The 72,089-nt window shown below is 36.9% G+C and overlaps 1 pseudogene; it reads left to right on the forward strand.

Annotated features, from left to right (window-relative positions):
- Positions 1 to 27,426: 27,426 nt before the first annotated feature.
- LOC131834985 (small nucleolar RNA SNORA72) lies at positions 27,427 to 27,533 on the forward strand (annotated as a pseudogene).
- The last annotated feature ends 44,556 nt before the right edge of the window (positions 27,534 to 72,089 follow it).

Raw genomic sequence — 72,089 nt, forward strand, 5'->3', positions numbered from 1 at the left:
GAGTCTGCTTCTCTCTCTGACCTTCTCCTCGCTCACGCTCTCTCTCTCAAATAAATAAATAAAATCTTAAAAAAGAAAAAGAAAATGTAAAGCAAAAACATTTCACTAAGAATAGTAACACAAAATGTAAAAGAACGATAGAGGGAATTAAGTTCACAAGAAATCAGACCTTAGTTGAAGAAAATGATAAAATTTTACTTAGAAGCATATAAGCAAAATGAGAAAATGAGGATGTGGAAAACATGCAGATTATAAGATAGAAAGGAACATATCTTTATAGAAACAAAATTCTCCCCCAAATTAAGCGATAGATTTATTTCTGTTTTAGCCAGAATACCAGTATTTTTTCAGTGAATTGAAAAAAATTATGCTAAAGTTCTCTGGATATCCAGGAAAATTATGAAAAACAATGACAGAAGATTTGTCATTCCAGATTCTAAAATGTAGTCTAAATTTATCGTAATTTACAAAGTATGGTACTTTTGAAATAAAGAAGAATAACACAAATATATAAAAATAGTAGGTAAAGATAAGGATAGATTTTTAAGTTGATACAGAAAAGATAAAAAATTTAATAAATGGAGTTAGGACACTGAGTGAGCAATGTGGAAAGAAATCAGGTAGATTCCTCTTCATCCTTATCCTAACTAAGTTGGAAATAAATTAAAGATTAAATTTAAAAATGAAACCATAGAAATACCACATGCTCCAGTAATTCTACTACTGGATATTTACCCAAAGAAAATGAAAACACTAATTTGAAAAGATACATGCACATGTCCCTATGCTGACTGCAGCATTATTTACAATAGCCAAAATATGAAAACAACAGAAGTGTCCATTGATAGATACATTGGTAGAGAAGACATAATAGGTATGTATTATATATATATATGATGGAATATTACCCAGCCATTAAAAAGAACAAGATGGATGGACATAGAGACTATTATGTTAAGAGACATAAGTCAGAGAAAGACAAATACCATATGAACAAAACCAAGAAACAAAAAGCAGAAACATACCCATAAATATAGAGAACAAACTAATGAGGACCAGAGATGGAGAGGTGGAGGAGATGGATCAAATGGGTGAAGGGAAGTAGGAGGTACAGGCTTCTAGTTATGGAATGAAGAAGTCATAGGTACAGCATAGGGAATGTAGTCAATGGCATTATAACACCAATGAATGGTGAGAGATGGTACCGACACTTGTGGTGAGCATAGCATGACTTGTTGAGTCACTATGTTGTACCCTGAAACTAATGTACTATTATCTGTCAACTGTATTTCAAAAAATAAATAAGAAAAAAGATAAAACCTAAAGAGTGTTATAAGCATACAGAGATGATATTTATGTACTAGTATAATAATAACATATTGCATTAATTCATATTATATTATAAATGCAAAATATGAACATAACTTAAAAAACAATAATAAAAAAAATCTTTGACCTCACATGAATTTAAACATATGAATTAGATACCTATTAAAAATGACAGTGTTAGGGCACCTGTGTGGCTCAGTGGGTTAAAGCCTCTGTCTTCAGCTCCGGTCATGATCCCAGGGTGCTGGGCTCAAGCTCCACATTGGGTTCTCTGCTCAGCAGGGAGTTGCTTCCTCCCCTCTCTGCCGGCCTCTCTGCCTACTTGTAATCTCTGTCTGTCAAATAAATAAATAAAAGCTTAAAAATGACAATGTTGATGTACATGCAAACAAAGATTATGTGCATTTACAGCATGATCTCATTTTCAGAAAAATAAATATGATATTCAAATAACATGACTGTATTATGCAATCATAAAGTTGGGTGTTTAAAAACATAATGCTTTTTTCCTTGAACTGATTTTATTTTCTAATACTGGATCTCCAAACAGCCAGACTTATCTCAGGCAATTTAATTTAGTTCTTGCATTACAATTCTACCCCATCCAGTGACTTAATAGATCACTTAGACCGTGTACATCAGTTACAGTTTGGTTCAATAGTGCATCCTAGACACTTTTTCCCCCCTCATCTTCTGGCTTTCACTATCCCAGTGTATCAAGCACCTGCCTTCCACTGACAGCAGCTGGGTGCCTATCTACAGTGGGAAGAGGTTGTGACGAGGAGTGGCAGCCTACTCTCTACACTGTATTTCGCAGACACGTCATGTGTCTGTGGTCTCAGACACATCAGAAGGAGCTCTGGCAAGGGGGCCACATTTGGCTTCAGGCAGCAAGCTGGGAGGGTGAAAGCTTAGAGATGCTGCTGCTCTGCTATTCTCTCCTCCTTTTGCCCTGCTAGCTTGCACATTCACTGCTTCTCGCAGGTAAGTCATGAAGTTCATGTTTTAGTCCCTTACTACGAGTAACTCCCTGACATGTCACTCTTGAACCAGGTGATACCTTGGAGACTAGGAGCTCCAGAGGCCTCTCTCACATCTAAATGAACCATATGGCTATCTTCCTTGAATTACCAATGCAGGATGGTGTGGGGCACATCTGCCCAACTGCCACTTCTACAATGCAGCCAGAAGACCATCCCCCGCTTTTCTCAGGTATCTGCACTCCCTGGAGTCTTCTTATATTTCCACTTAGCATCCAGCACAAATGATCAGGGGAGCAAAACAATGCCAGGCTGGTTTTCCCCTCTCTCTTTCTTATCTAAAACTTGATTCTTCTCTCTCTACACTCAACATGGTTCAAAGCCCTTTATGCATAAGAAGGAGACAAAAAAGGGCATTTCTAAACCTTAACAAATACAATTTGCCTCTGCTCCATAATCTAAATTGGAAATGACCTCGAGGAACAGAAGAGAGAAGGAAATGTTGTTCGATATCCCAAGTTATTATGGTACATCATTATTATTTCAAATTTCATCCCTGTATCTGTATATACACACATATTTATAAATATTATTATACAGATATACAGGCGGTTATAGAGATGTAGATAGACAGAAATTGGCCGGCAGATGATATATATCTAAATACTAACAGAGATTGAGAAGCGTTTCACCCTTGTCCAACATTTATTACATCCATAGATAAATACTAAAACCATTTTTAAAATATGATTTTCTAAATTTTCAGTTGTCTAAGCAATGTTTTAATTCACCTGGGTAACAATTTGTATTTCAAAAGTGTTGAGAAAACCACTGACCCATGGAGATCCACCTCATTCACAGAGTGGCTTCAGCTTAGATTTGAAAAACTCTTGCTAGGAGAAACACAGACTACATCAGAATTTGTACAATTATGCGTTTCATTAGTCAAAGTAGAAAGAATCCATAAAGTAAAATCTTGCTTTACTCCTCCAGATATTAAATCCACTGGACAATTAAATAGTGTTACCAGGTGTTATCTTTCTAATTTCCACCATGTGCTGCAATCAAAAACCTCTTCAGCATCATTGTGATCTATGGCAGCATAAAATATGCATACTTGTTCAGTGTAAAACTAACATTTGTTTTTTAGTAAATGCTTATCAATTCAGAATAGTACCAGGAACATCTTTCCTTTAAAACTGATTGAGTTTGATCGAAGCAGTCCACTGTTTATAAGTCTCATTTTCTCCAAGGATGATGGGAAAAAAAAATTATAATTGACTCACTGTACTAACCACAAATCCAAAGCCACAAATATTAAAGGCAGCTATATGAAGTGAATGGTAACATTGAGACAAGCTAATCATAACTCAGAAATATGGAGACCCAGAGTGCTGATTTAGCACGTATAACTTTCTTGTTATGTTTCAAGAATCATCATATTTTCTAACTGAGTAATTTGATTTCTTGTAGGAAATATACCAGGATTGCATCTTGGAATAACTAACGATGTTAGGAATTGGCTCAATCCTTTACAATTGCAAAACCTCTAACCCTAAGTTTCCTGAGAGACATCACTTACAAGAAAAAGGAGAAAACAAGAAATGGCCCAGGACTTTGACTTTTAGAAACTTCTAATTCACATCTGTCACAGAAAATTCTAGTCAAAGAGAGCTAAGATCAGGAATAGAGAGTGGAAGCAAGGAAATCACTCAGGACCAAATGCTCCTACACAGCCAGAGCCCAAGTTACTCCAAAAGCATAAGGCCACCTTCCTGCACCTCCAGGCCACTCTACCCTGACCCCACAACCAAAATGTAAGCAGAAAGTTTAATGTGACTTAGTTACACAGTAATTCCTTTCTCTCTGTGAAGAGTTACCCACTTTAATCTAATTTCTTACAGCCTCAGGAGGTATTTTATAAAGCATGTTTTAGCTAAATTCCACCAGACAAATGACATGGAAAATCTTGTGTGTGTTAATCACAATAATTCCTATACATCTATAATATTTTAACAATGTACCTTAGAACATGCGATAAATTCCATATGATCCTCACAAGACTTTAGGTCAAGCGTCAGAGTCCAAGACAATAAATAAAATCATTTTAGGTGTGTTTAAAAAAAAAAAGTGTTTAATACAGGAAATTTTGTTTACAAAATGCCTAGAAATTTGGAAGGAGCAGTCTCTAGGCTGGGCGTCCAGCAATGACCCCAAATACTACACAACTGAAATACCAGCAGGGCTGCTGATTCTGCCAAAATGTGAAGTTTCGTAAGAGTCAAGAGGCCACCACAGGAACTAAGTAAGAACATTTGCCTATAGCTGTGAACTGGAAATGAGAAGGTATCTGCTATTGTCACCTTAGCTACCAGCAAAGCTGACACCAGAACACTGTTGGAGAAAACCCCCACATCTTTGTAACCCATTTTCTGAAAGAAAAAGCCAAAGCTGCAGGAAGATGGCTTCCACATCACTCCCATCTTTTTTTTTTTTTTTTTTTTTAAGATTCTGTTTATTTATTTGGTTTTTTGGTTTGCTTGTTTTGTTTTGTTTTGTTTTGTTTTTTTGAGAGAGAGCGGGGACAGGGGCAGAGGGAGAGAGAGAGAGAGAGAATCTTTTTTTTTTTAAAAGGCTTTTTTTTTTTTAAGATTTTATTTATTTATTTGACAGACAGAGATTACAAATAGGCAGAGAGAAAGGAAGGGAAGCAGGCTTCCTGCCAAGTAGAGAGCCCAATGCGGGGCTTGATCCCAGGACCATGAGATCATGACCTGAGCCGAAGGCAGAGGCTTTAACCCACTGAGCCATCCAGGCACCCCTTTTTAAATATTTTATTTATTTATTTGACAGACAGAGATCACAAGTAGGCAGAGAGGCAGGCAGAGAGGGGTGGGGGGAAGCAGGCTCCCCGCCAAGCAGAGAGCCCGATGCAGGGCTCTATACAGGACCCTGGGACCATGACCAAAGCCAAAGGCAGAGGCCTTTACCCACTGAGCCACCAGGCACCCCGGAAGAGGAAGAATCTTAAGCAGACTCCCTGCTGAGTGCGGAGCAACAAACTGAGCCACCCAGGCACCCCTATAATTCTCATCTTATAAATAAATCTTGAATAAATACTTCTAAATGGTAGAATCTAACTTGTTTTCAAACCTTAGCAGCAAGGGGCCTGAGAAATATGGATTTTCAGCTTTCTAACTTCTGCTGGATAAGAAGACCACACAGAAGTAGTTAGAAATGAATACTGAGAACAGACTGATCATAGCTATCACAGGCAAGAGTTAGTACATACATGTTATTTGTTATGCTCCACAAATAAGTGAAACCATATGATAATTGACTCTCTCTGCTTGACTTATTTCATGGAGAACATAGGGAGATGGAGAGGAGAAGGGAGTTGAGGGAAATTGGAAGGGGAGGTGAACCATGAGAGACTATGGACTCTGAAAAACAACCTGAGGGTTTTGAAGGGGGTGGGTGGGAGGTTGGGGGAACCAGGTGGTGGGTTTTGGGGAGGGCACTCAAAATTGGCTTTTATTATTTTCTTAGTTCATTAAACACTATATTGAAAATTTAAAAAAAAAGTTAGTACATCCATTTCACAGATGAGGAAACTGAGAGTCAGAAAATTTCAGTGACTTTTATAGGCTTCAATGTTAAATAATTAAATCACCAGGAATAGAACCTAGGAGTTTCTGTGCCATGTCCAGTATACTTTCAGTTTGCCATTTTGTACTAATTATAGGAATTATTACACTAGAAAAGAAACAACTGATCATACCGTGTAAGGGGAACTAACATTTCCTGACATTTATTTGCTCATTTATCAGGCTATTAATTATGTTTCAAAGAGGTCAACTTAGGAGGAATCTCTAGATAGATTAACATGCCTTCTCAGTGAATGTTAAGCTGTTGATAGAGTTTAGGATATAGATGAAGTGAGCTTACAAACTGCAAACTTTTGTCTTCCTTTGAAAATTCAACAATAACTCAAAATATTGAGATAGAAAGAGGCATCTGAAAAGAAATTCATGTTTTTACTTTTCTCCCCACCTCCCCCAAATTAAAAGACTATTTGCAAAGATTTATAAAATGTCAGAGTAAAAGAAAATCATATTTATGTTATCTTAATTAAATTCAGATTTGCTATTTGAATCAAATGTAATATAAATATGTCAACTAATAGTGGTGAAATAATCTTTTAAAGAGATACTGGCCTTAAAGATAGAACTATAAAGCCACATAATATAATCTGGCTCCCTTACCAGTTTATCATATCTCTTTTTTAGTAACTGGTATCTTTCTAAAAAAAAATAATTATCTGTATTTTCATATGTGGATATTAATTTAATCAAATGTGAAATTTGAGGTTGATTTTTAGCCTTAGTCAGACTCCGCTCAAATTCACCAATAAACACGTGGAAAGTGGTTTTTCTGCTACTTTACAAATCTCTAAGGCAGCATTCAGTGCTCATTTTTGTGACTACCTCTTTAAGGGGAAGCATTTTGGAAGAGGTCTCCTGAGAGCATTTATAATAAATCTTTCCTGACTTCCTTTTAAGCAGGAAAGAAAAAAAATCTATTTAAGACAATGCTTTAAGGCAAAATGTTACCTGACTTCAGATTCAAACTTTTCATTTATTAGGGAAGAAGTTAAGGTCTCCAGGGGGTGCTGAATCAGTCTATTCTGAGAAGTAGAAATGGAGAAGCTACTTTAGTTAAATGGTGTCTGACTCTGGCAACAGAGACAACTTCCAGCCCTGCCAACATTCTCTTTCCTGGAAGTACTGCCACTCTACTTCTCAAGAAAGGCATATTGATTCCTTAATTGAGAAATAAGAAAATGATGATGAAGAATTGCAGAAGATTTCATGTATTGAATCCCCACTGTGTGCCAGCTAGGTTTGATGCCTTATACGTATTATCTCCCCAAATCTTCAGAACATTACTACAAGCATTAATAATCCCATATTACAGAAAAGAAAACTGAGGCTCATAGGAGCTATGATACCTACATAGCTAGGAAGCAGAAGAAGCAAGACTCAACCCCTGAACAACTAGCTTCAAAGGTGGCATGCCCTCCCCCATAGCAGGGCAATGACAAACCGAGGGACCCAAGTAAAAGGCACTGTCTTATTAAAAGGAGCAACTCAAATAGAGATAGTCTGAGGCAAGCAATGTAGACTGACACAAGGACCAAAAACCTACACCATGTAAAACTGCAACACCACAGAAAAAGCTTCACAATCTTACCTGAATGTCTACAGCAATCAATGTAAAGGTTATTCAAGTTTGGCATACTTGCCTGTAGCAAAATACAGCTAAATTTGTTCTACTTATGGGAATGGAAGGAGAGTAAAGATTCCTGTTTCCTCATTTTCGGATCTATCCCCAGTTTGAATTTTTCACCTTTAGAGTTAAGGGATACATCATTGAAAGGGATGCATAGCTATGAATAAACAAGTTATTCTTGAAAAGACAATCAACATCCCTTCCACGCGTCTACGTATTACTGATTTTCTTTCTCAGAAAAAGATTATGTTACTGATACAAGAGTGCTCACTTACAGTCATTTTTTTCATGCCCAAGGCGTATTTTCCCTACAGCTTCTACTGCATCATTTAATATGTGTCTTACACACATTACACTCTTAATGATTATTTGGGTAGTAAAAATTTCTTTACCAGTTATGGAACCAAGCCAATTAATCTATTTCACTTTGGTTCTTGGCTGGAGGTCAGCAGGGACTGGGATGGGGATGAGGGGGTGAGGGTAGGGGTGGTAGCAAAGTGGTAGATATTTTTGGATAGTAAGGCTTTTTTCTTTGATTTAGTGGCACATTTTTTCTTTCTACTACCATTTCTTCCTCCAAACGTCTGCAACGTATTGTAACTCAGACATTCAAAATCCAATGTGATGTCTGAAGCATAGTAACTGAATTGTGTGCGATGAAATACTCAGGACTGTGATTATTCTTCATATAGTTCTTCAAAAAGCACTCAGCTTTTCTGCTGCCACATCACATTATAAATTAATTTTGCTTCCAAGTAATGCTCACCTTAATTTTCTTTAACTTCACTACTCTTAACAGGTTATCTTGGCTGAAGCTCAGATGTACTAGGCAATGATCTCTCTGGAGGCTCTCATATGCTACAACCATATACAATCACCTTAGCTGTCTGAAAATTCTTCAGGGCATTTAAAGTTTGTAGTCATTGTTCTTGATTTGTCTGGTGACCATGGAGGCCCATAGGAAAGAATTTTGACATACTGGAGTAGGATGTGATATGAAAGGGATTGTTACAGTGACTCAATGAGCCTAAAAAATACATAATCCCTACCAGAAGCAATACTAAAAGGGAAAAGTATTTCTGAATACAGTAAGAGGCTCTCCTTGAATTTATTCCTACTGCACAGACTACTCCTACCAGTGCCTTCACCACCGCTTGCTGCCCCCACCACTACCACCACCACCATAATTATAGCCCATTCTCTCCTGACCTGGATCCACTCTCCATTGTATTGGTTGTAAGCCAGAAATGCTGGCTCCTGCAAACTGCATTGTCTGGGCTATGGGAGACCCATAGGAAATTAGAAAAAGGGAAAAGAGAAAGAGGTGAATATTGCTCTTGGCTCATTCCTGCTTTGCTTCAATGCTAGAATTCTAACAGTGGCTGTGACTCCCTCTGACCACAATTTCTGCCAAGTGGCCCCTCCTCCACTGTTTTGGCTGTCACAGGGCTTTGGTGGGCTATTCTTACCCTCAAGTTTAGAGATGGCAGCACCTTCCAATATTGCAACTTGGAGGTGCCTCGAGTTCTCTTGTTTGTTATGTTACTGAATCCCACACATCTCCAACAAGTACTTTCACTAAATTCTCAGAATTCCATCAATGTGCCTTCTGTTTCTTGCTGGGCCCCTGACTGATAACAGAAACTGGTTTCAGGAGTGGCCTCAAAAAACAGACCCTGAGGTTGAAATTCTAGTATTGATTCCACATGCATTATTTTGTAACATAAAGATGACTTCCCTACTCAGGTCCGGGGAGAACATGGGTAACTAGTAGAGGACAAACTTTGAGAGAACTTTTAAGTGTCTGCATCCTTTGCCTATTACGGTGATAAAGATTATAGGCTGATAAAGATTATATTCTCACTCTAGTAGAGAGCTTACAAAAATAAAATAAAAGCTTAGTGCCCTGAACTTTTAACTCAAGTCATGATAGAAAATCAAAGGTTTCTAATAAGCTTTATATACATATCTCTTATGTGTATGTAAAACAGACATAATTAATGATCATAACCATAACCTGAGAATATAGGTTGCAGAGTTGCACTATTGATTAAATACATACATTCAGTGTGCTTTGAGAGTTCATGTTAAAATTAAGGTTAGCAGCCCTTTTTAAGTCTCAGGGTCCCATGCCTTTGTAACTACAGTTCTAACTATAATCTATGAGACTTGTTACAATAAGTCACTGGTTAAAAAAGTAGAATCCTAAAACTTCAGATGAGGTCCTCAACTTGAAATTTCAAAGACCTGTGAATCTTCCTTGCTGGCTAAAGCAATCCCTCCAGTTTATCTGAGAGAATTATTTTCAAAGACTTCATCTGGAGCACTTGCCTAACAAGGACATTCCCATTCTCCTCAAGGTTAACTCCCACCATCATTCATCACTCCATGGCTAGAGGGAGAATTACAAAGTACTCTCAAGGATGAGCTAGAATTTGCACCAAAAAGGAAGATGGAACTCTGACAACTTCTATAGTCAGGAAATGGAAGTGAGAAGAAGCATGTTTAGAAATAGATTCTTAAGGGGTTAAATCAAGGAGATAAAAATATGAGGTTGGTGCAAAAAGATCTTATCAATACAGAAAAGTTTATCTAAGATTCTAAATATATATTATGTTGGCTGAAACATCCGAAATGAGCTCTAATAGTTTGCTTGAAACCTGGGCTCAGCAGAGACCTGCACAAATGAGATTGAGATGCTGGGAATTCTCTGTAACTAAAAGGAAAGAAACCAAAAGCTTAAGAAGGTGGGGTTGCTGGATTGGACCTATTATTTGTGACTTCTTCAGCCACACCCTACCATACCTTCAGGAGAGACAAAAGGACCCTTCCTCTCCAAAGCTTTAAGACTACTTTGGTAGTGAGCACCAGTATTCCCAAAAATTTCTGTTGTGGCTGCCTTCCATAGGCCAGAAATGCTACAGAAGATTTGGACTGGACTCCTAATCTCAGTGAGAATGATGCGGACTTGGTGTGGCTGAGGCAGGGGGCAGTGCTCAGTTACAGGGATGAGGTTGGTGCAAGGATCACAATAAATCACAAAGGCAGAATGGTGATACAAATGTTTTGACCCACATGAATATATGGTTATGACTAATTTCTTTGTGAGAATGTTAGGAATGAAATAGATTGTCAACCTTCTAAAATATGGATTAGTCTATATTGTCAGACCAATTCTTTCTTTAGTAAGTAATACCCAAATTAAAGTACTACAGTGGGAATTAGTGGCCTTTCACCCCATTCTAAAATCCAGAGCCTTTTGAGATGGAGGCTAGTTTCTTTTAGGGAATTACTGAAATGCGGTCACAAAAATACACCGTAAATCCTCCTCCACACCTTCCTCCAGCAGATCCATAGCCATTTAACAGGGTCAAAGTGAGCTGGGAAAAAGAATAACCATACCATATAGGAGTTATTACTTACTGGCCATAATTTAGCACTAATCGGTGTGGGCACAAATTGAAGAAATAAATGGAATCTGGCCCATATCCATCTTCAGTGGTCAGTGGGCTTCCAGTGGTTATCTCCCATGTTCCTGGTTGCTTAAGTGGAATAATTATACTTAAGAACTGGAACCATCCACACATTGGTTCTCTGACCCATGAAGTAAATGTTATTATGGTGGGAAGAACCAAGTAAGACTGTTGGAATCTCCCCTGTCAAAGAGGAGGAAGAAAGCAATAACTCTGGAAAAACTGCAGAAATTTGTGCTACTATCAAACATTGAAAGAATCAGGGATGGTAATTCCTTCCAAATCTTCTTTTAATGTTCCAGTTTGTCTGGTACAAAAGCCAAATGGATGCTTTCAAATGACCCTGAATTACTGGTGCCACCAGCCACAGCTGCTGATCCAGATGTGGTTCCCTTGCTAAAGCAAATCAACACAACTGCTGGCTCCTAGAGTATAGTTACTGATCTAGGAAATGCTTTCATTTGTTGTGGGGTTTTCTCCCCCACCTGAATTTGTAAAGACAATGAGGAAGAGTTCATCTTTATCTAAATAGTAGGATTAGAATTATACCTTCGATGTCTTACCTTAGGCCTATGTCAACTCTCCTGGTCTCTGTCATAATATAGTCTAAAAGAGTCTTTACCATGTTGAAATCCCAGAAAACATCACTCTATCTGTTACATTTGAAGACTTTATGCAAACTGGACCTCTTAAACAGAAGGTCACAAGCACCTAGATATCTAAGTAAAATCATGTGTGCTACTGAATAGGAGATAAACCTCAAAAAGCTTTGTGATACTACCACTAGTAATCCCTTTTGTGTAGAGCATGTGTAGGTATCCCTTCTCAAGTTAGCAACAGTTAACTGCACCTTGAATTTCCTACTTTGAAGAGAGAGGCACCAAATTTAGCACAAGTATTTATATTTTAGAGGAAACATACTACAGCATTTGGGAACACTGCTGCAACCCATCTTCTTACTAATACTCAAGGATAGCAATTTTAATTGTTGCCCAGAGGAAAAAAAGAGTTAGCAATAGTTCCAAGTTGTGATGCAAGCTTCTCCACCTCTTGGGCTTGGTAAGCTAGGAACATCTAAATGTTACTTGAACTCTTTTAAAAATAGAAATGTCCTTTGGAGCTCCAGTGTGCCACAATGGGAAAAACATAGCACAGACCATAATATTCTGGGCTAAATCCAAACTCTCTTCTACAAGCTACTATTTTCCATTTGTAAAGTTATTTCTGATTGCTACCTGAGTGCAGCAGCCAGGGGACTATATGACCTGAGCTGCTTGTCATAAATTGGGTACTATTTGGTCAACTAAATCCTAAAAGTAGATGTATGAAGCAGCACTGAATAATTAAGTGGGAATGGGATATACCTGAAAAAGCCTGGATGGGTCCAAAAAACTCAAATAACCCCTCTGAACAGAATCAGACTTCAAAATACCTACTCCTACTGCTGTGTCAAGAGTTCCTTAAACCATACCTGTGGCCTCATGGGCAGTTATCTATAACTATTAGCCAAAGAGGAAAAATTATCTGCTGCTTGATGGCTGTTGACCCCACCCAGAAGTGGTCGTCTGCCCCATCTGTGGCAGTCTGAAAGACAGTCCTAAAGGAAAATATTCCCGGCGGCAGATTTTAAGATAGCATATACGGGTTTCTACTTTGTGTGGAAGGAGAGATGTTCTACAATATGGATCCATAATGACTCTTGAGAGAAACTGAGAAGCTTATTCCATCAGAAACTTTAAAAACAATATTAGAGGACTGGTGACGAAGAGTTTTGGGGAAGAGGTACATGGATAAATTTCTTGGAATTGTCACAAAATATTAGGATATTCATACCCTATTTTAAGCCCAGAGGAGTCTTCTATTGCAGAGGAGTCTTCTAATAATCAGGTGATTCATACTGAAGATACCATTTATCTTCTTGATCCAGCCAATCCAGTGTTTTCAAAATAGCCATAGTGGCAGGGTTGGAGGTTATACATAGGGTTCAGTAACAAGACTTTTTTTCTCTTCTTAAGGCTAATCTGGCCATTATAATTGCTAGATGCCCAACCAATCAACTATAGAGGCCAGTGATTAACTCTGATATGGTAACTTTTCTCCAAGAGGACCAGCCAGCTCCCCGATGGAATGCTGTTTACACTGGATCCTTTTTATTTGGGAATGGAGGAAATATTTCATCCTCAGAAACCTAAATACCTATCCTAGATACAGACTGGCCTTCCAGTCCACAATGTTTTTTCTAGCAACCTTTGTAAGTTGAACTGTGTCTCCCAAAAACATACGTTGAAGGCTTAAACCCAGTACCCCAGAATATAACTCTATTTAGAAAAAGGAACATCAAAGTTGTAATCAGTAAAGATAAAGTCATACTGGAATAGGGTAGGCTCTTAATCCAAAATGATTGATATCCTTATAGGAAAAGGATATGAGAACACAGTGGGGAGTGTCATATGACAACACAGGCAGAGATAAGCTAGTAGTTAAGAAATGCCAAGAATTTCCCGAAATACCAGAAGCTAAGAGCATGTGTATGAAATTGACTAATGCCATCTGGGACAAATCTGCCACAAGAACACTTCTGTGACCTGAAGCCTTCTTGAGCGTAGCCCGTCACTCCCACATTTTTTTATTTGAGAGAGGGAAAGATAGAGAAAGCACAAGCAGAGGGAGAGGGAGAGGAAGAAGCAGACTCTGTTCTGAGCAAGGAGCCCAATACGGGGCTCGATCCCAGGGCCCTGGGATCATGACCTCAGCTGAAGGCAGATGCTTAACTTACTGAGCCACCCAGGCACCCCTGCACTCCCATATTTTTTAAACACACCTTTAAATACACCCTTGGGGGCTAACACCTTTGATCTATTCTGGAGATATGACTCATTCTTAAACATTTCCTCCCAGGTGGTCTGTCTGCAGTGGCCTCCCAGGGGTGGTCCCAAGCATGTATTACCCAGCTCCGGGACTACAAAAGCGGTCTTATAAGGGTGGGGCTGTGGAGATCTACTGGTCTTGCTGCCACCTGAGACAGCTCTGTCCACAGGTCCCCTTAAACCTTTTCTCATCAAGTTGTACCGCTTAGTCATTTCTGTCTGTCTTAAGAGATCTATCACCTTGGAGCCATTTTGCATATACCTCCTTTTCATGGAACAGCATGAAACTGATTCTCCCCTAGATTCTGGAGAGACTGTGGCCCTACTGATATTTGGAATTCAGATTTCTGGCCTCCAGGACTGTGCAAGAATGAAGTTTTGCTGTTTTAAGCCAGCCAGTTGGTAGCACTTTGTTACTGTGAATGTAGGAATCTATATATACTCTCATCTATGCCCTTTTCACTGACATACCACAAAACATCACCCTCAACCAAGCAACTTACTTTAAAAAAAAAAGGAAAGCAGTAATGGGCTTATGTTTATGGAATTCACTGGCCTTACTACATGTGCCATCATCTAAAAGCAGAGGGTGCAATGAAGGCTTAGCTCTGGCATCAGCTGAGGATGGTGGCATTCTGGTCCTGTAAACCAGTGACCAATATATGATACTGTCCCCCATTCTACTCCATGCTCAGGTCTAGGAAGCAAAAAATGGAAGTGGAGTAGTCCTTCAATACAAAACCTGAAATCTCTGTGTTAAGAATTTTTTTTTCCTATTTTATACCATTGGGTTCCATAAAATTGGGATAACAAGCTCCTCAGAGAATGATGCTTCCAACTGGAAATGGAATCACAATTCTACTATATTGAAAGTCAATTCTTCCTATTACTTAAGGACTCTTATGCCACTCACTTGACATGTAGAGATGGAACATGTAATATAGTTAAGGTAATCTATCCCAATTGCCAAGGGGGATTGTGTTGTTGCTACTGAATAAGAACAAGACATGGGGGCAGTCCAATAGATTCACCAGAGTGGCTAATACTCCCATTATAAATTTCCATGGTAATCTTCAGAAATTCAATAAAGGTGGCTATGAAGGGTTCAATTCTATGAGAATAGAGGTTAGAGTTACCCCTATTGGGTAAAGCATCCAACCAGCCAAAGCAGTGGCAGAAGTAGGAGAATACAGAATGGGCTGTGGGGAAGGGAGGTCTCGAAGATCAAGGCCACAGCACCACTGGAAGGACAGCCTGAGCAGAGGGTCAGGGATTTCATTAAAGCATAAGATACTTGAAAACAGCTGTGGCATGGAGGCTATGAGCCACCAAGAGATGGGAACAGCTGGGTATAGCAGATAAATAAATGTGAATCAGATATTCCCCTCTTGGGGATTCTGTGGGCATTTAAGAAGAGGAAATCTGGGGTCCTGCCAGTCAGCATGTGTACAATTCTGATAAGATTTAGGGACTCCGATGGTTAGTTTTTTCTGTCAGCTTGGCTAGACTTCAGTACTCAGGTATCCAAACAAACACAATTTAGGTGTTCCTGGGGAGATGTTTTTTAGATCAAATGAACAACTACAATTAGCCGACTTTAAGTAAAGAAAATTATCCTTGATTATGTGGGTGGACCTCACTCAATCAGTGGAAAGGCCTTAGAGCAAAACTGAGCTGTTCCTGAAGAAGAAACTCTGCCTCAAGACTACAACAGTATCAGTTCCTCCTGACAGTTTCCAGCCTGCTGCCTGCCTTTTAGATTTGTGACTTGCCACTCCACAGTCACATATATATACACATACACTAACTGGTCGGTTCTGTTCTCTGTCTCTAAACAACTATACGGACACAGGGACAAGCTGTGAAGGTGAACTTTCCTAGGACCCATAGGGAAGTGGGTCTATTTTTAGGCCACCTCAAAATATGTGTTTCTTTATTTCTAAGTTAAAATTTATATGGGGACTTGGGAAGGATGTTAAGGGAGAGTACTGCTTGTCGCTCTTTCTAAATTCTCTGTGATGATTTCTCATGTTACTTATACTGCTTGCACCCTTCTTCTGTGAAGTCACAAAGGCATGCTGAACTGCAAATACAGCAATGATGCTTTGGTCTAACAGTAACTTGCTTTACCTGGAGCTGAGATGGGTTATTTGCACTGGCAAATGCAGAAATGGGAAAAGGGAGGAAGGCAGTGAGCAGGAGAAATTCCCCTAAACTGTCCAAAATAAATGTATTTAACCCTTAAGGAAGCCCATTACAGGACAAGTAAATATTAAGTAAAACTGGATAACTTTGGGAATGTTACCCAAAGAACTGACAAAGTAAAAGTGAATTTAGAACAAACTCCCATTTTAAAAACTACCACCTAATTAAAAGTTTCTCAAATTGAAACCATGCATGGAACTTCTCTGAAGGGAAAAAAAATTAGACAAATTAAGCAGGAAAGAATATCCAATGGAAAAAAGACAGCCTCTTCAATAAATGGTGCTGGGAAAATTGGACAGCCACATGCAGAAAAATGAAATTGGACCATTTCCTTACACCACACACGAAAATAGACAAAATGGATGAAGGACCTCAATGTGCGAAAGGAATCCATCAAAATCCTTGAGGAGGACACAGGCAGCAACCTCTTCGACCTCAGTCGCAGCAACATCTTCCTAGGAACATCGCCAAAGGCAAGGGAAGCAAGGGCAAAAATGAACTATTAGGATTTCATCAAGATCAAAAACTTTTGCATAGCAAAGGAAACAGTTAACAAAATCAAAAGACAACTGACAGAATGGGAGAAGATATTTGCAAACGACATATCAGATAAAGGACTAGTGTCCAAAATCTATAAAGAACTTAGCAAACTCAACACCCAAAGAACAAATAATCCAATCAAGAAATGGGCAGAGGACATGAACAGACATTTCTGCAAAGAAGACATCCAGATGGCCAACAGACACATGAAAAAGTGCTCTATATCACTCGGCATCAGGGAAATACAAATCAAAACCACAATGAGATATCACCTCACACCAGTCAAAATGGCTAAAATCAACAAGTCAGGAAATGACAGATGCTGGAGAGGATGCGGAGAAAGGGGAACCCTCCTACACTGTTGGTGGGAATGCAAGCTGGTGCAGCCACTCTGGAAAACAGCATGGAGGTTCCTCAAAATGTTGAAAATAGAACTGCCCTATGACCCAGCAATTGCACTACTGGGTATTTACCCTAAAGATACAAACGTAGTGATCCAAAGGGGCACATGCACCCGAATGTTTATAGCAGCAATGTCCACAATAACCAAACTATGGAAAGAACCTAGATGTCCATCAACAGATGAATGGATCAAGAAGATATGGTATATATACACAATGGAATACTATGCAGCCATCAAAAGAAATGAAATCTTGCCATTTGCGACAACATGGATGGAACTAGAGCGTATCATGCTTAGCAAAATAAGTCAAGCAGAGAAAGACAACTATCATATGATCTCCCTGATATGAGGAAGTGGTGATGCAACATGGGGGCTTAAGTGGGTAGAAGAAGAATCAATGAAACAAGATGGAATTGGGAGGGAGATAATTAAGATTAAGTGACTCTTAATCTCACAAAACAAACTGAGGGTTTCTGGGGGGAGGGAGGTTGGGAGAAGTGGGTGGGATTATGGACATTGGGGAGGGTGTGTGCTTTGGTGAGTGCTGTGAAGTGTGTAAACCTGGCTATTCACAGACCTGTACCCCTGGGGATAAAAATATATGTTTATAAAAAATTAAAAATTAAAAAAAATTAGACAACTCAATATTATTTACCTAATATTATCTATATATGTACTTACATAAAAATAGGTATAAAGTTCTTTTTTTTAAATTTTATTTATTTATTTGACAAACAGAGATCACAAGTAGGCAGAGAGAGAGAAAGGGAAGCAGGCTCCCCACTGAGTAGAGAGCCCGATGCGGGGCTCAATCCCAGGAGCCTGGGATCATGACCTGAGCCGAAGGCAGAGGCTTTAACCCACTGAGCCACCCAGGTGCCCCAGGTATAAAGTTCTTCTGTTTATATTCTTACAGAGCTAAAATAGCTAAATAATTTTATAAGTTAAAAGATAGCAAAACTACAAAGCCAATGAAGTTGTAATTTAGAACATTAGTGTGACAATATGACACATAATTATTTGTTTATTCAGTTTATATCTTTTAATATAAAATGAGTCAGTAAGGTTTTCAAGGAAAAGATATGTTTTACACAGGTCATTTAGAACATGACAGGCCATCATTTGAGTCTTTGTCATGGTTAGTGTTACTTATTTTTAAACACTGATGTATTATTTTGATTAACCAAATAAAGCACTCCAAATTACAAAGTTGGCAGCACTGTTTCGATATCATTCAGTTAAAAAAGTCCTCATTGTGGATTTTCTATTGATAATGACCACTAATGAGCTTGGCAGCTTACTAAATCCAGAGACAGAACTCATGAACCCTTAATTCACAGGAGGAACATAGACCTGTCATGAGGCGAGGTATTCTGAATTACACGTGCACAGACTAGAGACAGGCTCTACTTATGCTGGAATCCTTTGGCTACAAGAAATAGAACCAACTCAACCCACTTCAGCCCTAGAGGCTCCACCTCTGTCCTCATGGTGAGGGTGGGATTAGGAATTGGAGAACAGGATCTGGAATAGCTATTCCGTGTGGGTGTATCTCTCTCTGCTTCCCTCTCTCTTTTCTTGTCTCTCCCCCTAAATGACAGATGTTTCTGCCTCTATTTCCGTATATGTGTCTGTCTCTCTTTGTCTGTCACTGCCTGCTTTTGGTTTCTGTCTCCTATACCACCAACTCTTTATTCTGCTTCTGTCTTCATGTCTCTATTACCTTCCCTCTGTGTTGTCCAGATTTATCGACCCATTTACAAGTCAGTCAAAGATCGCTACTCCCTGTTCTGGCTTAACATCCTTTGTAAATTTAAATGCTGACTACGGAGAGTCCCAGCTCCAGATTTCTCAGAGAAAAAACCTGATTGGTCACACAGACCACTGATTTCAAGCTGTGGCCGATTTGAACTGTGTATCACATGGGTGGCTGCCCACTCAGCAGGGGTTGCTCGAACACGCGCTCTGAAAAGGACATGGGTATTATAGGAAACATGTCTGCTTAAATGTCTTTTAAGGGTACAATACATCAGTTTCTCCTAGCAACTATTCATTAGAGTACTTGAAGTAGCCAGTTGATTTTGACTTTAAAAATAGTGCCCAAAAACCAATCTGGGAAATTATACAATAGGCACAAAAACAAAGGCATTTAAAAATATAAAAGAGCCCTTGACATCTCCTAGAAAGAGGTGAATGATCCAAACCACAGGGACTATTGTATGTTCTACCAACAGACCACACTCACTTAAAGCACTTAAGAGGAGAACTGAACTTCAAGACTTGGGATAGAAACCCTAACAAGCAAAGAATGCATTTTGTCCTTGTGCTTTTTGTGGGGAAAGGGCATGGATGAGACTACTTACTCCTTAAAAATTTAATATAATATTATAAAATTCTTCTAAGAACTGCCTTTTGTAGTACTTTTATTTATACACATCAGTAGAATCACTAAGACTGCTTTAATAAAAATTTTAGAGCAAAATTATATCCTCCTTAAAAATTAATGTTTACTAGACATAGGCAAGGTAGGTGTAAAGCTTATGCATAGAGCTGATAATATTAGAGAGAAGAGAAGATGATATTAAAATTAATATGTAGGGAAAGCATAAAATAAAGCTGAGCTTTACCAAGGGCACAAAAAATTGGGGGATTATGGATGGGGCTGTTCAACTGAGGTAATTCCTTCTAGAAGCTAGACTGTGTCTCTCAAAAAATGAGGACACTTTGGGAGAAAACATCAATAAATATAAGGTAAAGGAGGAGTGAGAAAAAGAAGAAAAGTTGGAACAGGCTTTTATTCAGCGGCAAGTAAGGAGTGCTAAGGAGTAGAGGTTTGCAAAAGCAATGACTGGGGTTTCAGAGTTTTCAAGAGGGGGGAGATTAAGGCAGCAAGGTGTGTAAATTCATTTGGAAGGAATACAGGGCAGAAGTTGAATGATGGAGTGGCCAGGGACTCCAAGTCTGCCCTGGTATCATCAGCATGGAAGTGTTCAGCCCTGAGACACACCAATCCGCTCAGGACCTAAAGATGTGCTCCGTGTCCATTTGCTGGCATCCAGCATGGCAGGCCACACATAGTGCCCTTACCCTGCCATTGAAATCCACCTCTCCTAAACACTGACTGATTTCTGATTCTGTCGAGATGCTAGATCTCAGCTAAGCAGGACATAAGAGACACTGGCTGCCATGTCCCCTGCCCTAGATAAGATTCTCCTCTTCTGCCAATCCCAGACAAATCGAAATGAGTCTCAGTGTGCACAGAGAGGAAAGTGCAACAGTAGCTCCTTGAGGGTCAGAAGTCAGAGAGAGAATGAACCAAAAAGAAACAATAATGAGAGAGAACTGGGAACTACCAGGCTCTGCCAGGAGGAGATGGTGAACAAACAAGAATTAGGCTGACAAGAGGGGGGCGGGGGACGAGAACCGTGATGGCAAAAAGCAATAGAGAGAGTAAGAAGACATAGGAGAAACACTTGAGAAAATAAAAGGAAAGTGAGTAGGGAGTCAGAGAACAAAAATTAATAAAAAACAGGGGGGAAAAAAAGGAGCTAACAACAGAAGCATCAGAAAAGCAAAGCAATTGAGTTAAAGAAAGGAATAAAAGGAGAATCTATATGGACTATGCATCCTTTTGGCCATCTCTGACCAAGATTACTGTTACAAATCCAAGTTTATCTGGCTAATCAGCAAAACACAAATAAAAGAGAATAAGAGAAATAGAAACCTCTGCACAGAAGCCTAAGACTATCCCCCTTTGATAATCAATAAAAAGACATCAATAGATCCTTTTTTAAAACTATTCAATCATGTAATTTGCATACATTTGGAAACCACCTAGCTTTTGAAATACATGGCTTTCAGTGAATAGTCATCCTTCCACATGTGACCAATAACTAGCCTACTAGCCTTACTGCTTCATGCCACTGAAACATGAATAATTCATTAATTTTTAAGGACAAGAAGTCACAAGAGCTTTAAAGGAATTAATAATCTGACAGTGATATTAACTCGAAAGTCTTCCTCACCCTCCTCATCATTAACTATAAACACAATGACCAATCGCCACAGTGCTATGGAGGAGCTATGAGAAAGTAACTTTTAGCCTGTGATCTTGTTGTCTCTGACAAAAGAAAGTTTAAATCAAGGCAAATAATAAAATTGCTCAAGAACTGTGTGTATTATTGGCTATGTCATTTATTTCTTACCTGGAGTTAAGTGCTATCCCAGATGGATTACATTCACAGGTTAGGCTTTCAAGGTTGTATCTCCCAGGTAATATTTGATGAGTCCTTCTTGGTACATTTTAAGATCTGTAAGAGACGGTATGCTAAGAACATTTTCTATTTCTATTTCTATTTCTATTTCTATTTCTTCTATGTCACTAATGGCATGGCATCAATACTTAAAAATTGTTACGTTTTCATTAAGATTTTCATTGATATATATGTTTCATCTTTTAGAAAGTCCAGTTTGGGTTAAGAATTTGATTGACTGGAAGAGAAACAGTCCTCTGTCTCCTCAGAAACTATGATAATCAGGGAGATGAGCAGGCAGAGGGCCTGAAAAGACTATGAGCAACCAAAAAACTGTGTGAGCCACCCAGGGACCCCTAGGGATTAATGTTCTTTAAAAGAGACCCCACAGAGATCTCTAACTCATCCCTCATCCACCATGCGAGGAGACAGTGAGAAGGTGCCATCTATAAAACGGAGGGTGGGCCCCCACAGACCTGGAATCTGTCAATCCCCTGACCTTGGACTTATTAGCATTCAGAACAGTGAGAAATACACTTCTGTTGCTAATAAGCTATCCAGCCCATAGTATCTTTTTTACTGGAGCCCAAATGGTCTATGATAATCAAAAATATGTGTAAAGATTTTATTTTTAGTTATGTTGGTAAGAAGTGCTCCACACTGGATTATACATGGATGGCAGAAAAACTGGAACATAAAGATAAGAAAATATAATCAGATAAGAACTAACCATAATTTCACTATCTAGACAAAATCAACACTAAGCTTTTGGCCAATTTTTTTATTTGTGTATATATTTTTACATACATATGGCTTTATATAATTTGAGAGACTGCTCTTTTCTCTCAATAAGATATCACAAATATATTCCATATAAGTAAATATAATTCTTATACTTTCATTGTTAATAAATATGTATGTTATATATTATATTCTACTTGTAACCTATATAAAATTAGATATTAGGGGTGCCTGGGTGGCTCAGTCAGTTAAGCGTCTACCTTCAGCTCAGGTCATGATCCCAGGGTCCTGGAATCTATTGGGTTCCCTGTTCTGCCAGGACGTCTGCCTCTCCCTTCCCTTCTTCCCCTCCCCCTGTTTATGCTCTGTCTTGCTCTTTCTCTCTCTCTCTCTCTCGGTCTCTCTCAAATAAAGAAATAAAGTCTTACTTAAAAAAGCAGATTTTAATTTGTCTGACAGTATTATTTTTTCAAAGAAGAGTACAACACTGTTAATCTAGAATTTTTTAAGCATTTTTTAAAAAATATTTTATTTATTCATTTGACAGATAGCAATCACAAGTAGGCAGAGAGGCAGGCAGAGAGAGAGAAGGAAGCAGGCACCCCGCTGAGCAGAGAGCCTGATGTTGGACTCCATCCCAGGACCCTGAGAATCATGACCTGAGCCGAAGGCAGAGGCTTTAACCCACTGAGCCACCCAGGTGCCCCTAATCTAGAATTTTTAAAGAAAAAATTTACTCTAAATAAAGCACCGTCAACTAACATTGACAATATTAAGCAGAAATTTAGAGATCTCACTATGTCCTGACTTTAGTACAAAAGACAGATGTTCAAATATGTGTAAGAAAGATATCTTGATCTAAAGGAACATTTGTGGTATTTCCCTAAAATATTATGCTCCGTCCATTTTTAAATGGAAGCCTCCTATAATCATTTAAGTAGTTCTTGATGAACTAGAACCAATGACTACTTGCCATGTATCAATATAATGAGTCTGCTCTTCAGTTCTGGGCTTGCTGCTCTTACTGTCTCTGTTCTCTAACTGCCTCACTACCTTTTAGCTGTTTTTTCTAATTCTAAATGATCATGGGCTGAGACACTAGAGACTTAAGCTCATTAACATGTGTATGTTAAGTAAGGCCCAATCAATCTATGAAAGAAGTATTAGAGTCAGTAAATATCAGCCATTGGCTTTATATATCATTTTCACTGATACTAGTTTATATAATATTTATGAAAACATGGAGATATGTATTGGGTATTTTATGCTATTACAGAAAAGGAATCCGAGGTTTAGAGAAATAAAATAACTTGCCCAATGTTATCTAGCTGTAAAATGGTAGTAATAAAATCTAAACCCAATTCTTCTCATTCTCAATCAATTCTAAGAACTTTGTTAAATGCGTTTTCAGGTTTTTTTCTTGCCCCTGACTGAAGGATTATAATCCAGAGCAAAGTTTCCTAAAACACATTTCATCAAACACAAAGATACTAGGTTTAGGTATTACGCAACAAAAGAGAAAAACAATGGATCAAACAATTTGCTCTACTGCAGGACTCCTCAGAGATTTTAATATGCTAGTGTGCCTCATAAATCTCCAAAAGCAGCCTTTTCATAACTACTTGGACCTCACAGTGACCCTCTGTAATAGCAGATCTCTTCAGGCTCCAAGGAGCTAACTACAGAAATAATGTCCCAGTGGGGCGGGAGTAGGTGGAGGGCATTCACCTGTCCAGGTATGTGAAGCCCGATAGTCTTGGTCTTTGCACTCACTTCTCATTTATAGTTTGCTAATATAAGAGAGATTAAAATATAAATTCTGAAGAAGATTGATGTTTGTGTGAACTGTTGATAATACAGAAAAATTACTTCAAATAAAAGGGAGAGACATCTTTCAGGAGTTGCCACAGAATACATCTGGAAACTACTATGAATAACATTTAATCAGGTAAAAGTTTAAATTCACAGAGAACATGTATATAAAACGAAAACCATTATGCTGTATTTGGAATTAAAAGCACCAGGACAGCAGACCATGCTACTGTTGTCCATACCTCCCCCATGGTATGACACACTGTCCTTAGATCTTCATGATCTGTAACAACAAAAAAAAGAATTCCCAATATAAGTTAACCTTCACAATTTTCACAGACTACACATATTTGAGCAATCCTTCAAAAACTGGACAAATCACTTTTAAAGTAGCAAACTCTCTTTGTAGTTTATTAAAATATTTTTAGGAAGTAGCACCGTTTTAGAATAATAACAGGGAAAGTCATCATGTAGTCCATGAAATAAGAGATTTCCTAAAGGGAAACACTTCCCCACCTTGCCTTTTCAATAAGGTTTTTACATCATGGAAATATTCCTTGCAAAATGTTTCCATCAACATCTGTGAGTGGAAATTTTGCTAAGAATTTTATGTTTATTATCATATTTAATATTTAAAGCAGCCCAATGAAGTGGGTATATTATAAATAATCTCTAGCTTTACAAATAATAAAATTGAAATTGAGAGAGATTAAGTTTTCTGAGTAGGCAGAGCTAGGATTGGAAGCCAGCCTAATTGCAAAGTACTTTCCTTCACCCACCTCTTTCTGTGATGCTCATATTCAGTCAACTATTTCGTGTATTAAATATATATAACCCCCCTGATGTTCCTATTTAAATAAGACTGTAGCCACAGAAGGTTTATAAGGAATAATATATTCTCTGTAAGATTCCCCTATTTTACCCTAGCAAGCCTCTTGTGACAACAGAACTTCCCTTCATTCACTTTGACCTATAACTAACCTCCACTCTTCAACTGGAAGTCAGAAGACCATGGCATCTCATGATTTCTTCTTCTCTTTTGACATTTCTGCAGTCTCATCAAGGCCTTTACAAATGGAACTTAAGTATGATTAACTACAGTACAAGTTAAACCCCAAATAAAAGCCAACGGGGCATATGTGAATGACAAAGCAAGCCAGCCCTAAAGCTCAAGATAGCTTTACCAGAAAACCAGTATATGACCAACCTGCAATTTTGGATTTCATATAAATTAATGACTAATTTGGTCTCCAGTAGAGAAGTTGGAAGAGATATAATTGAAGGAGTCTAGAAGGACATCCTATCAATAAACCCACAATTATTTACTGAATTTTCTCCACCACTACCAATATGCCACATGCTCAGAATCCCAACCCTTGAGCTATCGATAGGGGTTAAATCATGACCAGAAAACAAATATGTGTAAATGTGAACAAATATTTCTTGGAGAGAGGATGGCAGTAACTCCTTGGTGATTATCATTACAGTAGTGTACTATAACATGGGGCCCCAGGGGTAGAATGAAAGACAGGTAAATTATGACTAATTCTGGAGAAGTCACATCAATGGAGTGAAGGACCAAAGATAAAATACCAGAGCTGAGGGTCTTAGTTCCAGAAGATAACATCATTGTATGGTACTGGGTAGTAGAAAAGTGAAATAAAAGATAATGTTAAGAGGGCTTTTTGTTTTTATTTTTTTGTCTTCCATTTGCCTATGGAAGTTGGTAACTTTTTACAAAGAAAATACATTCTGGCCTTTGAAGATGACACCTCACAGGTAGAAAAGAGTCCCTCCCTGTACAATATAGGAAAAGGTCACAGAGGTCTATTACATAAAACTGGCATTGTTATACACAATTAGAGCTCTTGTTCAAAAAGAATTCCAAAGGAACAAGCATAGATTTCTCTGGTATCCCTTTCATCTGCAGAGTGCTCATCTTCCAACAAAGCATGCCCTCCATCCTGTGGTATGCTAAGTGCTTAACAACTAGTTCTCCAAGGGAAAAAAAATTAATATAAAATGTACTGCTTTAAGAACACTAGCACCCAATTTATAAATAATGATAAATATGTAATAACCATCACTGTAAATTCCCTACCAAGGACTTTGGTGTGACTTGGTTCTTATAAAATCTATTATCAGCTTCTCCTTCCATTCTATCCCCAACAATAGTGCCACAAAGTTAGACTATGTATCGTGCTCGATTATGATCCTACTCCAAAAAGAAGTCTCTCATGTCACTGACAAATAAGTGGAGTTCTGACATAAATGTTAGTTGATATTTTCTTTTATATTACAGAGTGAGTCTAAAGTAAAACAACAAGGACATTTGTCAGACTTCATTCAATTTTCACTGACATGAACAATTTCTTTGTTGAATCAGATAGTGGTTTCATATACTAGACAAATATTTTCTCCATTTTATGAGCCATTCACAATCTAACAGCTACAGACAGAAGAAAATTTTCAATTTAATCTGCATTATTAATATTTTTCTCCAGTTTTTAAGCCCAGATAATGAACAAAACAATAATTGTAGCATTTGTGATTTTCATGGTCTAAATACTTCCATCGTGGTTGGTTCTTAACTACCAAGGCAGAGCTGGGAAAAGCAGGTAAGAGACATAGTATTGCTACCACAAAGCCACCATAGATGTAAATAACATCAAAAGCTTGGATAATAGTAAATCGTAGTAAAAATAACTAGGAAGCAACAAGTCGAATATTACCTTTGTTTTTAACATAATGTTCAATTACAAGTTTATATAATTTAATTTTTAATAATGGCTATTTAACAAAGAGCAAAATTGCTGCAAATTAACAACAGACTCTTTCAAGCTTATATGAACTGGCTTCAGGATGTTACTGCCTCTTGAATCCTAACTACCAGGATTCTCTTCTTTCTATGGGTATTTTCTCAGTGGCGGAACTGTTTTGCAAATTCCCTACTACTACCTCTTTGGTTTTTAAAAGTTCTCATTTTTATTTCCTGAACTGGATTGAAATTAAGAAATGAGTACCGGAGGTAGGAAAGGTCGGTCAATTAATCATTAAAGAGCAAGCTGTGAGACAAGGCACAGAGCTCTGGTGTAGAGTCAGGAGCCCTGGCCTGAGATCCTGTCCTGATATCGTGGATGTGCCTTTTCAATTCAGAGCTTCAGAATTCTTATCTGTGAAGTGAAGTTCCAGCCACCCACTTCACATGTCTTTTTGTGAAAAATACATAGGAAAACATCTATGGAAATGTTTTATAATTAAAATTTATGATGCAAAATAAATCATTTTATAATATGCAATTTTTTCAAATGAGTTTAATCTCTTAGAACTTCTTTTTTTTTTAATTTTTTATTTTTTATAAACATATATTTTTATCCCCAGGGGTACAGGTCTGTGAATAGAAATGCCTACAAATAACACATCATATTAAGTTTTGAACTTATGAATTTTTAATTAATTGATAAAATACTGCAAATTATTCTTGCTTTTCTCATTTTTTTTTATTTTTTATTTATTTTTTTTATTTTTTATAAACATATATTTTTATCAGTTCAACATTTGCTGTATTAAGACCATGCATGTGTTCCCAGACCTAATTCTTTCCCTAGGTCTGATTTTATAAACTGCTGGTGATAAAATCAAGTCCTGATTTATATGATGCATCTCATGTGGGAAGGGTCTATGGCTCTTGGTATTTTTGACCTACCCTGAGAAATGATAGCACAGCTAGTGTAATATCTTTTGAAGATAACCGCTGTTAATTTGATGATAACGTTTCCATTTACTGAATTGTGAAATGATCGTGTTTTATTTTCTAAGTGATTCTAATATCATTAGAAGCATGCCAGAGCAGACTGGTGAAGAGAAAATTGTGAAAAAATTTTTTAAAAACTGGCAAGCATATGTTTTAAAAACACTGTATTCACTTCAGTTATTCTCTTTATAGCTTTGGTTTCAGGACACTCTCCTGAAGGGATTGGAGAGGACGAGGCAGCTGGAAGTGGTAGCAAATCTTCTGGGTTAAGAACCCAATGTCCCACATTCCATGTTCCTGTTTTTGTAAAGGGAGTGGACTGAGTTCCTTTCCTGTACTAGGTTTTGAAGAGACTTAATTTTCACCATTCTAGTCTCAGAACATTGTTGACATTTGGTATTTTAAAATGTTTGAAAGGAAGCAAGTTTTAATACCCAAAATTTAACCAGAAGTGTATCTACCAAATTTGTAGCAAAGAGGATTAAATGAAAGGAAATACGTTCCCCCCTCCCATGCAAAGTTTCATCAAAGGCTGAGAAAAGTTCTACAGAACTTTAATGAAGAAGGATTTTTCCTAAATGTATGTAGTGGTTGGTGTAGAAGAAATGTACTTGGACATTTGAATAATCCCAGGTCCTCAATAAGTTGCCCAGCGTGTTTTAGTCCTAAAAGATACACAGTGAAGCATGCTCATTGCTTAGAATTTGGGGAAACTGCATATTACCTCTCCCAAATATGTTCCATAAAACCCTTTACCCACATCAGTTAATATCCTTTGGAACATTCAGCAGAATGAATTTAGGGAAACCAGTGATTCAGATACATCTTGATTTACAGAGTTGAATAGTGCTAGTAGTGGGTACCCTATACAGTTTGTGTGGGGCTCTAAGGGAAGCTGCAAATATGTCAGAAATAACACTGTCTTTTCCATTTTAGAATTAATCAATTCACAAAGGCAGTTTTTGGTAGTAGATGACTGAGACATGGGAGACAAGGATACCTTCAATATCCTATCCAGAAATTCAAGTATTTAATAAACCTAGAGTCAGAAAACTCTACCTTTTAATAGCTATATAACAACTATGAATAGGTCAAATTTCCACTTTCACAAGTGAGGGAACTGGTTTGTTTCAAGCTAACATTACCTGACTTCAGTTTGTCTGATGTTCATCTAAGGTTGTGGTTGTAATTTGGAGAGCAAAGACATAATGAACTGCAGTTTTTTGGTTGTTGTTGTTTTGGTTTTTTTTAATCTTTTTTTTTTTTTTTAATTTATTTATTGGAGAGAGAGACAGTGAGAAAGAGCATGAGTGAGGAGAAAGTCAGAGGGAGAAGCAGACTCCCCATGGAGCTGGGCGCCTGATGCGGGACTCGATCCCGGCATTCCGGGATCGTGACCTGAGCCAAAGGCAGTCGTCCAACCAACTGAGCCACCCAGGCGTCCCATGAACTGCAGTTTTATTGGTTGTTAAGCTGCTCAATATTTAGAATTTCTTTTTTGATAGAAGAAAGTGGTCATATTTTGAATGTTTACTGCTACTTCATTACAAATGACAATTTATAATTAAAGATATTTTATAGCTTAGAAAGAAGATTGTATATATTACAAAATAGGTAGGTTTGGTTATGAACGTTTCCATTACAGAAGATACCAAATATATTTGAGAGAGCTTGAATGCAGGAATAACATTCAAGAAATCAGGATTTCACATCTAACTCACATTAAAAAAAAAAAAAACTTATGACACAATTTTCAGTTTCTCTGAGCCTCATTTTCTTATCTTTTCAACTGCAATGACAGAGCAAAATAATCTCGTGTTCTTTCTAAATTGGCCTATTATTTCCTTATAATTTTCCTGAAGAGTCCTTTTAAGTATTGTCTCATTTAAGTGATTATTTATAAAATATTATTATCATTTGTGGATTTTAGAATCCTAAACTCATGACAGTAGGCCTTTACATAGGAACATACTTTGAAATAGGTCTTTTCCTTAGAGTGAAACAGTCCAGAGCCTGTTTGATGATGATTACTTTGCTTTTTAGTGACTGATGTGTATAGAGAAGGGAAATGAAAATAGGCAGAAAATGATATGAAAAGCCACCTTCTCCAGATAAATAAAATGAAACATCTCCGAAGATATAAGTCAAATAAAACACAAAATTTGACTTATTTCAATATATTTTAGTATTTTACCCTTAAAAACATACCAGCTCCAGGAAGATCTGTAGAATGTCTGAAAACACCTTCTTTTTTTTTTTTATACCTAACTCCAAGTCTTCCTTTTTCTAAGAGTTGATTCCTCACCCTAAGTGGTTCTCCAACTTGCCTCTTCGTTCTTTTAGATCTGCCCCTTGACACAGAGCTCCAAAATCCACACTTCCTCACCCATCTCAAAACATGGGCTTCTAATTCAAACAAAAGGAAAACTAAAACAAACCAACAAAAATATAATTTTCAGTACAAATAAGAATAATTCACATGCAAGTGAATGTGGAAATTGCCTGGATCCTACAGGGTTAGGTACAGAAGCGAAAATGCCACCTGAGCAATTCCTCAGATGGTATGAGTCCTTCCTAGAACTTATTTATTACACAGTAAAGAATAATAAGATGTTCTTTCTGAAATATTTTTCTTGGGAACTCAAAATATAAGCCTCCACCATTGACAGGGTAGCATTTTTAGATTAAGCCATGGGAAATGTAGCATGATTTACAAATACAACAGTCCAAGAATAACAGCCTTTCTACCATCCGTGATTGGCATTGCTATTATAGACTCTATTATAATCTTATCTCGATGTCCAACCAAGCTATTCATTCAGCAACTAAGCTCACGTCAAAGGCAAGGCAGAGTCTACTTATTTGCAGAATAATGTTCTTGAAAAACACAGTCTCACTGCTTAGACAGAACCAAAAGCATACATGACATGGTGTAAGGTGCTTATGATAGAAGGTGACAGGAAATGAAGTCGAAACAGAAATACCAACTGAGAAGGTGTTTAATCTCTGAGGTGTGAGGTATTACATTCTAGCACTCTCTCTGACTGATATCAGGCATGAAAGGAAAAACTAGCTAAAACATATGGGGAAAAGGACACGTAAGTCCCTTTGATGTCTGTGTCAGCAAAGCACTTCGCTTTCACATCCAGTCTTTAATAGAACAGCTGAAGTCCCTGGTTTGTAAATAAAGGAAGCTAAGAGATTGCTGAGTAGAGTCTGTTACACACAGAAAAATGCAACTTCCATGTATGTCTGAAAACACTCATCCCAATATTCATTCATTCACACATACACATACACACACCTCTTAGAGCTATCTCATAAGTAACTCTATTCCTGCTTTTCATAAGGCCTGCAGTTTTTAAATAATTTTCGCCATGGAAAACTAATGAACTCCTACAAAATGCATATATTCAAAATCTTGAAGACTGTTGGATAGCTCCTCTATTCTCACAAGGCAGAAACTGAAGGCCATGAGCACAGTAGTGATAAAGCCAATAGAGGTGTCTGTGCATGCGGAAAGATCAATAAAACACAGAACTGGCTCCTCAGGAGAAGTGAGGGGAAGACACAATAACAGCAAACTGAACAGGAGATTTTGTCAATGATTCAGAGTCCCCAAATCCATGAGATCAGTGACTACATGTGAGGCAGATAAATCTCAGCACCAAGAGAATCCAAACCCCACACCTCGTTGGTCTTCCCAGTGGGCAGTGTTGATCCACACAGTCCCGGTTTATAGGAAGGAATTCTTTCTCCATCTCTGTCCTCACCAGCGATGCACATGTGTGCTGCCATGCTCCTCTAGACTTACTGCTTGACACCATTTCCTACCAAGGGTTGATGGGGGAGACTTTGAAAGCATTCAAAGAAATTTGTGCTTTTCAAGCATGTCTATTCCACTCTCCCAAGACAGCTGCATAGAATTCCAGAAACTAAGAATTGGGACTGAAATCTGAGATTGCCTAAATACAATTCCACCCAAAAAGAGTCTCCTTAATTTCTCTTCAGACTGTGGTGGTGTCTCTGCTTCAGTGACTGTTCCTTGCATGCATTCTCAATAGACATGTAGATATGTTGATGGTTCAAGTTTGGGCCACTGTAAATATTAATGAAATTTATCTCAACTTGAGTTGTGATCTGGTCCCCTGAGGTTTCACCCAGGGATTAAAAGAGAGGCATAAGAGGTATCTTCTAAGAGATTATTAGTTAATTATTTTGGTTTTTAGTTCCAGAAATTTTTTAGCATTGACATTGAATATATCAACAGCCAATTTTCAGGACAGATACTTAGAAAAGTATCAGTATACTCCTCATGTGCTACCTCCCAGTTCATCATGATTTCTTAATTACTGATGGAAACTCTGCAACTGTGTTTATAAGTCCTTTCCATAAATGATAGGGCAATTTACTAAAATTAAAATGATTTTGTTTATATGAGATTAGTGTCTTTTATTGTTTCATCATGTATTTCAGACTTCATTCTACTTTTCCAATTAGAAAACTAATTTTATTGATCTTCAATATGGAAGAAAAATAGCTGAGTAGAAAAGTACCTATCATTTAAAGTAATACAGCATCTAGGGGCACTGTGGGCTGGCCTTGTCCTTATCCAGCTCACTCTGTGCCCTTGGTAGCACTATCACAATTCTCTTCTGTTCTAGTCTTTTACCTATTCTCGTATTCTTCCAGACCTCTGCCACTGTTTTACATGCATTCCATATTTGGGGACCTTTAGAACTTGAATTCATCACAGAATTTTCTGTCAAGTGTCACTGGTTTCTTTGTTGGTTTCCCCTTTATTTTTTTTTTCCTAAGAATCATCAGCAGTATTACCATCAGATTTTCACGTTTGTTTGTTTTCTTTCTTTCTTTTTTTTTTTTTTTTTTCATTTCAAGATTACCTGGTTTTACAATGTGATATCTCATTTCTTCCCCCAACTTTTGGAGCCCAGCTTCTGTCAAATCTAGAGATATGCTTGACTGGGACTAATATTTCTTTACTTCTTTTAATGCATCCTAAGGTATTTTCACTCAAGATTCCAATCACTTACAAAGCTCAAGTCCAAAATTGCTTTATTCCATCCAAGCAATAAAGTCTTGGCAGGACTCTATGCTATGACTGTCTCAGATTTAGAATTCAGATGTGAGAGGGTTTCATGAATACACATATTAACACATGTAAGTGGATTAAGAAACAAAATTACCTTTTTTGACAGACAATAAATCTGACTTGGATGATTGGTTTGACATGAGGACTGCTTCGCCAAATAAGTTTATTTTCCATAAATTAGCTAATTCTATAGTTCTGAGATTTTAACAATAGTGTCTTGAAAGTGTGTGAAAAGAAAGCATTTTATCAAAATTACTTATTAAATGTGTATCAAAACTAATAATAACAGCTATTGAATACATCTCAGTTAAAAAAAAAAAAGCCTTTTTGGTATACTTCCTATAAATTGAGAAATAAAATGACTCTAATGACAGGGTGACAAATCTTTTTGCAAGTCAGAACCAAAATTGAAGAGAACCTAATTGAATTGCCAGCCGATAGATTAATAAGAATATTTTCGATAATAGATCACTATATGAATTTTTGGCACATAACTTGGAAGGAGTTCAAGGAATTGAATGATATTGCTCTCCCAAAACTCTTTCCATTTTTATCTTCTCACTTATGATAATAAGTTTTTTCCAAGCTTACATATACATAGAATACAAAAATATCATCAACTAATTGATGTTGAACTTGTCTTAATCAAATAATAACTAATATTCATCTGGGAGCAATCGGGCTATTCTTCTTAAGAGGTTCTTTTCAATAATATTTTCTTTTTTATATTTAATAAGTATCAAAATCTATAATATGTTGTTTTGATCAATTGGGTAGTAATAATTTTCACAAACTTCAATCTGGTAGAAATTCTTTAACACTTAGAATGTTATGGCCAGGAAAATAAAAGTAATTAAAAACTTATACAATCATTCTTGTTGCAGAGATATATGATAGGTGACCAATGAAAGCCTTTAAGAAACATAAAAGTGGACTGTACTAGGGTAAAATTCACTGGAAAAATATAATGGAAATATGAGTTCAAAGAAGAAAACAAAACCTCAACTGAGTGGTATTGCTATCCTAAAACACTTGCCAACTATTAAGTAAGAACTTGTTTCTATATATTTAAATACACAGTTCTTAAACCACAGAATTTAAAAATTGGAAGGGAAATTAAAGGTTGACTATTAAACTGTTCTTCATTTTTACTCACTTGCATTATTAGAAATAATTCTGAATAATTTTGTATTCCCTCAAATATTAAATTGACTTCTACATTCTTCCATCTTAAGTTGACATGATTACCAAAGATGTAATTTCTGGCACAACATAAATAATAAAATTAAAAAAAAAATTTAGATTTTTAAAAAATTTATTATTTGACAGAGAGAGACAGGGAACACAAGCAGGGGGAGTGGGAGAGGGAGAAGCCGGCTTCCTGCTGAGCAGGGAGCCTGGTGCGGGGCTGATCCGAGTACCCTGGGATCATGACCTGAGCTGAAGGCAGATGCTTAATGACTGAGCCACCCAGACACCACTAAAATTTAAAAATTTTTTAAAAAGAGTTACACCCACTCTTCAAAATATAGCCAAACAGAATGCAAACACTATGGCAATTTTATTCTAGTATCACCCATGTCCTCCATCCCACGGGGAAGCTTCTGCAGTATCTCTCTCTTCTCTTCTGTTACTCTCTTCATGTTTCCACCATGCTTCTGCTATCACCTCTATCCTCTCAAATTCTGGTGGTAATTATGAATTTGCATTTACTTTGTACATTACAGATTATTGCAACATATCTAGCACACAGCAGATGCTCAGTAAATGTTAGCTATAATGGTTATATTATCTTCCTTAATAAATACTTCAAGTATACTTTATTATAATTTTCATACACATTGTTTTATATACATATCAAATTTTAAGTATTCTTCCTTTTTTTCAAGAGTCCTGGGCAACTTGTTAGTTTTACATTTTTTTTTTTAAAGATTTTATTTATTTATTTGACAGAGAGAAATCACAAGTAGATGGAGAGGCAGGCAGAGAGAGAGAGAGGGAAGCAGGCTCTCTGCTGAGCAGAGAGCCCGATGGGGGACTCGATCCCAGGACTCTGAGATCATGACCTGAGCTGAAAGCAGCGGCTTAACCCACTGAGCCATCCAGGCGCCCCTAGTTTTACATTTTTATGTAGGTATTTTTCTTCTCCTTCTCAGATTGCTGCTTGAAATATGTATTCAGAACTGGGATATTATCTCAATGACCATGGATATTATACACTCCAAAACCTTTATTTTATGGTTGAAATATTATTACAGAGTGAGTTTTCACCTGATTGAATTAGACAACTAGTTATTGACCAAGCTAACCCTGGAAACTGGATAGACTTTAACACATACTTGTTTAGCTCTTTTCTGGAAAATGAAAACATTATCACTGATACTCCACTCTCTGGTTATCTTTCCTACACTTCGTTCAACCTGACATCATATACCATTGTTTTTCCATTACCAAATTTTCATGTCTTTATAACTAAAACTTAGTTTCAATTCTAAAGATTGAAAACCATTAATATTATTATTAGGTAAAAATTATTCACTACTGAACCAAGTATAGTAACTGGACAAATACAAAAAGACAAGTAATTTTATTCTGAAAGCTATGCTTCTTGAAGGAGGATATCGAAGGCTTGTGTTCAAATGAGTTATTTAAACTCTCAATTGCTCAATTTGTCCCATTTATTTGGGTAGATTCCTTCTTAGCCTGTTTGTTTTCTCTTGGAAGTTTAATATTTTCCTTCAATTCCCACATTTATTTTCTTGTTCACAAAAGAAATGTCTGCCTCCTTGGCTAAATAACTAAGTCATACAGTTTCTTAATCAATAGAATATGTTGAATGGAATAACTTTTAAAAAATATCTTCTTGGAGACCTGCTGCTATCCTTCTAAATTTGATGCAGTTTTCTCATTCTGACATTTCTTTTAATAGTATTCCAAATTTAATCTCACACTTTTTTTTATTTCTATCCTCTTGTTTAGTTTCCATTTATGTTTTGGTGGAGTACATTCTTAATTTTTTTTTTCTTTTTCGGGTAGTGGTAAGTAAAATCCTTCCAAGTTTGAATATGTCTTCCTTTTGCTCTCACACTTGGTTGATAGACTAAGTGGGCTAAAATTTCTACATTCAAAATTATTTTGATCAGATTTTCAAAAATTAAATCTTGGCTTCTAATATATATTGTTGCCCACGTCTTGGAAGAAGTCTGACAATAGACTTCAATAATTAGATTCTCATCCTTTTGCTTGCAAATTGTTTCATTTGCCCTGGAAACTTTGAAACCCTTCTCTTTGTTTTAACTCTGACCCTTCATTAAGATAGATCTAGGATGGATATAGCTTCCTTCATTTTATTTGGTCCTCAATCAACTCCTAAACTTTCTTCATCTCAGTGAAATCCTCCTATAGTCTTTTTGGATTTCCTCCCATCAGTCACTTCTGTCCCTTCCCTTATATAAATCCTATTAGAGAAATACTGGATCTCCTACCTTGCCCTCCCTACCTCTCCCTTTTCTCTCTCTGCCTTTATTCTTCTACATTATCAACTATTTCCAAACTTTATCTCTCAGCACTCCTATTCTCGTTTTTATTTTACTGAGCATACCTTGAATGCACAATAATTACTTCCTGCCATCTGCTTGATTCTTTTACATAGCAGCCAGTTCTAATTCTATGAATTAGCTCTTCTTTGAAATACTCCAACTACATAAATTAGAACTTCTTAAAACTCTCTTTCTTCATTTGAAAAAAATGAGTTTTCCCCTCTATTTATTCTTGTACTTTTCTTTCAGGCTTTTTATTTTACTCAAATATATGTGCATCCTTGATTTCCCACTTATATTTATGAATCAAATATTAACATTTATAATATAGGCATCAAACACTAGCTTCCCTAGAATATTCATAGTTCCGCTATTCCAAGTGGCTTCTCCATGAACCTAAAGACTCGCTGCTTATATATTCTTAAACATGAAAGACCTGAATAATTATGCTACGGATATTAGTCATGCTAGCCCTAAAATTCAAAGGGTAATAATGGTGACACTTGATTTGATGCCTTTGCACAATGGCTGCAAGTGGGAATGTAAAAAGCCAGCCTCCGGAGGTACAGCTAAAAATGGAGATAGCCACAGATGGGATGGAGTTAATAGAATAAGTTACGTTACCTTTCTCATCCAGCAAGAATATTTGCTTGCCATAATTCTACCATTTTTCTTCTCTTTGTTGAAAATCTTCTTAATTCGGATAGTGGATAGTACAAAGACAAAGTTAGATCGGAAATCTCAGTATCTATGCTAGGCATTTCTGCCACTAACTGGCTATAAGCCTATAAGAGAGCCATACCCTCCTTGAATCATAACACAGTCATACTCGAGGTCCTACCCATCCTAAAATTCTTAACATTAGGAAAATAAGTGTTCATTAATGGTCCTTCTGTTCCTGGGTATGTACAAGCTAATCAAACATTAAGCCGACAGGGATCATGTATCAATGAATCATATACACACTTACATACTTATTTTATTACACAGACACTGTATTTAGTGCTAACACCTATCTTCATCCTCTCCTGAATGCTGTGATTGGTCTCTACATAAATTTCTTATCCCACTCAACCAACTGATGAGTTTTAAGGCACATAGAATCAGAGGAATACTTGAATTACAGTACTTTAACATAATTAACATGTGAAATTAAAAGTTTCTTTTTAATGAAACCTCCATTTCCACATATAGTTTTATTTTTTCTTCCTACCTAAATGTTATATTATCCAGCTCAGTAAACTCACTTTTAACACCTTACTGGTTCAGAGATCTTACAGATCTCTGGCCATGTTCATTATTTTGGCTACTGTCAAATGATGTTTTCATATATGTCATCTTTGCAACCTTAGATCCGATCACTTCTCTTTTTCATAAAACTGCAAAGTGCCTCTCACATTCTTTTCAATCAAGAAAGGAGACTTAATCTTTATAATTGGTAAGTATGTGCTTTACATATACAATTGGGGAAAAATTATCATTCTTCCAATTTTCCATACAATCGAGGTCTTTATCTTATGATAACTAAGATTACTGAGTATATATTTCTTGGTTATTTAATAAGAATAATTTAGTCCATATGGTTTACCTATCTTATGTAATTACTTCATTTGACTCTCTGAATTAATCTGGGATGGAAAAAAAGAAATGCAATCCATGTTTTACAGATTGAGAAGATGAGGCAAGAATGCGTAGAAGGATGAGTTACAGTTCTATCTCAGCATGCCAGAAGCCAATCCCAACACATTTGCTGCACCCTCTCACTACTAAAGTTTGCATTATATTTTTTGTATTTTTTTCTGTCAGCTCAACTCTAATACCTATTTTCCATAAATCTTTCTATTCCTAACTTCTTTCCTTCATTAAGCAAATATTAATCAGGTCCAACATGAGTCAGTTTCTATATACTATATACTATAGTATATAGTATATAGTATACTATAGTATACTATATATACATACTATGTATATATAGTATACTATAGTATACTATAGTATATATACATACTATGAGTCAGTTTCTATATACTATATACTATATACTATAGTATATATATTATATATATATAATATACTATAGTATATAATATATATTATATACTATAGTATATATACTATATACTATATACTATATACTGTAATATATCCCTGCTCTCATGAAGCATGGATCAGTAAAGAAAAAACATTAATCAAATAGTTTCAAAAACAAATGGATGTTTTAACTGTGGCAAATGCTTCAAAGTAGAAGCAAGCAGTGTCATCAGATCTTGCACTTGGAAGATCTGACCTAGTCAGAGTGGTCAGAGAAGGCCATCCTGAAAAGGTGATATTTGAGCTTTGGTTGAACAATGAAGCAAAGTTTACCAGAGAAAAGGAGAAAAAGAAAACAATAGATGTAAAGACCTTTAACACCAGGAAGCATGACAAGTGGGGAATAACAAAAGGAGTCCAGTGTGACTAGCATCCAGAGAATCAGGGAGAACATAATTGTAGATGAAACATGAGAAGAAATGGAGTCCAGGCTCTGTGGGGTTTTAATGCTAAGGTTAGTGCATCTTGTCTTTATCCAAAAAGCAAAGGGAATTATATAATTTAATTTATAGGCAATTTACAGAATAGGCAAATCCATTGAGACAGGAGGCACATTAGTGGTGTTTGGGGCTGGGGCAAGAGTGGGAATGAAGTGCGACTACTAATGGATTTAAAGTTTCTTTTTGAGAAGATAAAAATATTCTAAAATTAGATAGTGATGATAATTGCACAATTCTATGAATTTACCAAAAACTGTTGAATTGCAGCTTTAAAAGGGTGAATTTTATGGTACCTGAATTATTTCTTGATAAAGTTATTAAAAAATAACAATAGAAAAGCATGAAAGACTTTGTGAAGAAAATTCTCTTGAAGGGATTAGTTTTGAAAGGATCGTTCTGGCTTCAATGTGAAAAAAAAAATAGGTTTGAGAGTGTAGAAAAGAGGCTATTGTAATAATCTAAGTAAGAGAAATTTAGAAAGGAAAACCAATAGAACTTAATGATAGATTGAAAGCCAGAGACAAATCAAAAGGATCTGTCCTTTTCTCGCTTGAACAAGGGAATGGATGTTGGTACCACTGACTGACATTGTGGTATTGGAAGATGATCAGATTTGGGAGGTAGAGGGTGGACAGAGGGATATATTGAGTTCAGTCCTATAGGGTTGAGTCTGAGGTCCCCTGGAAAGCTAAGGATATATAAGGATCTATATAAAGATTTTTAAAGATAAGGAAATAAAGATTATGATACACAGGTAGTCTGAAACTCAAAGTAGAGTTCTCAGTAAAAAGAAAACTTATGAGTCTTCTCTATACAAATTAAAATAATAGGCCTAGATACAGAGAACAGTCTGGGGAGAGACTATAAGGTGAGAAGAGGCCAGGACCAGCCCTCAAGGAACTGGCCCTAGTTGTTGGCCATGTAGACAGTAAAAGTCTGCAGTAGAAAAATAAAAATTAACAGAAGCCAGAGAATTGGGAAAACTAGGAGAGTGTTCTGTCAAAGAGGAAAAGGAGAGCATTTCAGAAACCTCTCTGGCAGATCTCATATTATAGTATTACATTGTTCCTTACCCAATTCTTCCACTAGATTATATGAGTTTTTTGAAGGCAGGTATATTTTCTTCTCACACTTTACTTAGTGTTTGTCCCATATAAAACATCAATCAACATGTGTGGTTTGCAACTGAGTGTTTAAATTCACTAGCTGGTGAGAAAACATTGTTACATTGGTAACCCAATTTTTTAAAACATGCCTTAGAAACAAAGAAAAAGAGCTCATAATTCTATGTTAGAAAGACTTTAATGCAATAGATGAAAGGAAAAGTTGTCATTTTTTGTAACTAAACAGAGAAATCTATCTAACTCCATAGTACACTGCAAATGTACAGCATAAATAGAACTAAATGAAAATAAGTAGCAGTAGCAGAAGGCTAGCAGCAATTGTGGTAAAGGCAGAAATGCACAACAAAATTGATGTTTGCTTAAAATGAAGAAAAGGAGCCAGGATATTTTCAGAGTTAGAGCTTTTAGGAAAAAGCCAAACCAATGAACAGAACCAAAAATCAAGGAGCCTGAGGAAGAGATGAATGCGCTACAATTTGGCTCCCACTCACCCAGGATTCAGAAAGATGTGACCAATTCCTACTGAGCAGGATTGTGAAACCTACCCGTATAAAAAGTATACAGCACTATATTCATAATTACACCTGTAGACAATTACCAAGCTTAACTACTTAGTTACTAACTTCGTAAGCTATTTACATTGTTCTTTTATTTGATTCTTTTGTTTCTATGTCCCAGGAGCTTGTTGAAAGCCTCTGACCATAGACCTGATGTCCAAACAGGGTCTTCCCTAGACCAGACGCATTCAACTGCAAGGCATTTCTTCACAGCAGGCCTGAGAAAGTCTGGGGATGGCAGAGTAACCAAGTCTTACCCAATGCCGGCTAACTATTCTAAGAATCATACTGAATGTCAGGGACTGTTGGGACAGTGTTCACTGCTGTACGTTTACAGTATACAAAGACTATTTTCTTTAGGTAGACACTACCCCACAAAAGTTTGCACTGATTTATACTTCTACTAATGTATATGAGAATGTTTGACACCGATTTATAGCTGGACTGAATATTTCACCCTAACCAAACCTGCTTGAGCAGCCCTGTCAGCCAGGGCTTTGCAAGTTAAAGAAAATCTATGATCTGCATTCAGAAAGTTCATCATGTCCTTTTTCCTCATTCTAACCTTCTCTCAAAAGTTTTACAAGTCACATATCTAACTTCTACAAAAAGAAGTTAGAAGTTAAGTCTAATCTCGTTATCTTCTCTTGCTCTCTTACCATTTCATATATTTCTTTGCTTTATCTCTTTCATCCTGGAGGTCTGTAACATATACTTTCTCTTAGCAGCTTTATTAAGCCTTTTAGAAAAGCACTAACTTGCTCTTAAATTTCTTCTTACATGAAAATTAGTCCATAATGCTCCCATTCATACACTTTCATCCTGCTTTCCAGTTGTAAGCACATCGCATAATAACATGTTTTAGACTTTTCTGTCATCCTGCAGCACTAAGACTTTTTTTTAAGCATGAAATCTTTGTATCTCATAATTTTCTTCCTTCACCCATGCTGAGGATGCTTTGTTTCTAGGGTTACTAGCCAGAGGCACAGATACTCAATAATTTCCATTTCCTTCTCTTGTCCAACTTTGTCCAAATTTACTTAGATGGATAGATCTTCTCTTATTTTTCTGAATGCAGAAAAATAAAAGTAAAGGTACTGTCTTTCAGTTTATTTTTCATTTATGTGGAAAGCCTAGGAGCTTAACCTCCAAAAGCAAGCATGCTTATGTTTTGGTTCAAATCAGTTCTCTTGGCTATCAGGACTATTACGGTGACTTAAAGACTAGTTTTGTCATGGCTATCGATTAGTCTTTTCTTCACTGGCCAGGGACTCAACAGACATGGGAACAATTAATTTCGGCCATGGTGGGTCAGAGCAGCTATTGGGCTACTTCCCTCCACTGCCTCCAACCGAAGAGTCAACTGGAGAGGGATTACAAATCACTATATCCACAACACATTCCACAAAACAGGTCAATCAGCAAGTAATGGGGGTGGAAGTTATTTATTCCACAGAAATCCAAATAAGAACCTCTAACATTCTGAGAATCACTGCAGTAAGGAATATTTCACTTTGTTTAACCTTGAATTTCCTACTCTCCTTAATTTGAGAACATTTGTTGTGTTACAGGCCTGTATAAAAACTATGAACATTTGGTGAATCAAGGCTTATAAAACAATCCTCTGGAAAACTTTAGATTAAGAACCAAGGCCAATTCTTATTCATCTAAGGTTAATAGCATTTAGAACACTGGACAAATCTTTTTATGACAGGATTTTCTCATGTGGTTTTTCTCCTTGGACTTCTATAAGAAGTTTTATTTATTATTTGGTGTATATTTTAAAGTGCTTCCTACAGAGGGAACTGCCTCTACCCTACTCAAAATTTGGGAATCTAATGTCAACAGATTGGTGTTCAATTCCCAGCTCTGCTTTTTACCAGCCTTTGGATAACAAATTGAATCCCTTTTAGCTTCAGTTTTCTCCTCTGTAGAATTAAGAACCGGTCTCCACTAATATTAGCACAGCCCAGAGCAAAAGGACAAATGAGGACCAACATACCAACATACTGTATGTCTAAGTACCTGAAAATTATCAAATAATCTTATTTCCCACACAGACTTTCTCTTCCCCACTCTCAAGCCTTCTCCTGTGGAATGTGCTCAATCCCCAGAGGCCAGAGAGCCACCTTGCTTGCTTTCCCTGTGCCAGGCCCTGCCCCCTGCAAGCCTGGAAGAAGTTCTGGTCTGCTGCAGCGGGGGTGGGCAGAAGGTTCCCAGGCCTGCTGGATGGTGATTGCAGTGCCAGAGGGATATCTTTCTGACTCATGATTTACAGACATCTCTAAGAACCTAACAAAACTAGATCATCCAAGCAGAGGGTAGGGAGGAAGAGAATGACACTAACTAGAGATCTCGATCAGCCCAGGCACCCAATTTGGTGATTTGGGACAGTGAGATATAAGCAAGAACCCTGGTTCTTCTTCTAGTTTCCCAGAACAAAAGACATGACATGCACACACACACACATGCTCGCTCTCTCTCTCTCTCTCTCTCTCAGCTCAGATTCTCCAACCTGGGCCAGTTATTTTGGCTAATGATTTTACTTTCCATAATACTTATATAGTCAAATTCATTCTAAACAGAAGAGAAAAAGAGAGAGAGGAGAAAATCTTAAGCTTGAAAAGTAAAATAAAAAAGTCTTTGGGTTTCAATATCTAGGCTCCGAACACTGACTAAGACCCCTTTTACTCATGTCTAAGGACAGGAATGATTGAGATAATCACACCTATCGCATAGAGTTGTGTAAAAATTAAATATAAGAATGCATATATTTATAGCATTATCAAAATCAGGAGTAACTTTTCCCTAGTATGATCTCTAATTCTTGCTAGAAGAACAGAAGGCAATAAGGCTGTATTCTTAGAAGATGAACGAACCTGGAAACCACTCAAAGTGTTACTCCACTGCTCAATTATTTCAACACATAGACATTATTGCATTGTGTTGGACTCTGTTTAAAAGATTTATTTCTCATATATTCAAGAAGAGCTAGATAACTCTTTAAGCATTGAGGCCTGTATTCAGTTGACTGTCTGCTTTAATGGAGAGGGGTATAGACCCCTTATAACTTCTCTCAGAAATGATAAGCAAAGATGGCATTCAATCTAACTTGATGAGCTCATATAAAATATTTTTATGTTTTTATTTTTTTAATGGAGGTCTAATTGACCAACAATGTTACATTTGTTTCAGGTGTATAACACAGTGATTTGACAAGTTAATCCATTATGCTATGCTCACCATAAGTGAAGCTTCCATCTGTCACCATACAGTGCTATTATAATACCATTGACTATATGCCCTATGCTGTACCTCTTATTCTCATAACTTATTCATTCCATAACTGAAAGCCTGTATCTCCCACTCCCCAGCACCCATTTTGCCCATTTCCCCATCCTTCTCCCTCTGGCAACTAAGTTTGTTCTCTGTATTTATAGGTCTGATTCTACTTTTTGTTTGGTTACTCATCTTTTTGGTTTTTAAATTCCACGTATGAGTGAAATAATATGGTATTTGTCATATAGAATATTTCTAAACAGGAGGTCCTCCCTGATACTTCGTATTAATTAGACATAGGTTGGCCCAATTTCTGAATAAAGAGCTTGCATGAAACTTCATAAATCTAAATATTCCAGTTGCAACAACGATACAAGATTTATTTTTATGGGAAGCAAACCCTCAGATTTGATGGGACTGTCTTGAGGTATCATTTGTTAATCTCATACAAAGGCAGGAAAACTAACTGTATTGTGAGTGTTATAGGGCTTCAGGCCTCTGAAATGAAAGCCAGTCAAAAATATCCTGAACAAATGAGTAACACTTTGAATCACATATAGGCTATATATCTCATGCCCATATATATTTACCCTACCTATTCATATACTCACACATAGTCTTCAACTCAAGCAGGCCATCAGCCTACTGAAGAGCCCATACTCTTTGCTACCACTAAGCTAACCTTTTATCCATGCAGGGCAACGTCCTCCCACCCAAGCAACCTTCCAGGAAACAGCCTTGAACGTCTCCTCTGGATTCCTATCTTTTCCACTCCTTTGGTCCAACATATTTTAATGTCATATATACATATTTTGCCTTGCTATTGAGATAAATCACTTGAGAGTGGAGAACAGATATCAAGTGACTTCATATCCAAATGCCTGGCATAATGCTAATGGCTTCATTTGAGCACAGAAGAGTTAGTTATGAGGCAGACCTCCAAGGTCCACATAATTAATTAGTGCCCAGCCTAATCACTGTTTTAATTCCAGAAGTAAGGTTAGACAAGGTAACAGGCCATTTGAGCTCTGCTTTGTTCAACATGGTGTCAGACACCTGACAAATACAGAGATATGAACTAAGTAATGCAAACCCTCAACTAATTAAGGGGTTTAGTGTGTATGTGTTCCTATAATGAATAATTAACAGAAGCAATTGGAGAGACTTACCCATGCTACCGTGGTGGAAGCTGTGGTTCGATTTGATTTCCCTTCTGTGTTTCCTTTGAAAGCATTCACACACCAGCCACCATCCTTTATGCTACGTTGAGAGGTATGTCATGTCTGGAGCCTCTGAGGTGGAAATTATGACAGTTGTTCTAGCACCAGTGATAGAAAGATAATTAAAAAATAATTAACAAGAATAATTAGCATGGGGCCAAGGGAGGAGAGCTGTTATTTTATTAGCTAGTTTGACATGATTAAATGTACACAGAACACATAGCTAGAAAAGCACCTTTATATGGCAATATGGAAGAAACTCCAATTTTTCATTTTTATTTTATTTTCCTGCTTTTCCTTTTCGCCGACAGCAAGAAGTTGCCTCTGTGATCCTCACTGCTTTTTGAAAAATGCCATCCTGCTTCTCTCACAGCATATCTCCATTTGACTGAAGATATAACTGCACAGCTCAAATGAAAACACAGAAGTGGAACATCAGGATCTGTCAGCATAATGCGTCTGGGGGTTGTGTATTAGGTGATTACTTTGGCACCCGCTCAGGAGAAAAGAAAGAAAAAGGCAAAGGCGGAAAGCATCAATAGGGTTTTTACTTGTTTTTACTTATCATGTTTTACTTTCCTGAGAGCAAGGCTAACCTATGCTGGTCAAAGAACAGAGGCATGAACACTCACTTTTTAAGCCAGTAAGGTGTTCCCGGCACTGATTATCTTATAATTGGACAAGACAGCATACAATTTTATCCAGTAATTTCCCTGTTACAGGGAAGCTGTACACACTCAAGAATGATCTCCTGCTGAGGGAAAAGCCCTTAGTTAAACAACTCAGCCATCCAGCAAAAGTGCAGGCTTTGTAGTCCCATAGATCAGGCTGGAACACTGGCCTCCCTCACATACTAGTACTGAGTGGACCTGGACACAATACTTCCTCTCTCTGAAATGATACTGTCTATAAAGTGGTGATAATAACACTCACCCCACCTGATATTTGCACTACTATTTATTTGAATGCTACTCTTTGTATCACCATACCTGTTGTTATTATTTGGTAATTTAACCTCTCTGAACCTGCTCCCTCACCTAAAAATGTAGGTAATACTTCTGTGTTTTAGTATGAAAATTTAAGTGAGCTCCTCAAGAAAAGTTATCTCCCCATGCTCTATCATCTATCCACACCCACTGAGTGCAAAAGTAAGGAATGCTAGAAGGCCACCAAGTTTTTGACTTAGATTTATTGGGGGGCAGTGGAAACTGAAGATCCGATATAGCTACAGATACAGGCATCAGGACAATGGCTTTTGTATTCCAAGAATCTGCATATAGTAGCTGCTGGTTGTTTTTGTCTAGCTGCCTTTTGTTTGTTATTACAAATCTAAGCAGGAAACCAAGCTGTCTCCTAAGCATTAGATATTTGTTAAGGCATAAAAATATAATTAACACATTACCACACCACTCTGTTTCTCCCAGAACTTGATAGCACTGTGGAACGAGAAAACAGGGTAAATGAAGTGGGAGAAGCCTTTAACTGTGATTGTAATGGTAGATAGGAAATAATTTGTGGTGATTTGAATTCCTCAGATGAGTTTTTCCGATGCAATTTGCCTAGAGGACATTTGAGATGGAAAGTGGAGACCGGGTGGCCAATCACATCAGAGGGTGTGAAAACGGCTGACCTGTCTGAAGTTATCACAGAGAGTTTATAGTAATTTGTGTTAATCATATCAGGAAATTCACTCCCCAGTAGCTGTGGTTCCCCTGGCATCACTAATTTTAACGGAAACCAGTCTAGGCTTTCAGAGCCTCAAAGACTTCACCTACGCTCATGAACTCTATCAGCATGATTCATTCATCTAACAAGTATTTTTGAACACGTATCCTTTGCTATTCATTGCCCTCCTTGACTTCCAGTCCAGTGGAAGACAGGAAGAGGCTATTTCAAAATTAAGCTCAAATAAATAAACATTAAGAAAATACATAGGGGCGCCTGGTACATGAGTCAGTTAAGCATCTGCCTTCAGCTCAGGTTATGTTCTCTGGATTCTGGGGTTGAGCCCCATGTTGGGCTCCCAGCTCAGTGGGGAGTCAGCTTCTCCCTCTCCCTCTGCCTCTTAACCACCCCCACCCTACCCCCCCGCTGGTGCTCTCTCTCTGTCTCAAATAAATAAATAAAATCTTTTTTAAACATCTAAAATATATATATATATATATATATATATATATATATATATATGGTATTTACTCTATAGGGTGAAACTTCATCACCATATCCAACAGTATCTCATAATAAACAGAACAAATATTATCAGAGAGGGAAAGATTGAAAATGCAAATGAGTCTTTCCCTCTAGCAAGACATGTTTGCCCTTGGTGATTTCATGTTAGCTATCTTTCTTTCTCTTGAGAGTTTTTGGCACCTTGTTTTACAGCATGACCAATTAGCTCTGAAAAAGCTCTAGATATATCTCATTATTCTTACCATGTTAGAACCAAGAATAAGTCTCAAATTCTTCCATGTCCAAAGATACTAAGACTAAGCATTCCAGCTCAGGTGATGCCAACTGAACTTTAATTACAATGCCTAGAACATACTACTCAAATATTTATTGACTGAATAAATGAACAATAAAAGTCTTTGAAATGGAAGGGAATGAAGGAAGTCTGTGGATGATAAGGAAGGAACATTTTCAGGGGAACAAAAGGAGGAATACACAGGCAGCCAGCCTGCCTCTGTAAACTGGGTGTTCCTCACAGTTCATTCCAATTCTGCCTGAGACTCTCCCTTTCAAAACATCCACAACTGTTAGATAAAAGAAAGCTAACAGTTGGAGGACATTAAAGCTGATTACCAATAGATTGCATTACCATGCAGAGCAATTAGGAACCACTGAAGGGTATTAACATGATGGGCTGATGCTTTGTGTACCGATCATAATTCCGAATCTGTGAAAGTTAACTCCATCTGCAGCCAGCCTTAGACACTGATTCAGAGCTTCAAAATGGTACTTGTCAATAACCTTTTCCCCATGTCCTTTTCACATGACAAAACACCCTGTCCAACTGAATGACTGCTTCCTACTTCCCAAGTGAACCATGGTTGACTGAATCCTAGAAGCAGTTTTCTATTAAAGTCACTGTAAATTGATAACTTCTCATCTCATAGGATCCTTAACACTGCCAAATAATCCTTCTGTCTATCTACATTTATCTCTAGATCCCATGTTTCTCAGCTGTAGTCCAAAAATCTCCTTCAAGCATTGTCTGCCATTATTTCTTTCATAGTTCTCGGCTAAACATGTGGCTTCCTAGTCACAAATAGTGAAGTCCATGAGACTTCCCTCAAACACAAGGTCTTCCTTGTCCTATCCACACTAATCCTTCAACTGGTATCCTACCACAGGTAAATCATTGCATCAGTGATTCCATCTCTATCCTGTGTTTTAGCCATTTCATGTTGAGTAGTTGTATATAAATACGTTCAAATCTCTCCTACTTAAAAAAAAAAAAGGCACAGCCATATAATCCCTTAATTATCTTCATAAAAATTATAAAAATTACTTTCCAGAAATATTATTCCATTTTGAGAATGGATTTCATTCACTATAAAACTGATAATGCTAACTGGCTGAAAATGAGTCAGTGGATCCATATTGAATACAATATAAATTCCCTGATAGAGCATACTAGATTCCTCATTACCTGTCCTCCACTCCGCTTTCCTCCTCATCGCCTACCCAACTTTCTTACATACCCTATGAAATACTGAGCTATCTCACGCAACATTTCGTATCACCACTCTGCCTTTACAACATGTTGTGCTCTTCCAGGGATATAGCTTAAGTTATAAATCAGGGGCCTTGGGCAACTCCCTTTAGAAGGAAACCTGAGTAGGGCAACAATCAGAGCCACAGATCATTCACTGGAGCGATAGAAGAGCTTTAAAGTTATTCTACAGGCAATGATAATTATTCAAGCTAAACAGAGGTGAAATATTGGGTTGCAAGGTAGATCATTATATATGAGAACAGATTTAAAGAAGACAATGATACAGAAAGGTAAAGCTAGCTAAAACTCTACTCTGACTATCCAAGTGAGAAATGATGGGGGCCTGAAATACCCATAGCAGTTGGGATGTGGTCTGTCCATGGAATACTACCTCAGAGGTTATTACAGAAACCAAGACTATAGAATCCAGCATGAGGACTGATGATTCCAACATCAAATGTCATAGAAAGGAACCAAAAAATGTGGCCATTTGGGCTAATAAGTAAAGAGCCATTTTAACCTAAATAACAGCAGCTCTAACACAGTAGGAGCAGAAACCAGAATGCAGAATTGAGTGACTGGCAGACAGGGAGTGAGTTGGTGAGTGTCTAATACTTTCCAAGAATTTTGAACAGAAGAGAAGTGAAATAGGCTAGACAGGTCTAGAGGCTCTATAACTTCAAAGGGTTGGTAAGCCTGAGAAAGAGATTCGTTCATTCATAGGCTGAAGGAAATCTTGGGAATCCTTTTCTTAAAGGATCAGATAGTAGGTACTTTGTGGGCTTATAAGCCATGCGGTCTCTGCAGCAACTGTTCAACCCTGCTGTTGTAGGACAAAGTAGACAGAAACATGGGAATTAATGGGTGCCATTCAGTTCCCACAAAATTATATTTACAAAAAAAGAAAGAAAGAAAGAAAGAAAGAAAGAAAGAAAGAAAGAAAGAAAGAAAGAAAGAAATATATATATAAAGAAACAGGCCTCTGGCCATAGTTTTCTGGCTCCTAAGTGACCTCAGACAGACAGAGGGGGTGGGATCCAGGGCAAAGCTTGGCCTTAAACAAGAGAAAAAGAGAATATAATGATATACACCTGTCAATAGAGGCTAGATTTGCAGTAAATAAAAACTTGAACACTTACTTAAAATATTAATTTAGTCTTTTGAAAATTATTGAGACATAACTTTAAAATAAACCCAGCTCTTTCTAAAATAGCTCCTTAAATGACTCTTAAAAAGAAATATTTACTTAGTTCTATTGAAATAATTTGCTTATTTTTAAATTCTCAACTTTGATCCATCTAGTATCAACTCTTAGAAATTATGAAGCAGTATTAATGCTGGCAGCAAGACCATCCACCTTAACAAAAACTTGGTAGAACACAAACTCATCACTGCCTACTCTAAAAGGAAGGTCTGATTTTAAAAGGATCACATTATATTCTCTTTCAACCCTAGATCTACAGATATCTTACTTGAAAAGCTGATTGTGCAATCTTGGCTTATTTCCATGACTAAAGCAATGTGATTAAGTTCCTATAGGGCTTTAGATAATCACCCACGCTTTTTGATTCTTATAATCAGGTCAGAGCTTCAATCAATGAAGCTCTCCTAACACTATTGACTGCTTTAAGAACGTGGACAGGATAGTACCTAAAAACAAGAACTGCAGTCAAGCTGAAGAAAAAGCCTTTTAAGATAGTTTTCTTGATATAGCTTAAGCAATATGACAATGAGGAGCTGGCATGAAATGGATATTCACATACTATGTATAATGGACAGGGACATATTTGCAGGGCAAAGTGGAGTAATTCTATGTTTGTTTGTTTTCTTTTTTAACCCTCAAACCTGACCTTTAATACAGTGATAAGGGTGAAAGTGTAAACTTCATTTGGAAACAGCACTCAAAATACTGTTTTGAAGGGCCTTTACAACAGTGGTATACTCTTTGAAAAGATTTTTCAGATCAACTGATTGAGTCATATTTACTTTACCTAGGGACAATTAGATAAAATTTAAAATTCCAAACAAAAAGGTAATTCTATGTTTTGCTGATTTTCTAATAATTGCAATGATTTTTCTTTGAGACAAATACACTAATCACCATCATAATAAAGCAGTGTGGAAGACGGGTAACTTTTCTGACCCAGCCAAAATTTGCCAGGTGAGGTTATTTTTTTACAACTTAAATTATGTGAATAGCATTCTTAATTCCTCCTAAAAACATGTCTAGCAAGGGAATTTTCTCCTCTATACAAACAAAGAAAAAATGAAAACATGAATAACAGTGGCTTTTGCCTAAACATCCACCTCTCCACCCATCCACCCACCAACAAAATTGCCTTTTCTGGGGCAGAAACAGGGTGGTAAATATTTGGTGGCAAAGATCAGTGATGCGAGTGTTAAAAAATATATACTCTAGTGCCTGTCAGGGGAAACATTGAAGACTTTAACTCCTCTCTAAGGCTGCTCTGCTGAATGACTCTGGGGAAAGCTGTAGGCAGCCCTTCTCTGCTGTGGATGGAAGAAAAATAGAAATGGAAGAAAAATGTGTTAGGAAGCAAAGAGGTGAGGGGGTGAGAGGAACAAGCAAACAACAAATAAATCTCTTGGTAGTGTTTTGGATTGATAGATAGCACTTCATCTTAAAGCATTTCTCAAAACCCCACACATGCAATTTCACCAAAAAAAAAAAAAAAAAAAAAAAAAAAGTAAACCCTTCAGGAATAGAAGAAAAGCAGACAAAATAGCAAAGAGCCTGATGGTGAAAAAGGGAAGGAAGTATTCTGGACTAATTTTGATTGGTTAAAACATTACAGAGAGAACCACGAGTTCTTGAATTCCCACAAGGTCCAGGTAAAGGCTCATTTTTTATGGTCTTGTCCTTCCTGGCATTCCATTTGGTTGGGTGAAGTGTTGAGTCACAGCCCTGCTGGGAATAGAATCTGTCCCAGAAAACCACACAATAACAAATGTTATGACCAGTTCACTAAATCACATGCTAGGAAAACCTTGACTTACTCTCAAGCTGTATTTCCTCAGTGCTCAGAATCTGAACCTGGCTCCAGGCATCCACTTGATGGTGAGTTATCTCCCTAAAATCCTCTGTAGAAACAGGAAGCCTAAAGCCCTGCCAGCATTTTAAAAGCTCTTGTTCCACTGGGATGAGATACCAAAATCACAGCTCAAAATGAAAACCTCCACTATGACCAAAATAACTTGTTCCCACCTACAAAACTTCACATAGTATCTCTGGATGCCACTCCATAATTTTTGTATAACTAATAGTTTGCATTTCTAAACCATTTATATTTTACCCAAGTGCTTTTACAGGCTGTCACATTTATACACTTTGTCTTTGAAGAGTTGCTATACTTACAAGTGATCTATATTTTCCAGGCTATTTGAGCACATAACCACATAGCAAACTGTTTCTAATCCTCTCCTGCTTATTCTTTGAGAACTCAAATATCCTGTAAGTTCCTTGGAAAATATTCTAGGAATCAACACAGGATTTTATTTTTTAAAATATGAAAACCAAGAATTCATTAATTCTCTTGGTCACCACTATTTTCCTGTCCTCTGGCTTAGGTCTCTATTTTGGTGCCTGTAGCCAGCATCGCTTGTAGCCAGCATCAAAAGTGGTAACTATGCTTGCCTCAGTTCTCCAAAGGCATGACCACCACCATCACGGCCAACTATGACCACCAAGTCTGCCAATGTCAGCCATAAACACTGCATCAACACTTGTAAACATCGAAAACTGATGCCAAAGTCCATGCCAAAGTCCGTGCCAATGTCCACTAACTCTGATACTATTATTGTCCACACCACTGCCCCAGGGCTAGAGATGGCCCTGTTAACAGGTGTCAGGGCAGTGACTATCGAAGCCAATACTGCCACCAACGCTCAGATTACTATTACCACCCTGCTGAGGTCTAATGTGGATTTTATCCTGGCTGCTGTGACAGCACCAAGGAAAAGTTTCTTTTTAACCTTCATCAGTCTTTTATTATAGCCCTCTTAGGATAGAAACCAGGAAGTCTCCTTAGTGGTAGACTAACAGATGGCTGCCACATCCACCTCATAGCTCCAACAAAAATTCTAGAACACATGTTTGAGAAGACTTTCCCTCATCCCCACATCCAAAACATCATTAAAGTTACTACTTCCAAATCATATCCAGAATCCAACTACTTCCCTCCATTTCTATACTAACTACTTTCATTCAAGTCATGATTATCTTTAGCCTAAACTTTGAAATAACCCACGAATTGGTCTCTCTGCTTCCATTCCTGCCTTCCAACAATCCATTCCTCAGAGGTCAGCTAGGGAAAGACTTTTGTAACTATAACTCCAATCATATTACATGCCCTTGATTAGGGCCCTCCAATGTTTCCCTGCCCCATTCTAGCTTATGAAGTTCTTTGTGATGTGCCCTGGCTAAGCCCTTTAACTTCACACTATTTTTTACTTCACCAATGTATCTTCAGGCACTTCGGCCTTCTCTCTGTTCCCCCAAATACCAAGTTCATTACATCCTGAGAGTCTTCTCACCAGTTATTTATTTTCACTTGAAATGTTTCCTCAATACTAGTATGGTTCCTGTTTCCACAGAGAGCTGTCTCCTGACTAGCCAATCCAAATAAGCTTCCCAGTCATTGTCTTTGCACTGTTTTTTAATTCACAGAAAAACAGGGGAGCCTGGGTGTTTCAGTGTGTTAAGTCTCTGCCTTCAGTTCAGGTCATGATCTCAGGGCCCTGGGATCAAGCCCTGCATTGGGCTCTCTGCTCAGTAGGGAGCCTGCTTCCCCCTCTTTCTCTGCCTGCCTCTCTGCCCACTTGTGATCTCTCTGTCAAATAAATAAATAAAATCTTTAAAAACATTTTTCACTGAAAAACATTTACCACTCTATTTTCTTATTTATTCAGTTGTTTATTTCTTTAATTGATGTTTATATAAATTAATGTCACATAGATATATTGATATGAAATAAAATCTTCAGCCACAAAGTCTATAGGCTCATATAAACAATCTACTTCAGAGAAAAAATTTCACCCTGATTCCCCTGAAAGTACTAGTCAGTAATTGACTGATGCGTCTAGTCCCAAAAAAGATAAAAACTCAGAAGTTCAATCAATGTTAAAATATCTCGGCCCATATTAGGCCCCCTGACATCAGGAAAGGAAGGTTTGGGAAGGTTCTTTGTGCATTACTTCCCTTTCCACCCTTACCATACTTTCTACTCTATCCTCCTAGCACAGCTTCCAGTCCTTTCCATGGTTGGGGAGAAAAGGAGAGAAAAAAATGAGGAAAGACTTTCCTCCAAGACTGGTACCTGATATCATCTGGAATTGGTTTCCTGTGGCCCTGGCAGATATCTCCTAGGCACTTCTATGGATGGCACTTCACAACCATCCCATCTCGGGAAATCCCTCTCCGTAGTTCTCAGATGGACAAATTCTCACTCTTTCTGGACACCAAAGAGTCCCCCTTCAGCCCCTAGTCTAGGCAATAAGTGTCTAATCAGATTCTTTCTACTAGAGTGTCCTAATTCCCCCAGAGGCCCCTCAGAACTCCCCTACATGGGTCAGGCTCCAGGTGGCCATGTGAGGTGTCAAGTAATTCCATACCACTTGTTCCTCTCTCCTTTCTCACTGGACAAGGCAGTCATGGTTGTTAGCACTTTCTTTACAAGCTTTCTTAAGGGGTCTAGCACCTCGCTTTGAAATGTAAAGGTACTTGAAACATCTTATCATGGGTTTCAGAAATGGGCTTATCATAGGCTTAACTTTCCCCTTCTTATCAAAATATACAAACTCTATTAATCAGTCCTTCTATGAAACATTTTCCACATAGTCTTAGTTTGTCACTCTCAAAGTATCAGTTTAGGCAATGAGGAAAACAGAGAATATTCCCAAAATGAAAATGTATTCCCAAAATGAAAATACCCTTACATATGTAGTCCAGAATATGCAGCCTAAACTTATGGATATTCCCACATAGCAATTCTACATTAATGAGTCTGAAGAAAAAAAAAAAAAAATGGTGATCTGGTTCATTTGACAGTGACCATCACTAGTCCATGAGCCCATGAAGAAAAGTGTATTTTATTTATTTATTTATTTGACAGACAAAGATCACAAGTAGGCAGAGAGGCAGTCAGAGAGCGGGGAAGCAGGCTCCCCGCTGAGCAGAAAGCATGACATAGGGCTCAGTCCCAGTACCCCGAGATCATGACCTGAGCTGAAGGCAGAGGCTTAACCCACTGAGCCACCTACATGCCCTGAAAAGTTATTTTTTATAAATATTTCAACATTCTTGTTTTAAAGGTTTATTATATACTCTGGTGGAGCTGAGAGTTGATATCAGCATCTGGGTGAAAGTAAAGAATAAAAGATAAAAGATAAAGAATAAAAGATACCCAACCCACCATTGTCATAGACCCCAGTTTGCTTGTTGATTATTATTTGTAATAATATAGACCTCACAAAGCTCACTTGGAAAGGGACTCTCCAAATTCCTCACAAAGCTCACTTGGAAAGGGACTCTCCAAATTCCTACAAAGCCCACTTGGAAAGGGACTCTCCAAATTCCCAAATACTCACCTCTAGAGTAACTCAGAGTCCCCCAGCAAAGTCCCCTTATTAACGCCAACACTTCTGAGAGTTGGCCAGGGAAACATTAAATTTTTAGTGCCAGAATTAATGCCAGATCACAATTGCACAGGTATTAACCTTCCTAATTTATGATGCCATGTGGGACAGTAAATGAAATTGTTCTTTTCCCTTGGGCCAGTTGAGAATTCTTAATTCCTTCTTTCTCCTGATGCATTTTATTGGGATGGGATAAGCCATGAAAGCAAAGCAAAACCAATGGAAAAAAAAAAAAAAAAGACATCTTACAATGTAAATCCCAGGTATTTGATATAAATCCCAGGTATGCTCTTTTTTCCCCAAACAAGTCTAGATCACTATTATGGAGAAAAGTCAGAATCACACATAAAACAAAAATCCTAACAAACAAAAACTAGCTCACATACTCCAACAAATTGGAATAAAACCATGAAGATCATCTCCTCCACACAAATAAGAGAAAATTTGAAAGAAATTATAACTAACATTTAAAAAACACCCTCACAGAACTTTTTTTTAAGATTGATTGATTGATCGATTGTGAAAGAGAGAGAGAGAGCGCGGTGAAGGGCAGAGGGAGAGGGAGAGAGAATCTCAAGCACAATCCATACCAAGTGCAGAGCTGGGCATGGGACTCGATCCCATGACCCCAAGATCATGACCTGAGCCCAGATCAAGAAGAGTTGGTCGTGTAACCAACTGAGCCACCCTGGCATCCCATATCCTCATAGAACTTTAATAAAAGTTTACAACAATCTTTTGTCATATATTGCATGGATCCCCACCAGCCCTGTGGAATTGAACCTAAGTTTCCTAAAATATGAAATAGTGTAGGACTGTTTATACTTATGTTTGACATAAAATATGAACAGCTCAATATATAATAATTTAAGATTAGAATGCAGATAGGTTTGATAGGCCAGAAAATTTTACTTTTCTGATCAGAATATTTAACTTCCATTCAAACCAGGTCTTACTTATTCTTCCAGTTCAGAGACCCTCCATGAACATGCCTTATTTAGAATAGTGGCACAAAGAAGTTCCATAATCCCACTTTACCATTCCTGTAGTTATTTTATATCTAAGTCATGACCTCTTTATAAACACCTATATAGACATCTATATATTAGACCTTAAAGGCTATAAGATCCTACTTATTAGGTTGACTCAGTCTCACATCTTGACAAAATGACCCAAGAGCAGTAACATGCTTAGTTAACACTTCTTAGTTCTGCCAACAAAAATGACAACCTTATTTATATGATTTTTTTTTTTTAGCTTTTTAAAATGCATGTATCAGTCCATGAAATGCAAGAGTCCATTGAATTTTAAACTGCTGGTGTAGTGGCTAGAGGTTGGGATCACAAGCCCTCAGTCAAGTTTGATCAAGGGATATCAACACTATGAGGTGCAACATCTTTTCATTACAAATGATCTGTCATGCTGCCTTTACAATTCTGAAATTCAATTCACAGATGATATAATCCACCTATCACAGAATTTAGTAGAAAACCAATACAAGGTCCTGTCTGTATTATCAAGGAAAGAAGACGGAATAGACACACATAAAAATATGCAGGTCAATTTCTTTGAGTAAGTATCGAGTAGCAGAATTACCAGATCATGTGCTAATTCTACTGTTCATTTTCTGAGGAACCTCCATAGTGTTCTCCATGGTGGCTGTGCCAGTTGGCATTCCCACCAACAATGCATGAGGGCTCCCCTCCCCCTGCAACCTCCCCAAAACTTGTTATTTCTTGAGTCTTTGATACTAGCCATTCTGACAAGTGTGAGGGGATAGCTCATGATGGCTCTGATTTGCATTTCCCTGACAATGAGTGATGATGAGCATCTTTTCATGTGTCTGTTGGCCATTTTTCTATTTTCTCTTTTTTTTCTTTTTTCCTAATTATGTGTATTTTTTTAATTTTTTTAATAAACATATTATATATTTTTATCCCCAGGGGTACAGGTCTGTGAATAGCCAGGTTTACACAATCACAGCACTCACCATAGCACATACCCTCTCCAAGGTCCATAACCCCAATCCCCTTCTCCCAACCCTCCTCCCCCCAGCAACCCTCAGTTTGTTTTGTGAGATTAAGAGTCACTTATGGTTTGTCTCCCTCCCAATCCCATCTTGTTTCATTGATTCTTCTCCTACCCCCTTAATCCCCATGTTACATCTCCACTTCCTTATATCAGGGAGATCATATGATAGTTGTCTTTCTCTGCTTGACTTATTTCGCTAAGCATGATACCCTCTAGTTCCATCCATGTTGTCGCAAATGGCAAGATTTCATTTCTTTTGATGGCTGCATAGTACTCCATTGTGTATATATACCACATCTTCTTGATCCACTCATCTGTTGATGGACATCTAAGTTCTTTCCATACTTTGGCTATTGTAGACATTGCTGCTATAAACATTCGGGTGCACGTGCCCCTTCGGATCACTACGTTTGTATCTTTAGGGTAAATACCCAGTAGTGCAATTGCTGGGTCATAGGGTAGTTCTATTTTCAACATTTTGAGGAACCTCCATGCTGTTTTCCAGAGTGGTTGCACCAGCTTGCACTCCCACCAACAGTGTAGGAGACTTCCCCTTTCTCCGCATCCTCGCCAGCATCTGTCATTTCCTGACTTGTTAATTTTAGCCATTCTGACTGGTGTGAGGTGATATCTCATTGTGGTTTTGATTTGTATTTCCCTGATGCCGAGTGATGTGGAATACTTTTTTCATGTGTCTGTTGGCCATCTGGATGTCTTCTTTGCAGAAATGTCTGTTCATGTCTTCTGCCCATTTCTTGATTGGATTATTTGCTCTTTGGACAGCCACATGCAGAAAAATGAAATTGGACCATTTCTTTACACCACACACAAAAATAGACTCAAAATGAATGGAGGACCTCAACGTGAGAAAGGAATCCATCAAAATCCTTGAGAACACAGGCAGCAACCTCTTCGACCTCAGTCACAGCAACATCTTCCTAGGAACATCACCAAAGGCAAGGGAAGCAAGGGCAAAAATGAACTTTTGGGATTTTATCAAGATCAAAAGCTTTTGCACAGCAAAGGAAACAGTTAACAAAACCAAAAGACAACAGACAGAATGGGAGAAGATATTTGCAAACGACATATCAGATAAAGGGCTAGTGTCCAAAATCTATAAAGAACTTAGCAAACTCAACACCCAAAGAACAAATATTTGTATGATTTTTATATAAAACACTAACATTGTCCCTCATGGGTAAAATTAAAGAATTTTTTTTTTTAATGTCTAATACCTTTCTTAGAATAAAATGAGTGGAAAAAAGAAAACCGATACTTCAGACTAATTTGTTGAATATCTTTTAACTGTCTAGGGGAAACGGCCCTGGAGGCCAGCCCCTTCACCTGGCACGTTCAGAATCTCATTGCAAATGACTATGCCTGTGAATCAGAATCTGGCTGCTGAGCATGTCCCAATCTGCAGGCTGTGGAGCTCTAAGGAGATCAGCCACAAAGGCATTAATTAGGAAGAAGTTCTGGAGGACAGTTAAGCCTTTGCCATGTTGTTAATAAGCATTTTCATACAGAGTGACTGGAGAGCTTTCAACAGTGACTGCAAGCCCCAGTAAGTTGTCAAACAGGAAGCCCACATGGGTGAATTCACCCTGTTTACCTTGCATGATATAAAGCCAGAGGAGGGCCAGGCAACAGCCATAAATTCAAATAAGCTTTTAAAGCCTTCTCAATTGATCACTACATAAAAAGACACAGAGCAATTGTATAATCACCTCACACACAGGTAACTAAATATATTGCCCTTTCCAAATTCACTGATGTAAAACACAGAGCTTTTTCTCCCCAGCTAATGGCTGAGAGAAGCTTTCTATTGCTTTCTTGTGAACTTAATACCCAGCAAATAAATGGCAGTCCTGGAAGCAGCTCCTTGGGTCAGACAGTAACATATATACAATGAAATCTGCTTGTGGTAAAGTAACTATTACAAGTGAAGTGGAATTAACGCCTTAGTGGCACTTCTGTCTCTTGCATGGATATTAAATTTTTTCTGTGAAGGTCAAAGAAATCAAGATTTTTTCTAAACTGTTCATCCTCTTATGTCATATTAAAATGCATAAACCTGACTTACAAGGTGACATAAACTGCGGCAATGAATGACTGACACATAGACTATTTGTAAATTCACAAACTATTGATGACTTCTGAATCAACATACCAACAAGAGGCGGTGTAGCCATGGGGAACAGAAATCATCATCACACCTAAATGGGGTAGGAAGCAGATGCTACATACCGATAATACTTTCCTACTGTAAGTACTGTATGTGATAATTGGGGCCAACAGAAAATTGAAGTCAGAATTTAAATGCTGGATTTTATTCTTGACTCCACAGTCCAAGCACACAACTTCCATAACCACAAGAACAACTTTATTATTTTGTTCTCTCACTGAAGTAGTTTAAAAGGAGGAAAAAAAAAATCATTCCAACCTCAGTGACATTTCTAAATGCTTACATTTCCTCCTATGACTGTCAACAGAGAAACAGGCATTCTCAGTAATCTCATAAGCTTTTACAGGTTTCTTTGCTTCAGATTCTCCATCTTTTCAGTGAGTGTGGCTTCATAACACCAGCAATTCAGTCTTAAGTATGTTATTCATGTTGAACGGAATGTAAGGCATAGGATTTAGGTCTTTCTATCTCAGTATATTTTAAAGAAATAGCAATTTATCTGTTTTCAAAGATATATAGTCACTCACTAGAGAACCCTGCATATGTTTACATAAAAGTCACAAAAATTGAAACTTTTTAACGATTTGATAGTTCCGCAGTAGACTTAAGACTTCAAAGATTATCCTTCCCCCACTGCCCTGAAAGTCATATAAGTAGATTCAATTTGATGTTTATTGACATTAAATACATGTTCAATAGTCTTTCCCAGAAGTAGAAGCACAGTATGTTACTAGCAAGTACTGCTAGAATTAGAAGCTGAGATTGTGTTGCAGGCAGTGGTAAGAACCAAAACACTGGCTGAAATGAACCTTGCTACTCAAACTGTGGTCCCAGAACCAGTAACATTAGCGGCTCCTGAGAATTTATTAGAAATGCAGAATCTCAGGTACTGCTCGAGGCCTACTAAATCAAAATCTGCATTTTAATAAATCCACATATTTAACAGTAATTGACTTATGTCAATTATATCTCAATTTGTTAATTAGCAAGAGAAAATGAAAAAAATACAAAACCAAATAATATTTTGAGGTGATTTGTGGATATAAGTTTTGAGAAGCCCTGGGCTAGGCTGGGAGAGGCAGATGCTGTAAATTTAATTCAGAATTCACAGTGAATGAGGGAGGGAAAGGAGCCAAAGCCAAGGGTGAGGAGACCAAATGCAAAAACAAACCAAAGACCAAGAGGCATGAGCAAGGTCATAAACAGGAGCTTAGGATAAGGATCTAAAATAGGATGAGGACCAAAAAGTAGGTTGAGATGGAGTGAGGCATAAATTTTAGGTGGACAATCAGGTGAATAACTCAACCTAGATCTTAAATTCCAAAATCAGTAAAACTGACTTATAATGAATGAAGACTATAATCTGTTACCAGCTATGTCTCCAAAACCTGTGTCTACCTCCTAGAATCCCTGAATGGAAACAGGTTGATTGGTTGGTTTTTCCTAGAACCTTCACAACTTTCTGCTGGTTAAACACAATAGTAAAACTATATATATTTTGTGTTAAAAGTGAGATTGTGCAAGAAAGAATATTTTTAACCATGGGTTAAAACCATGGGTTTTAACCATGGGTTCTGTTGATAAAATAACTCTTGAGTTGGCAAGTTCATAGGCAATTTAATCTGATGAGCAACACAAGAAATATCAAAAGTTAGACCTTCAAGGGTAGTCATTGACTTAAATCTTAAGTCTTACTCTCCCCAGTTTTACCCATTTTACAACTAAAATTAAGGGACTAAAATAATAATAATAATTTTTTTCAATCTGACAGAACTAGGACAGTGTCTAGATCCTGCATTCCTAGCTACTATACTGCACTTAAAAAAAAAAAAAAAAAGGCAAGCTAAAAATAGCCCCCACTTGTCTACTTAGGGTCTCCCCTGTTTCACACAACACAGGAAAAGTACTCATTTCTGGACTTAGTAGAAGGCTCATAACACTGGACATCATACCCATAACATCATTAAGAACTTTAGCAGATTTCCAAATTTCATCTTCAGAACGTGGTATGTCCTGAGGATCAAATGAGATGCTAAAAGCTTTTTGAAATAAAAACTTGTGTGTATATGCATATGCATAATAAAATGATATCATTGCTACCACGAGATCTAGATGAGATCTAAAATTCTGTTTACCATGCTCTGCAGAGCATCTGTCCATAGAACTGCTTATCACAGTGCCTGACACACATCAGAACAGCAGGCTCTCACTAACCCTTTATTGAAGCATTATGACTATGATTATAATTGCTAATATGGAAAGCTAAACTCAGAGACTTCTACCAAAGAGATTTATTTTCATGTTTGCTATGATTTTTTTCTTAAACCCAGATGTTAACTCTTAGTTTAGAAAATATCAAAAGATTTTGTTACTTCATTACATCAAAAATAATGGTGGTGACACAGGAAAACTGCAGGCTCCCCAGAAAGATTAATATCAAATTCAAAAAAGAGCTGGCAGCCAAATTTGTCCATATTTGGGGAGTAATATACGATTGAAATTCTCCCCCAAGGAGAAATTAGATATAGCTTGTAAGCTATTACAGGAAATTGCTATGTAGCTTCTCCAATTACAGATTAAGTATCAATCATTTAGCAAGGCAGAAATGACACTAAATTTTCACTAATATCATATCAAATGATGCAAATTCTATCTTAGAATTCTATTTTACTTTAATTCCCTAATCTTTGTCAAAAAAGTGAATATTCCACCTCCACAAATTAGAAATAAATCTATCCCCAATACTTAGAAGTATTATTTCCATTAACCATTATTTGCATGCTATTCCATTCTCATGGTCTGCAACCCTGAGTAAAAGTCAAATTGCAAGAAAACACACTGATATCACACAGTTTGAGAAAATCATTTCTCTTAACACCAAAAGTTAGAAGAAATTTAGTTCAGTTTCCTGAACAACACAGGAAACTCTTCTGTTCTAAATGACCACTGTGAATCATTTATTGCAAGTATCATAATAAAAAAAAAGGAAATTCAATTATGTTCATTATATTCTACTAAATCAGCCAAGTGGTTGCAAATGTTTTTTTTTTTATTTCTATCAACATAAAAAGATTATAAGCTTGAGCACCAATTAATCAGAAAATTCAGTGAACCCCAAACCCTTATTCTAAGAATTTTATTACATTTTTATGCAAATCCAGAAACATCACAAAAAGAAGAAAATTAAATAAAACAGCTCCATAACTTTGTAACAATTGGACTGTATTATACTAGTAAAGGTTCTGTAACTAAAGTATCAAAATCTATTTTACGAACTTAGCTTTTAATGCCCAAGATCAGAATGTGTTTTGACCTTTCAAATGTTAATCTCCTTATTTTGAAGAACACAGAGTCACTACTGTCTTATTTTAATATATTAAAGGAAGAATGCTGACATGATTCTAGGTAAAATTGCATATGTCTGTGAATGGTCTAATGTGACTGGCTTCTAAAGCTGATTATGATAGAGTTCTTCATACAATCTCTAGCTCACATTATCATTTCTTCAAGATGTTTTTGCTACCCCATATTTCAACTGTTTTCTACAAAAGCTGTTATAAGATTTCAAAACTTAAGTGAGGAAAACACATTTTCTTTACTAATTAAAATGAACACACTAAGCCCTTGACTTTATATCAGATAGTTCCTGGAACATTTTACAATCCTCAAATTTTGAAATATCACCACAGAGAATGAAAACTCTGCATAGGAAACTGTATATCTGAGTATTGGTTGGTCAGCTGGGCTGAATAACTGGTTAACAGCCGACTTTACCCAATCACCACACCCAGCCCAATAGATCAAGTTCATTCATCAGCAAAATCACAAATTATTTTCTGCCATGTGTAATAATGAAGTTATCTTTAGCTTAATTATGAGGGAATGAAACCAAAAATTTTAGTGTGCAAATATCAAAGTTATAGTATACATGGGATGTTTTCCAAAGTAAATATAATACATGTAAATTCAAGGACTCACTCCAAAGCCACTGGGTAGGTAATTCAAGCAAACTCTTCAGTTCAAGACAAGTAAAGAAGCTGGAAAAAATACATATTGGTGAGCCTACCTCATAGTAGAGTAGGATTCTAAAGGGCTACAATGTAGGAATAAAGGTGAACTGGAAATGAAAAGGGACCTCACAGCCACTGCAGCCCAACTTTGAATCTTGAAAGTCCCTGCAATTATATTAAGGCTATCTGAGAGCAAGTAGCCTAGATTTCAAAGTGATAGATCTGCAGGCAGAAATAAGTTCTCTGAAATAGAAGATGATATAACTCTAAGTTCTGAATTATTTCTTCACACAATATCACAAACACAATTTCAGGCTCAAAATAAAGAATTATCTTGTACACATGTGGACAACAGGATACAAGTAGAAAGCAATACCAGTAAAAGACAGGTCTACAGATTATGGTTATCCTCCCAAGTCTTTAAAATAAATAAAATTTTAAAAATAAATAAATAAATAAAACAAAATGAGTGTTCTTGCTTTACAGTAAGAGATGAAAAACAAGACTAGAAATTTCAACAAAAAGCTGAAAATCATAGAAATTAACTAAATGGACATTCTAGACAGTAAATAGTACAATAAAACAGACAAAATTAAGAACTCAGTGGCTCATTGTATCAGCAGATTAGACACAGCTGAAGAAAGAATCAGTGAACTGAAATAAAATCTAAAATGTTATATGATGAGGCAAGATAGAAAAATCCAAAAATAATAATAATAATAATAAAGAGAATAAAAGCCATAAAAGACAGTGAAAGGATTTACTTTACATGCAACTGAAATTTAAGAGAAAAACACATGAGAGAATGGTCAGAGTGATATTTAAAGAGATGATATCTGAGAAGAGCCATGACTGAGAAGACCTTAAATCACAGAATTAAGATAGAAATGAATTTTAAAATAAGATAACTAGACTATCTCTAAACATTTGGAAATTAAAAACTATACTTGTACTTATTAATGAGCCCATAAGATCACGTATAAGCACAATAAAATTAGAAAATATTTTAAGTGACCAATAATGAAAATATGATATATAAAAACTTGCATGCTAAAAATAAATACTTTGAAAGTAAATTTTAACACTATATGCATAACTAGGAAAGAATTAATGGTGAAAATCAATTATCTAAACTTTTATTTCAGAAAGTCAGATAAAGAACAGGAAACTTAAAACCAACAATAGGAGAAAACACTAATGATAAAAATTAGTTATTAACATAGAAAGATGAATAAAATGGATAAACCACTAGTGAAACCAATGCAGAAAAATAAAGAGTACCCAAGTAAATACCAATAGACTTGGAAAGGGAATAGCACTACAGTTTTTCATTAACATGAAAAGATATTATGTAAGTCCTATATCAAACTATTTAGACAGACAATTTTTTAAAAAACTTAATTTCCAATGTGACACTTAAAAATAGAGAACCTGAATGAGTATCCGATCAAACATAAACCAGTTTAAAAAGCCACAACTCTGGGGCGCCTGGGTGGCTCAGTGGGTTAAGCCGCTGCCTTTGGCTCGGGTCATGATCCCAGAGTCCCACATCGGGCTCTCTGCTCAGCAGGGGGCCTGCTTCCCTTCCTCTATCTCTGTGATCTCTTCCCTTCCTCTCTCCTACTGTGATCTCTCTCTGTCAAATAAATAAATAAACTCTTAAAAAAAAAAAAAAAAAAGGCCACAACTCCACATAATATCGCTAGAGAAATCAATCAAATATTTAAGGAAAAATAATTTCAATATTATTGAAACATTTCTAGAGTACAAGAAAAAGAAAAGCCATCCACAAGCCTAATTTTTGAGGCAAACATCAATGATAACAGAGCCCATGAATGCATGAATATAAGAGAGTCCATCCTCAACAAAATATAAACAAATTTGAATGCATTACAGGGATACAAAGGTTTTTTAGCATTTAAAAATTAATATGTCTCATACCTTTAACAGAATGATAAAGTTCATATGGTCATCTCAAGGAATGCCAAAATAGATTCTGATATTAAAAATATCAATGTTAAATTTTGACATCCATTTTTCATAACAACTGCATGCATAGAATAACAGACAGGAACTCTGTTGTATTATAAGGGATATTTTTAAAATCAACAACAGATATAAAACTTAATATAAAATATTGAATTCTTCTATTTTGAGATCAGTAAAGAAATAAGGGTGCATGCTATAATCACTTAAATTTAGCATTGTACTAGAACTCCTAGCCAGAATAGTAGGGTAATAAAAGAGAGATGTTAAAATTACAAAGGCAGAAGTAATACTATAATTATTTACAGAAAATCCAAATATCTATGAATAAATTATTAAAACTGATATGAGTTCGAAAATTAATTTCATTTGCTATTTTAATAATAACAAAAATCAAATATTAAAGATAAAAATTTCAATAACATCAAAAATATTAAATGCCCAGGAAATAAATACAACAACAGGTATGTAAGACTTCTATGCAGAAAACTATAAAACATTATAGAGAGAAATTAAGGAAAATCTAAATAAAATGGAAATATATATCACATTTATGGATTGGGAAATGACTGTTCTTCCCAAATTGATCTATAGATCAATGTAATATCTATCAAAATCTCAACAGATTGGTTTTTTATATTTTGATCTTAGCATGCTGAATTTAAACTTTAAATAGGAATAGACATAGAAATGACACTTCTAGAGAAAAACAGCAAGGGAGAACCTGTATACTGGATATCAAAATTAATAACAAATTTAGGTTAAGATAGGATGGTACTGGTCAAGGATAGACAATTTGACCATTGGCTTAGAATAAAGAGCCAGTAACACAGAGTTATCTCTTTATAGTTGATTTATAATAAAGTAGCTCTATAGATTATGGAGACCGATTTGGGCAGTACTGGGCCAATTCGGTATCTATAACAAAAAAAAAAAAAAAAAAAAAAGGTGACCCCCCCCAACCAACTACACATTGAACACAAAAATAAACTGTGAGTATATATAAATCTGAATTTAAATGCAAGAACAATAAAACTTACTAATCTAATGTAGAAGAATATATTCATGATCTCAGGGTATAGATAGATACAAAAAGCACCCACCATAAAAAAATAAATTGGTAAATTTGAACATTTGTTCATCAAAAGATGTATTAAGTGGAAGAACAGTTAAGTCATAGAGTAGAAAAATATATTTGCATTTCATTAAGTAATAAATGGTTCCTGTCCAGAAAGATTAAAAACTCCTAAATTAATAAGAAAAAGACATTCAAGAGAAAATGGACAAAAGATTTTAAGAGGCACTTCAGGAAACCAAATAGCTAACAAGTTTATGAAATGTTGCTTGACTTCAATGAAAATTAAGGAAGTGCAAATTAAAACCCCAGTGAGATAATTCTACACATCTGCTAGAATGGCTAAAATTGCAATACCAACTATACCACATCTGCCAACCCATACACTGCTCCTGGGTATATAAATAATAGTTTTCTTTGCTGCATAACAAATTATCCCAAACTTAGAAACTTGAAGCAACACATTATTGCCTCACAATTTCTGTGGGTCAGATCCTCTTACATTTTCTGTAGGTCTGACCTGGTTTTGCTGACTCCTCAGCTCAAAGCTTCAGAAGTCTATGATCAACATGTCAACCAGGCTGCATTCACATCAAGAGTCCTGACTGGGGAATAATCTTCCAATTCATTCATGTTGTTAGCAGAATTCATTTCAATACAGACTGGGGTTCCCATTTACTTGCTGGCCATCAATTAAGGACTACTCTCAGTTCATGGAGGCTACCTAGAGTTCATTGCCACATGGTCTCCTCTATAGGCCTTCTCAAAAACATGGCAGCATACTTTTGCAAAGCCAATAAGGGAGTCTCTTGCTCCAGTCTGTTTAAATAGGGTCTTACACAACATAATCTAATCATGAAAGTGACTACCCTATCACCTTTGCTGTTTAGCATAATCTAGTCAAGGGAATGACATTTGTCATATTCCATTGGTTAAAAGCAAACCATAGGTTCTGCTCACACTGGAGGGAAAATGATGACACAAAGGCAAGGACACCAAGAAGTATAATATATTGGGAGTCACCATAAAGCCTATCCACCCAACTATTTTGGAAAACATGTTGATTGTATCCACAAAAACTGAACCCACACCCTTTGACCCAGCATTTCTAATACTAGATATGTGACAAACAGAAATGTACACAAAAAACATGTGCAAGTGTATTCAAAGGTAAGAAAAAACCCAAAAGTCCATCAAATAGAATAGACATATTGGTACATTTACATAAATGCTATACAGCAGTGAAAATGAACAAAATAACACAGATAAATCTCATAAGCTTTTCATATTAAGATAAGCCTTACACAAGAGAAAATATACTACATGGCTCCATTTATTTGATGTTAAAAAATGTAATCAATTATATCTAGGGATGCAAGCCTGGGTGGTAAAACAATAGAAGCAAGAAAGAAGATTAGTATTATTTGCCCCAGGGGTATAAAAGTCAGATAAATGGCTACCATCAGGGAGGTTAGTGATTAAGAGTGGGTCTCAGGAGACTCCTGAAGTATTTTCTATTTACTGTAGTTTGACCTATTGGTGTTTATGCAAGTGGTTTTTTTTGCTGTAGAGCAGTGAACTATACCTTGGTGCAATATTCGATAAATATATATGCTGGGGTACCAGGTCGTGGGTATCATAGAGGGCATGGATTGCATGGAGCACTGGGTGTGGTGAAAAAATAATGAATACTGTTATACTGAAAATAAATAAATTTAATTAAAATATATATGCTACATTTCATATAATGTAATCAAAAGGTACCTTTCATAAAAAGGTGTACCAACACCATACTATAGTGAAAGTATTTTTAAATGCCCAAAACTTGAACATAAGCTCCATTAGAATATTACTTTTCTGTTTTGATCACTACAGTATTATCTTCAACTAGAACAATGTTTGTTATAATACATACTACTAAATAAGTGAATGAATCAAAGAATACATTAATCCAGTATGTGTGTTCTAGCCCAGTCTACTATTTTGCCACTCTGAACAAGTTTTACCTCTTTATGTATCTCAGTCTCATTTGTAAAATGAGACAAGTATCTGTTCCACAAATTTTACCACACTATTGATAACTGTTTAAATGAGATATTTATATCTTACATGACAGCTTTTTAAAATGAAAAAAAAATTATTTTGGTAGGATTAACAAAGCAACCCCTCAGTTAATCAGAATAGTCAAAGAATGAGAAAAATATTCCTTGTTTAATAGTATAGTTTATAACTGAGTAATACTGGAACATAGAATAGACATTTGAGAAGAACACGCAGAACGGAAATTTTTTTTTTATGATCAAGAACAACAAAGCGCCTTGTTATATTAATTTTCTATTGCTGCATAGCAAACTACCACAAACTGGCAGCATAAAACAACACAAAGTATTAGCTCACAGTCCTATAGATCAGAAGTCTGGAATGGCATGGCTGGGTTCTCTGTGTTGAGCTTACGAGGTTAAAATCAAAGTGTGAGTCAGGCTAAGTTTTTGTCTGGAAGTTTTGTGGGGAAAATCTATTGTTCACTCTCACTGTTAACAGAACTTAATTCCTTGCCTTTGTAGGACAGATCCCCGTTTCCTCGTTGGCTATTAGTGGGAGCCATTCTCAGCTCCTAGAAGCTGCCCACATTTCTTGCCATATGGCCCCCTGCATCTTCATATCAGTAATGAGGCACCAAATTCCTCTCATGCTTTGAATCCTAGAATTCCTCTTCTGCCACTAGCCAAGAAAAAACTCTCTTTTCATAAATGGCTCATGTAATTAGGTCAGGCCCCTGGAAAAATCCCCTTGTCTTAAAATCAGATGTCCATGTAATATAAAGTAAGCATGCAGTAAAATTCATCACACTCACCATGCCAAGGATTATGTAAGGCATGAACACCAGGGGACTGGGAAACCTTAGAAGTTTGCCTACCACAGGTGTTCTCAAAAATTATTGGGTCACATGGAAGCCCTGGAAAACTCTGAGCACTAAGATGTTTAATACTACTTTTAAAAAGAAAAGTATTGGTACCAACTTAGTTATTTGTCTTTTTGGTAGCTTGAGGTAGTGTAACATTCCTTTTCAGTATTCCGGAAAGTACAGTCAAGAGAACTAAAATTCTGTGGTTTTTGCAGCATTAATTTCTCCTAGGAAATTTCTCCTAGGCTTTCTAATTCTTTATTACATAACATTTGCACCATCACTTTTCATTTCCTTTTGCATCAGCCAGGAGAATCTTCAAGACCTGCCCATATAAGGGTCTCTTTAAAGACACTGAATATAACTCATCTTTAAATACAGGTATTTTTATTACAGCAATCAGTACCATGTTGCCCTATCTTTTCTTCATTTTCTGAAGGACATTTGTTATCAGTGATAAGTCCTTGGGAAGCAAGTGTTCCCACCAGGCTGTTCTCTCCATAGAAATCTGAGTAGCAGCCTAATTTCCCACACAGCCATAGTCAAGGTAATTCACCTGACAGTTACTGAGTGTTTCTCCATACACTGGCATGGGCCTCAGCACTGGAGATTCAAAGATGAATAAAACTGGTTCCTGTGTTAAAAAGTATTTATATATCTCCAACCTGAGAATGTATCATCAATGTTCTTTCCATTTTCATTTTCTAATTTCTTTTCCTTATTGGTCAAACCATTTGCTTTTCTCTCAGGTCTACTTGTATCTCACTGAATGTGCTATCCTCTACTTTACTCCCCTGTAGGGTAAATTCAGTTTTAAGCCAATGATCAATTTACCAATTTCTCCCAATCTGCATTGCATGCATTCCTGTAGCACAGGTTGCAAAAATCAATTAACACCACTATTATTTTCCAAAATATTAATAAGTACCTAATTTTTTAATGTGTGGTGGTATGCTTTAGCTTATGGCTTTTAGGTCTTGGTTCACCACAAAATTCATTGAATTCTTGAAATTAGATCAGAAAACATCTAAAAAGGGAGGGAGGACTTCTATAATCATGTTAAATTTTACAAAGAAATGTGAAATTGGAGCCCTCTTTGAAAAAGAGATTATAATAAGATGACAATTGTTTCATATCTATTGCGTGTATTTATGTTTTGTATGATTTTAAAAAAAGAAGATTAACATTTTTTCCATATCCATCAGAAATGTCTAGATAAGCAGTACATCAAGGATTCAACTAAAAACTAAAAATGACATCGTACAGGAAGTAAACTGGAATCCATTTAACAGTGGGTCGTCATCACAACTGGAATCACAATGCAGATACAGCTAACCTTAATTTATTCTACTCACTGAATCAGGGCAGTAAGCTGTGGGTTTTGCCACTTGGTAAGTCAAGAAAAATAAAGACTGGTAGGAGAGATTTTTTCCCCCAGAGAGCAGCCTGCCTACGGTGTTCACACATCCACCCACTGAAATTTAATCATTAATGTAGCACATTGCCAGAGAGATGAAAGGCAGCAAAGTGGCATAGGTTAGTTACATCTCAGGAGAAAAACCAACAGAACAAAGTCCTGTCAGAATAAGAGATGGGAACCCAAGAACAACATGGATTTTGTTTTGCACAAAAGAAATGTTTCCATTGACCAACTTATAATTTATTCATTTTCTCATCTTCTCCACCAGCACCACCACCAATAGGACTGATGCAGTACATTTTTAAAATCAAGGATGATCAAAACGGTGAAGTCTAACATAATTGCTGGAAGGAAGCTAAGGATTGATTTTGCAAGGCTGTTCTAATATTTTGTTTTTTAAAATATACAGGAAAATAACGTTACTGGCAAGATGAGTACAAAAGCCTGCGGACACAATCTGAAGAAGGGTCAAGCACTATTGAAAGTCCTAGACCATCAAAAGCAGAGTCACACATGCAAATGCCTATGAGGCCACTCAGGTAGCATAAGTAATGAAGCTGGTCTAACATAAAACACAGGGAGTGGTACCATATCAGAAAGCACCTGCTCTGCCTGGATATGCAGCACTACTGTATTCCATCAAGTCATTGTTATACAGAAAGTGAGGAAAGTGGTACCAGATCTTCTAATTTTTCAAGAGAATCTGAAGATCAACATTCTTATTTTAATGCTTTCAATTTTTTATCAAACTGAAAAGAAGCACAGATGAAAACTACATATCAGCCATTTTGAGCTCAAAAGTTGTTATATGTGACCTCTGCTCTAGAAAGAAAAAAAATCACATGATATAAGGAAAGGTTTGCTCTGAAATTCAGCTTATATTAACAAAAATACGTCAAAGCTCTGGAAACACCATTATTTTTCAACATTAGCTCTGGGACATGATTCAATTTAGCTTACCCTTTTGGTTAATGTTGAAGAAAAAATACACAAAATTGCCCTAAGAGGGCATTGTTTGTCAACAGAAAGGACCTAAAGGTCACCAGGACTTGGGGTCAACTTGGATATTGGTCTCAATGTCCAAGCCCCTGGA

This window comes from Mustela lutreola, chromosome 6, assembly GCF_030435805.1.
Source record: "Mustela lutreola isolate mMusLut2 chromosome 6, mMusLut2.pri, whole genome shotgun sequence".
Lineage (NCBI taxonomy): Eukaryota > Metazoa > Chordata > Mammalia > Carnivora > Mustelidae > Mustela > Mustela lutreola.